This window comes from Puccinia triticina, chromosome 1A (assembly GCF_026914185.1).
Source record: "Puccinia triticina chromosome 1A, complete sequence".
NCBI classification, from domain to species: domain Eukaryota; kingdom Fungi; phylum Basidiomycota; class Pucciniomycetes; order Pucciniales; family Pucciniaceae; genus Puccinia; species Puccinia triticina.
Window position 1 is genome coordinate 5,908,180 of NC_070558.1, and position 70,599 is coordinate 5,978,778.

A 70,599-nucleotide genomic window follows, 5' to 3' on the forward strand; every position below is an offset into this window, starting at 1 on the left:
AGCTCCTTGTTTGTGATGAGCATGCGCAGCAGCACCCTGCACTGCCAGCATATTTGGCTGAGATGAAGTCATTCCAGTTTAACTGGGATGCACTCAACCAATTTAAAATGGGTTGATCTCATCGGGGGTACCTTGGATTTATATTTCATTGGTTGAGATGAACCAAGTTTAAATTGGTTGAGTTCATCCCAGTTTAACTGGGATAACCTCAAACCAGCCAATTATACAGGCAGTGCTGTAGGGGCAACAGAGCGCTCCAATCACATGTACATATGTGATTCTGTCAGCCAACCTTTAAAAGTTTCAAAGTCAGGATCCCCCATGCAGCTGGAGGATACACAGACTTCAGACCACCAGAACCACACCCCAGATAACCCAGGACCACCACCAAAGAGGATACCACACTCCCAGTACACCTACCATCACAGGCGCCTAGGATATTGACAGCAAGTATACTATTTCTTTGAACCTTGCTTATCCAGAGTGAAATTGAAACTCTGTGTCTCTTGACTGTTTCTTCTTTATCTCTCTTCACCTCAAAACCACTCAAGATCAAGGTTACTCTGTTAATCCTAGACCTAGTCTAAAAATCAGAGCAGATCAGTTTACTATCCTGTGTCCCCCCACCGTTTCCTTGGTGCGTGCAGAGGCTGTAGCCCCTGTTGGTCTAGCACAGCTGTCCTCACAACTTTTCCAGGTTGTTCAAGTTGACTTTGAGGATCCTCTTACAAAGAGTTGATAGACCCCCTCCAGATCATATATCTCCCTTTCTCTTTCTTTTCCTCTCTCTCTTTCTACCTCCTTCTGTTTTTAGTTCTTTATCCCAAGAAATACAACCAGCGCTTCCCCTTTTCCTTGTGTCCTGTTTTCACTTTAGAGACACAGGCTCACATACTTCAACTTTTGTTGAGGGATAAAGAGCAGATTAAGAGATAGAGTGGCTTAACTAAGCCCAACCTTGTCTCATTTTCAGTGGGTTTGATGGAACCCATGAACAAAGCTTGAGGGCTTATGACTGAAGGAACCATTCTTGGTGACGAGGTCATTCTACTTTAACTGAGGAAGGATGTTTGTGTTTCTCTGACCTCTCTGGCAATATCACATAACTGCCCCATTTCTTGGAAACTGGAATCCCCTCATATTGTGCATCTTGCCCTTTATCCTAGCTATCTATTACCCTTCTACATTATGGAGGCTTTTTTTATAAGTGCTTATTGATTTGACATTGCACAATAAGGTGATAAAAGTATGGTGTAAGCCCACAATGAGGCTGTTACTATTTTCTGTGTGAAATGTTGCAGTTACAGGCAATATTTATAGCTTTATGAAATATTGAGATCTGTCAACGGAGTAGTGTAACTTCAAAGGGGGGAGGGGGAGGGGTGGGGCCACCAGGATTTGAAACTGGGATCTCTGCAGATGAGCAGTCTGCAAGAACTCTGGGTTACAATGGTCTTCCCCCATTAGACCATCTTGCCCTCATTTTGTCAGCTTAGACCTATCTTCCCCCCCTCAATAAATAAATAATAATAAGAAAAAAAAAGAAAACACAGAATGGCCAAAAATATATGTATCAAGTTGCCAAGCATGCACAAAAGTCATAACCAATTAGTTTTTTATTTCTTGCATAAATTCACATAACCTCTTGATTGATTTGGAAAATTGAGATATGGCTTTGAAAACATGATTAAAAAAGATCCATGGATGGAGGGTGGAGATGGGAAGCTTTGAATAAAGCTATCCCCAATTTCTGCTGATTCAGTCTTGATTTTACATTGGGTCTGCCTAAATGCACCAAAAATTTACTTAATGTACACCAAGATTTTGGTGTACTTACATGTGCACCCCAATATTACTGGGGTGAAATTCTTGAGTACCCCAATTTATTGGTGTGCAGACCTACTTACCCCAACAACACTGGGTGTAGGTGTCAAAACTCCCAGACTGATTCAATTTTGGGATGAAATTTAATTTACACCATAAGAAATGGTGTACATGAGTAGCGCACCCCATCTAGGGGAGTAACTCCCACACCCACCCACCCAAATTTTTAGACCAGCAAATATTTGTCATTGAGGGGAGGAGCACCCCTTGATGACCAACACAGACCGGTCATCAAGGGTGCTACTCCTCTTGATGACCAACACAGACCAGTCATCAAGGGTGCTACTCCTCTTGATGACCAATGTGTGCCTGTCTAAGAGCATGTTTACCAGTGGCCAAGTAGTTTAGCTCACAGCTAGTTAGTTTAGCCATCAAACTTACCCACACTGGGATGAGCTAAGCCTCAGATAAACTAGCAAGAAGCTACAATTTGAGCTAACCATCACTACATATAGCAACAGTTAGCTCACAAGCTAGCTATCTACCTGCAAATATCACAAAGCTGACACACCAACATGGTCAAATCACACATTGCTACTTCAGTTGAGTTTTGGCTGCAAAATTTTACCATTCCAAATTGAGCAAGATTTGTCCCCATCTTCCTTTTAGAATGGAAACTTGAAAGAATGTAGATCTGGTCCCACCCAGCTCAGCCAGCTCAATCCACTGCCCCAAAAACCAGCTCCACCAGATCCTATTTTCAATGGCCAGCTCCTCCAGCTCCACTGACCTGTATGAGTCAGCACCTCCAGCTCCACTGACCTGTATGAGTCAGCACATCCAGCTCCATGGCAACCCACAACTAAGCTCACCCAGCTCAATGTGTCACTGGGTTTCAGCATCCCCAGCTCACCCAGCTCATTGGATTGCTGCCATCCAGCTCACCCAGATCCTTGGCCCACTGCCATCCAGCCCACCCAGCTCCTGGCTCACTCTCAACCAGCTCAACCAGCTCCTTGGGTGACTGAATTCCAGATTACCCAGCTCCTTGGCCCACTGCCATCCAGCTCAACCAGCTCCTTGGCTCACTCCCAGCCAGATAACTTCTGACATAATTAAGTCTAGTGGAGGACTTCCCGTCAAGTCTGAGAGCCTCCCAGATCTCAATTTACAAACTCAAATTCTTAATTTTTGACAAAAAGGAAAATGTTTTCCTAACCCTACAGTTCATTCATTTCATGTGCACTGGTTTAGTTTTTGATAGGTGTCTTAATTTAGGATTTAGAGGGGCATCTAGAGCTCTCTAAACAACAACGGGAAGTCATCCAGTAACAGTGCACAAAAAAACAATGTGAGAAAATTTTACTAAGAATAGCGGCTGCCATTACCAATAACAGCAGGAAAAATCAATATGTTACCAGTACAATGGTATTAACCAAATTGTACCGGCACAGTGTTGAAGGAATAACAAGTTCATATATGCCATTTGGCAGGGCTTTGTTTAAATAATCATCCAGTCTATATGGTGAACAGTTGAATTTGTTCTCACAGATCCTTCATTACACCCTCCCAACACGACATATTTCCCACAAAAACAACATTGTTTGCCTTGCAAGACCACCAAAAGGTGTAGTACCCCTATCTTCAAGAATTGACATAAGCTGATATCCTAGCAAATAATCCTTCTCAGGTGACCAGGATAAAAATCCCTCCCGCGCTCCGATCCGCCTGGTCTAACAATTCAATGCTCTCACTCAGCTCTCGTTATTTCAAGCAGAAACTGGCGTGGATTGAAACGCGCGGTAAATACTCTTCGAATTTTCCACTGACTGCTGTAACAGCAAGCATGAAGTATCCTCAGCAAGAAGAATGGATATATGAGAGTATCATTAGATAATCAAAATAAATCAAGAGGGATTTTTTGTTGTTTCAAGAGAGCATTTGCAGGGATCTTGAGTCAAATACCACTTTGCGGCAAAGTGGGCAGCTATTTTGCCAGTACCCGGGCATCCATTCATGGATACATTCGAAATGGTAGTAATGTGGACAACTCTTGAGTTTTGCAACTTTGCAGAAAGACCAATGATTCTCTCCGAATTCTTGAGGCGACTGGAATGGTCCGCGACAAATTGCGCATTCTTCGCCGGCTGGGCTGCCATATAGGACATGTGATGGCATTTGATCGGAGGAAATAGAAGTTGAGCTGCCCTCGGGATTCCTGGCGGTGTGGTCAAGATTGGTAGGCTGTTCCTCGTGGTTGTCAGCTCCAGTTGGCTGGCCATTCAGATTTTTCGATTCGCTGCTGGTTCTTGCCAGTTCATTCAGGGCTTCGTTCAATGTGACTATTTCAACTTTCCCAGGTTCGATTGGTAGCCGGTATTGGTCGCTATAAGGCATATATCCCAAAATGATGATGTTCCTTTCGAAAGCAGCGTTGACTCGAAGTTGCAAAGCATGAGCATACCGGTACCAACGGATCAAGTCTTCGTGCACTTGAGGCACCAGATCCAAGCGACTTCGGGTTATCTGTCGGCCCGTGAATGTGTTTACCAACTCAATAGCAGCTGTTAATTCATCGGGAATTGCTTCGGGCGCAGATGATTGATGATCATTGGTCATTAAGCGCCCAACGCCAAGCCATCGCCCAACCGTCTCCAGAAACCATCCCGTCCATCCCGGCTCCGTGGTCGGCCCGGCAATTTCCTGCGAAGAGTCCTCTGAATGCCACCGCAACGGTACGGTATCCTCTTGTGCAATATCATGGCCGTTTGCTTGATCACGTCCTGATAACGACGGGCAAACGACTATAGGTACCAGGATAAAAAAAGACTGCATGAGCAAAAATTGCGAGTGAAAGTTTGTATGCATGGTCAGGTTGTGGATTTCTTGTATGCACATGAGCACGTTTCCAAAAGATCTCTTTGAACTCAACTAGACACATTAAGATGAAAAGCTTCATGGCTGGCCAACTTGCTGGTAAATCTTTGACTTGATGACAGTGTAAAACACGGGATTGATGTTGAGACTTGAGCCCGGTTGTCTATTTGCGAGTCAGTCGTCTATGCTGGCTCTGGCTCGGTGGCCCTTCAGGGCCCTTCCATGCCACCTTGATCAAAGCTCTACCCAAGGAATTCAGAAACTCCAAACCTTCAAACATGAGTTGAGTTGAAGTATTCAGAAGTCTGGCACCCTTTTTTTCCAGCCGCCTCAGACAGGGAGATCAAGTACATACTCAACTCCACATGGCCTAAATCTTCTTGTTTCAGGGCCCGCTTACAAAGCACTGTAGGACTTCCCGTCCATTTGGCGCGTGCAATACTTTTAACGACTAACTCTTATTTTGATTATTATTTGAATTTCATTTCGAATTTAGTAGGGGGGTTCACAATTGAATTTTATAAAACTTTGGAGGTCAATTTAACGCCTGCATGAACACAATTTTAAAATTTTGGCAAGATGTCCAGAAAAAGGTGTGACTGGTCAATCAGTGCAATTTATCAACTTTTCAAAAATATGTTCATAAACGGGTTAAAATGGGTCCTAAAGTTTTACAAAATTCTATCAAAAGTTGGATAGAATGACAGGATCTACACACCTCCGCAACAGACTTGCTGTTTTACCTTTCTTTGGCTTTCCAGCTGGCGCCGCTACCGTATTGCTTGTTGAAGCGCTTTTTGGAGGAGTCTTGGTGCACTGCTTCTTTTTAACAGGCTTCTTTTTCTTTTTCCAATGGTTTTTGATTGCACGGAATCTACATTGGATGACCGTTCTGCTGGCTGTTTCTGAGTTTTGGGTCAAGTTATTTTTACCCAAGAGTCAGATGACAGTGTCACCATATTGGGTACTGCTACTATAGAAGAAGAGCGCCTTGAGCAGAGAGGTTGCTTGGATTGATCAGTTTCATATCCATCGATTACAGACTTCGTTGACTTATCTCCTCCCTGGGGTTCTGTTGGCTGGGATTCTAGCTCCATGATTTGATTTTGCTACGAGTGCGATTGAAGACGTGGCTGGGAGTAGTTTGGTTCCAACTGGAAGCAACATGTGGGCAAGATTTTTAGAAAAATCTTGCCAGATTAGGGCTGTTTCATCCCTGGATAATGTGATATCACATTATCCAGGGGTGGAGCACTGTAAATTACATGTTTCAATGCAATAACGCATTATCCAGGGGAAGAGTGCCGTACAGCATCTGCTTCACAGAGATAACACATTATCCTGGAAAAATATCACTACATTATCTGTGTTGGGAGGCAAAAAAAAAACAGTTCAATTACGTTACGGGTGCCGGGAGAAATAGAGAATTACTGATAGCAGTAACGTAGCCTGGAGGTCACTGAAACCACTACCTTACTGAGATAACGTGGATAATGTAGTGTAACGTAATTACCCAGTGTTGGCAAAAGGAAATTTTTGGCCTGGAATGTTTTCCAGTGGATCATTGTAGCTTTTCAGACTAATATACTCACAGTTCAGTTTACACACACAATGTTTATTGAGAAGATGCAAATACCTTATCCCAGAAACTTACAACCCATTGAATGGTTGATTGATATACGCAGTTGGCGCGGGAGCAGTGGGTGCATTCTACGGATCACGTCTACACGGGCCCGAGGCGGGGGCGAAGGTGTCGTTTGTCTGCCGGTCGAACTAAGAAGCCTTTCAGACGGAGGGCATCGTGATCTCGAGCCGAATGTATGGCACGTACATCCGGCCAACGCAGGTGTTTGCGTCGGTCAAGCAGGCCGCCAAGCTCGGCCCGCTACTGGAACTGGAACCGGACGCAGATCCGGCTGGGATTTTGTGGTTTCCTGCACGAAGGTGTTGCCCAACTGGTCAATGACCCTGCTCTCCTCGCGTCTCTCTTGAAAACACCCGACGACGGCCGCCATCCTCCGACATTGGTGCACATCCAAAACGGCATAGGCTTTGAGGATGCCCACCGTCAGAGACACCCCCAGGTCCCCATCCTCAGCGCCGTGACTGTCGTCAATGCTGAACAGCTGCAGCTGGGTTGAGTCAGACATAACCAATGGACGCGGATCAGTATTGGGCCCTATCTCGACCATCCCCATCCTTCAGTCGCCTCTCAACTTGCGCTCCATTCGCAAACTCGGCTCGACCTCCTCGCCAAACTCTTTCGGAACGGCCAGATCAACGACGCTGAGATCTATGGCAAAAGAGAGCTCCAGATCCTTTGTTGGCACAAACTAACAATCAAGTCAGTCCATCAGACCCCTTCGCAGATCCATGAGGAGATCAGATGGGACTGACAAAAAGATGTAACATAAAAAAACTAAATGCAGTACTTCCATGAACCCGACCTTGATCCTGTCCTGTGGAATGGCGTCCTCAGAGATGGTGAAAGACGGAGGCCTGCGGGAGCATCTAGCGGGATGCATGGGGGAGGTATTTGGGGCAGCGTTGAAGATCTTTGGGCTCGCGGAGTTCCTGGCCAAGTTTGCGAGCATAGAGCAGATATTGCGGTCGACGGAGCGCGCCGGTGAGTGGGCAACCATCAAGCCCTTGATTCTGCTTGACTGGGAAGCCGGCCGGCCGCTCGAGACCAAAGCGATCCTCGGCAACCCCCTCCATATCGCCAACCGCGCCGCAATCAATCTTGCATGGATCCAGTCTATGTGTGCTTTCCTCACTCAGCTCCAACGTGCTTGTGCTAAGAAGACCAACATAAATCATGCCAGGATTTGATGCTCCGTGTATGTATCTCGTGTCAGACTGACAGGACAAAGGGTGAATTAGCTTCATTTTGAGATTGTGTACCCCACCCAAACCAACAAGATCAACCTATTGAAGGCCTCTAGATACTTAATGAAAAGATATGAAAGCAGCAGCTGTGCCAGCGCCAATGGAGCTGAGCTAGTTGAGATTGATATCCTCTGCAAGAACTCGGATGAGTTGATGGGCCGGGTGGGTTTTTGGTTGGGATGCCAAGCAAGTGATCAATGGAGTGCGAAGAATTTTTGATACCCTGGGAGAGGTCTTGACAAGAACGACGGGATGGGCCGAGTTGAAATTGGCGGCAGAGGGTAATATGTTGCAGGCGGGGATTGCATTGCAGAGGTGGTGGTTGCAGGCGTCTTTAGATTGAAGGCCACAAAGGCCGGTTGTATTGGGTGAAGAAAATTGACAGAGCAGTTGGCAAGACTCCCTGCCAGATTGGTATGTACCTTGTGGATTGCGGTGGCACTGGCTTAGGCTTCAAGGGTAGTGAGAGGGGCTGTACATACAAGCAAGGAATTGCTGTATTCACCTGGCAACGGGCAGAGTGGCTTGTGGCTTTCTGGGCCATCCTAGGCCAAGGTGATGATGGAGCGCTCTGCAATCACAGCCTCTTCAGTATATAAGGGGGCATCTCCTGCACCAAGGTTTATGCCCCAGGTGATCCTCCCTGCTCTTGCATTTGCAGAGCACTGATGGTGATCCTCCCCCTCCCCAATTGCACTTGCGATTGGCTGAGGGGTTTCCAGCCCTGACTTTTGCCCCACGCACTTGCGCCAGGCTGAGCGGGTTAACACCGGTCTCTTTTCACCTGTGGCATGTCACAGGCTGGGAGTTTGTTAAATCCTTTTCTTTTTTTGTAGATATGTTTCAATTAAGATTTGTATTGTTTGTTTGTTCATTAATTTAGCTTGTTTTACTTTTTTTTTTGGATTGCTTGTATATAGGGGGAACCCTTGATTTTTTTGGCAAAACTGTGGTTTTAATAAACTTAGATGAATAAGAAAATGATTCACAAGAATAGCGGACACATGAGACAAGTGTCATAATATTGAAAGAGAAAAAATGGTTGGGAGAGCTGAAATGTGTGAAATTCCAACATCATACATAGCACTTTGTATTGTCCGCCAAACAAAACTGTGAATGTGTATAGAAATATAACCCCTGTTTGGTGATCATGTATTTGTACTGGATTGAAGCTGAATTAAGGTTGGAGTGGGTTTTGAAAAGTGTAAGAGTTTCCTGTTGCATGTCCATTGGCCAGTATTGCATTTTTACAAAATTACTTGAAGCCTTGGCTGGTGCTGCGTCCAACCAAAACCTCACATGCAAAGTATTTAAAATTTCAGATTGTGCTTGCTGATTGGCCAATCACAAATATTTTCTAGGATCACTTTCAGCCAGTCAATCAAAAGATAAGAAGAATGCCACCTGTGAAGAAGTGTTGTCTCCTTTCTGTATTGGGGGTGTTTTTAGTGCTTAGCACAGTTTTTCCCTTGCCAGTTGCTTGTCTCTTTAATGACAAATTTCAGGTTCGACCCCCCAATCCCCAAATTATCAATCCTGGGACTTTATTGGTGCCATCAGATGATGGACCACCAACAAGCAAAAATGAAGTTGCAAAAAATATATTTCATAACCCAACCACTCAGATTTGCCATGAAAACAAGGAAATCATTTGCCAAGTACCAAGGGTCCAAATTTTCCACAGAGGGTCTGAACGTTCTCTGAAAGATTATTTTAATGTTGAAGAAATCACCAGTCCTGTCAACCTTGGGGTCCAAGATCCAAGATACTACCATGGATCAGTCCATTCTTGTCCTGGATCTTCCTCATTGCCTGAAGGCAATAAGAAAAGCAGTCAAATTTACCATACCCACACCAATAAAGACTCTAATATATATCACAGACCAGAAATTCAGTCAATCCGTTCATTCACATGAGTTTTAAAAGATTCCCAAACCAAACCTCAAGCCAGCATTGTGGAGAACAAAAAGAATCTTTTGGGAGACTTTTTGGACTCAGAGTATGTAGAAAGTGCAGTTAGGACAGGATTTGGAAAGGGAAGGGGGAATAATTCTTCACAAGGGAAAGCAAAAGGCAAGAAAAATTTGAATTTGAATCCCACAATAGAAACTTCAATGACTCCAGTGAATTCTAACATTAGGAAACCTCTTGATATTCAATCAATTAGGCCAGAAGCCAAAAGGCTGAAATCCAACTCCTGGCCACATTTTACACAACAAACTCAAATGCAAAATCCAAATACCAAAATTGGTTCTGTGGTGGTGAAACCAAGCCCAAATTTTGGATCCATAGAAAACACAATTTCTATCAAGCAACCCAAAAGATACCTCGCTAATTCAACTGAAACAAGCAAGGAAATGAGTACCGATTCAATTTATGAACCAACATCACAACCTCCAAAAAGGGAAATCCCAAAAAAACAAAGTTCTGCCCCCGTGGAAAAATTGAAAGTTAGAAAAACAAGTGTTAAAAATTTGGAAGGAACATTATCCCAAAACACTAATACTGTGAATCCAAACCCACCAATGCAACTTGAGGCAAGAGTTAACAAACCAGATAAATCAGGAATATGTGAACCTCTGAAAGGGATTTAACAGAAGAATTCTTCTTCCTTTGGTAGATTTGAAAAGTTTGAAAAGGGAATGAGCTCCAATCCCTCCAAAGTACAAAAACCAGAGTTGATTTCTATGAAAGGTGTTACTACAAACATCAATGATGAAACCACCCTCTTGAATTCTAGAAAAATAGTGAGACCGTTGGATCATCACATAGTGCCTTCAGCGTTAAAGAAGTTCAAACATGACCATTTCCCCACACAATTGGGTTCAGAAACTCAGTTCAAGAAGCAAAGTGATGGAAAAGCTTTTGGGAAGCTAAAATTAATGAAAAATAATATTTCAAAGTGGTCATGTGAAGAGCCACATGGCTCACAGGATATTTCAACATACATGGGAAATGTGATGAGCTCAAAATCAAACCCAAAAATCAAACCAAATCTGAATAAATTGAAGGCTTCTAATGATTTTATTTCCAGCCATACTTCCTCAAAAGTTGAGAAAAAATTGAATAATGAGCTTCCCTTCCCATTTTCCAATGATTTTACTCCCACAAACTCTTTGGCCAAAGATACTGCATTGCCAACTACTGACAAAACCCAACATGTCAATAAGGTTACAGGGGATTGCAAAACAGAGATGAAAAATTTGTGTATCAAATTCAATCCAGATAGTCTGGCTGTTGATGATGTATATGACCATGTTTCCAAAAGAATTGACAGCATATTCAAAAGAATGGAATTAGGACCAACAGGAAGTATTATGTTGAACTCTGAAAATAGCCAAAAGTGGCTTACAGAGATTTGTGGTGCTTTCAAAATAAAACATGTGGATGACATTACCACAACTGGAATATATCTCAGGAGCCTTTATATCAAACAAACAGAGGTAGATATCAAGAATGCTGTGAAAGGTCGTGTAAATAAAGAGTCACAAAAACAACATTGTGATGAATTCTTGGAAAATACAAATTTGTGGATCAATTATTGGGAACAAAAGACCAATATGAAATTTGAACTGGCCATAGAAATAGAAAATGAAGCTATGAAAACAAGGTTGCAGCATATATTATTATTGTTATTATTCTATGTTCAAATGATTGATACCATATGCATTTCCCATGGATCTTTTGGGGATGAGAGTGAAAACCTTCAATTCCTGTTTAGGGGTGCTCTAGAAAGCTTCAAGGAATCATTTAGTATCTTATCTGAAGGAGGTGACATGAGATGGTGTGAAAACCTATCTCACGCATTGTGGATGTTATTGTACAACTGGATTAAGAATTCAGGGTCTGATGAACTTAAAGAACTATCCTTGGAAAAGAACCAAACTATAGGAAAAACATTCAAAGTCTTTTTCAATGTAGTTTTTAGATCTTCAATCAAGCAGATTCACAAGCAGCTTTGGGCCACTGTAAAATTCCCCATTGAAAGTATCTACTTCAACCAACGTAGTATTTTTGTTGATTATCCTTGTTCACTTGTAAAACAAGGAATTCATGAAACTTTCCAAAATATGCCAGTATCTCAGCAAACAGGAAGCATTGTGCTCAATTCTGAAAATTATCAAAATTTATTTTCAAGTATTACTAAAGCTTATTTAATGAAGAGGAATTGTGGAAATCATCTTCCAGGCAGCAAAAGCAGCCTAAATTCCCTAATATTATTGGCAGACACCTCTTTTGATTTTCTAAGAAATAAAAATTTATGGTTAGTTTTTTGGGAAAGACAAAATAACATCAACTTTCAAAAAGAACTGGAAGATAAAGTTGTGTCATCTGAAATTAAAAAGAAGATTTTGGTATTGTTCCTGTTCTATTTTCAAATGATTGATAGCATAATCAATCCACAGTACAGCTATGGGTCAGTTGAAGCTCCAGGTTGGTTTTTAGCTGCATTGGCAAGTTTTAAACAATCAATAGTTGGGTTGAAAGATAATAAGAAGATTTCTGAACCTTGGAGACAGCAAATTCCTCGATTGGTTTGGAAATACCTGGCTGATTGGATTAGGAACTTGGGAACAGATGAAATGATAAAGATTGCTTTTGGCAAAAAACAAGAGTTAGATGTCAGATTTAAATCTTTTTTCAATGCAGTTTTCAGATCTTCATATAAACATCTGACTAACAAATTAGAAGATAGTTTGAAATTCATTTAAAATGAAATAAAACAAATCTGGTCAAGGCATCTTTCTGTTTGATTTGGATCTTTTTGGACTGGATGTTTTCACCTACATACACTTGTCTTCAAAATGTTTGTCTAATATCTCATCTGCCCAAGCACATACTTAAATCATCTTTTTAGATGATATTTTTCATGATCAAAACGGGGAGCTTTTGTGATCAGAAAGTGTAATTACACAACCAGGGCCACCCTGGGTCTGGGCCACATCCAATCAAACATGCCTGCCTCTGTTTCACCCCAGCACAATCAACCCTGTGATTATATATGCATCCACTTGCTGAGATAAGTTTGGCAAGGTAAATCCATAAGGCCACTTGAGACTACACTGTATGTACATAGTGCCTTGAAGTTGAGAGCTGCTTAGGGGGGGTTCACAATATAATTTAAAAAAAACTTTAGAGCCCACTTTAAGGCCTTTATTAACAACTTTTGTTTTAGCAAAAACTGTCCACATTTGGGTTTTCCTTGAATGGTTGTTGGTGCCATAGGTAGCTGCGGGCCAAAATGCACCGGGCACGCACCCTTGCACCCACACCAGGAAAAAACAATGATCACTTGCCTACAAGTGACATGAAATAGTAAAAGGGCCCCTTTGTACTTTGCTGTGTCACCTGCAGACAGGTGATCATTGTTTTTTCCTACTGCCAGGCGCGCCCTTTTTCCCAAAAAGGTGGAGTGCCACGCACCTTCCAGTTATTATACACCCAAGTTGGAATCACTGGAAAAATAGTGATTGGCATCCTCAAGATTGTAGTAGTACCTCATGCTTCTAGAGTCAAGGGACTGTTTTCAATGATGATGGCAATGAAAACCAAAACACACTTCAATGAATTTTGCCAAACACTTTTAAGATGATGACTCTAGTCAAATTACATCTTCTTCAGAGGGGCCCCTTATTCAACACTATGTAGAAGAAAGAAAAGCAAAATGGCCTTGAATCCAACCCAAGATAACTTGGAATATGAAAACATGAAGGCTTATGACTCTTTTCTGACACTGGTAGAGCATCAACTCTTTGAAGAAGGAATCTTTACCAAAAAACAGATTTCAATACTTACTTCAAGAGAAGATGTGTCCATGGACATAAAGTTTACTTTGATTTGATGGGACATCCTCCTCATGAGCAGCCCAGCAATGTGATCAACATTGATCCAATTGAAGACAATGAAGCTGATGAATCCAGCTGGGATCCACAAGAGCTCTGGGTCTCTTACTTTATTCCCTGTTATTAATTCTCCCTTTTGTTGCATGTACATACTTAGGATAGCCTTACAAAAACAAAAGTATCATCTCTCTAAAAAACACATGGGAACTGGCGCCCCGGTGGGCGCGCCCCCCTGCAAAAGGTGCCACATTCTGGCACTTTTCCAAATGTGGCAGCAACAAACCATAGTTCCTTGCAGGCAATCAGAACAACTTCTACATTTATGGTGTTCAAAGTTGGTTTGCATAATTTTATGCATGCATAAATCATAAAATCATAAAAACATTTTGGTGAGGAAATTTTGTATTACATAATCAGACAGTCATATCCCCTGCAAAAAAGATTTTATGATTTTATGATTTATGCATGCATAAAATTATGCAAACCAACTTTGAACACCATAATTTTTTAAAAAGTTGTTCATAAAGGCTTTAAAATAGGCTCCAATGGTGTTCAAAATTGCATATCATGGTTTACATAAAATCATGAAGCCAATTTTGGCTGGGAGATGTCAGCGTGTATAAAACTTAAGTGACATCTCCCAGCCAAATTTGCAGTTTATGATTTTAGGTAAAAAAATCTTATACAAGTTTGAACACTATAAAGGTTTTTTAATATCCTATGTGAGCCCCCCTAATTTCTTGGCCATCAGAAACCTTGTAGTGATTGTAATTCTATCCAATGACAGGATCTTTCAACAAGCTCACAACCTATGCACGCTGCACATCTTTCAGTCCCATTTGATTTAATGTTTTTTGGGGGGTGTTGATCTAAGCAAATACGACAAAGACGATCGAGAGGAAGAGGGAAGCGAGAGGAGGGCAACGACTAATAACAACGAAGAAGACAAAGGGGTTCGCGAGAAGTATGGGCAATTTTACAACTACAGAGAGGGCAGAAGAAAGAGGCAAGTGGAGGCAAGTACGCGGTTGGGTGGCATAAAGAAAGAGATATTGCACAGAGAATAGGGACCGACACATTCTGGGTTCGATGAGCGCAGAGAGTGAACACTTGTCGAGAAAGAAGACGGGGCCAAGTTTTCACATAGAAAAGAGACTCAGAACGATGACGGCGACAAGAGACAAGGTTCTTTGGAAGAAAAGCGTAAGAGGAGATATCTATGTATATATGTATATATATGTTCTTACACACAGGTTGAGGATCGACGATAATAGATACGGAAAGAGAGCCATTGCGGAGAGTCAAAACAAGCTAGCCTTTACCCGTGCCAACGATATATATATGTGTGTATTTTTCGAAGTGATGGCGTGGACGGCTTGAGAGACTATTCGTATTCAAGGATAGACTTTCTGTAAAGTTGACCGCAACGTCAGCAATCAATGAAGGGAGAGATTGGAGTGAGAAAGTCGACATGTATGACGCTTACCTTGACGGCCTCACTGTAGTGCTCCAAGATGTTCCGGCGGTTCAGTTTCTGAGCAGCAGTCACTAAGCCGTTTTCAGGAGTCCATTCCTCGTCGGTCAAAACGACAGATTGCAATAACTGAACAGGCGGATCGGTTTGCGGTATCAATAATCCAGTCTCTCTCTATATATTTGTGACAACATACCTCGAGAGGCTTGAAGCCGGCCTTTTTACCGGTAGCCAAGAGTTCTTTCAGCAACAACTTTTCAACCTCCTCGCTCTGGCACATCTCGCTGAGACTCTTCCCGCTCTCGCCGGGCTTCATTTCCTGATACGCTACAGTGAGGTTCTTCTCATGGACAAAGACGATCGCCATCGGTCGGTTGGCTGTTGAGTCGGCGTGGACACATAGGTTACCGACTAGTGCACACGACTTATAGATCGATTCCAGCTTCTCAAGCGCTATGTATTCTCCTCCCGCCAGTTTGACCAGGTTCTTCTTGCGGTCAATGATCGACAAGGCTGGTGATAACAAAAAAAAAGAGTTGATCGTCGTCAGTTTCGTTGCTTGAGGGTTCCTTTTAACCTACAATTCTTGAAATGAAAGAAACATTTACGCACTTCCATCTGTGTTCCATTGTGCAATATCGCCGGTCTTAAACCAGCCATCTTCGGTCATACTTTCTTTGGTGACGTCTTCCCTCTTGAAGTAACCTTTGGAGACCGAGGGACCTCTGATCCAAACTTCGCCCTGAGGATTAGGCGAATTGGTCGAGAGGTAGCCGGTTTCGGGAGCGTCGACCAGTTTGATCTCCGTACTGGGTACCGGCACACCCACGCATCCGTATTGCATGTAATTCGGAGCCAAGATCGCACACATCCCACAGGATTCCGTTAGGCCATATCCTTGCAAGACCGAAACTAGTGCTTTCGACAAGAACTCTTGGGTCTCTCTTGATAAAGCAGCCCCGCCTGAGATCGCGTATCGCAATCTCCCGCCAGTCTGTTCGCGCACCTGGTTGAAGACAACTGTGTCCATCAATCCTCCGCCGATCCGACTCAGGATCGAATTTCTCTTGACAGCCAATGCCGCGTTGAAGATTGATTCTTTCACTTTGCCTCCCGCTTTGACTTTGGCCAAGATCCCCTTGCGGATAAGTTCCCAGACAGCGGGGACTCCAACCATCACTGTCGGCTTGAACGTTTTGATATCTCCCGAGCAATTCCGCATCGAGGCCTCAGTGAGTGTTTTGACAGATCCGTAACCGACTTTGACGCCCATCGATAGAGAAGTTAGCTCAACAATAAATTCCAAAATGTGCTGTACGAGTCGAAAACACAGAAGTCTATTAGTATGTAATTAAGTAGCAGAATGGCATGCTTGGATACCAGTCGACTTACAGCTAATGGAAGATAAGCGATCACCGCCTCGTCTTCGCTCATGAAATCTTCCAGCAAAGTCCGAACTCCAGCCACTGCAACATTCGAGTGCATAAGCGGACATCACTCAATGGAATTGACAGGTTTTGTGCAAACTCAAGTAGGATTTTTGCTTACCGGAAGAAATTAAGTTGAGATGGCTGAGAAGGACGCCTTTGGGTGCGCCGGTGGATCCACTGGTGTACATGATGCAAGCAATATCAGAAGGTTCGGGTTTGACGATCTCATGGGCCTTAGTTTCACCCAGTTGACGCAGCTCGTCGTAAGTGATGATTCGGATATCAGGCCGGGCATCTTGAATTTTCTTGAGGGCACTTTCTTCAGCTGTTTCGTCATAAATCACATATTTCAGAGTCGGTGTCTTGGTCACAATCGCCGCCAAAGTTCCCAGTAAGTTGGCATTTGTGAATATTCCAACTACTTCGGGCTCGTTGACCGAATGTTCCAATCCATCGACGCCCAGCGAGTCATAAGCGGTAGCGAAAGTTATGGATCGTCTAGAGCAGGCTATCCGTTCAAACAATTGAGAGAATAAGAAAGCAATCAATCATTTGGAATATACCCGAAAACAATACAACGGGGGTGTGTGTCTTACCATGTGCCATGACTTGCCAAGAAGGTTTGGTAGCCGAATAGATGTTGAACCGTTGCTCCTTCGTCAGACCAAGTTCAGCGAGACCGTTTGAGATTTTAGAGACTTCTTCAAGCAATTGAGTGTAAGTCCAGTATTTATAATCGCTCATTTCGTAAAACTCCCAAATCTTATCCTCCTTGACTTCCTTTCCGCCCACTACTTTGGTCACCGTCTTAGTCTCCTTGTGGACCTTGATCAGCTCACGCCAGCCGACTGCATTCGCTGTAGGGAAGTCTTTGGCGGATTGGACTAGAAGGTCTGGCAGAACTTGCATTCCGGGCATCGGTTCGGTCACCAATTTGTCTGGGGATATGAACGACCGACGGACTTTAGTTTCGCCTGTGGGAATTTCATCGCCGATCTCGACCGAAGCTGATTGGATAGCCATTTCGACGCCTGGTTTTGATTTTTGGGATGAAAAACGTGATATTTTTAGTCAGTAAATCTGTCAAGTCTTTCGATTTCCTCAATGAAAAGAGGGGAAAAAAAGTTAAGAAAGATCGGAAAAAGACGGGGGAGTTTCAGGAAGATGGCGGATAGAGTGGTAGACCTTGGAGGGAGACCAGATGGGAGAAGGAAGGTTCTTCGACAAGTGAAGGATCCCCATCGGTGGCGAGTTTTGAAGCCCAGTAGGCCAGACTACTGAAGATAGAGCCTACTGCGATTGCGAGAAGGGGCGGACACTCGAAGAGCGCTTGAGCTGGGTTAGTCGGCAGAGGGTATAGCTTGGACATGGTGATAATTACAGCTGGTCAAGATTGATGATTGAGGAGAGTAGCAATACAGAAAAAGGTGATCTATCGTAGACATCTATCCGTCTATCTACTAGTGAGCTGGCAGATAAATGGGTGTGTTAAATATGATAGGTAGAAGAGGTTCTTACAAGTTTTTTTGGTTGGGGTTTTGTGGTGGTACTAGGTCCGATTGAGGCTTGCTGGAGTGAATCTGAGGACGATCGAGCTGAGGATGGTTGATTGATGGAAGGATGAAAGTATCCGGATAGGTGGGTGGATGGAAGATGAGGAGTGTTTCTCTTGAGATCGAGGTTGAGAATGAAAGTTGGCGAAGGTGGTGGTCAACAGGAAGCCGCCGGGCTTGGTTTTATAGTGGCCGTGCTATCGGGAGCTGCTGACATCAGCAGCACCAGACCCATCCTTGACGGCCTGGACACCGCTTTTGGCTCTGCCGACTTCACACTTCAACCATCAAAACGACTGGTTCGAGCCCCAGTTCAATTCTGTTCAGTTGGGGCCTTCAAGAAGAAGAATAAACTGTTTCATAATAGTAGGTTTGGCGGCCTGCGAACAAAATATCTTGTCATTTATGTACATACATTATACAACTTTAAGCTCCCTCCGATCCGATCACAACAGCTAGTGTTCAACCGTCTTGAAAACAGGTGCACGACATTGGACAGAGGCTCCGGAGTCCAGAGGCGGTGACGAGCCGCAAGGAAAACGTACAGAAAGCGTGACGAGATGCTGACTGATTCATGGCGGGGGCAATCACCTCACCGCCGGCGACAACGCGGACGGAAGTCAGTCCCAGGTCTGAGCGGGGCCGAGCCAGGTGCATAGATAATGCGGAAGGCAGCAGTCAAACGATGTCAGTCCGCTCGGAGGGAGCTTCTTCCTGGAAGCCCAAACTACTGGGGCAGTGGAGAGTCTCATAGCCTCTCATTTGTTAGTTGTGACCCTTCCGTTTCATTGCATTTTCCTGCTAGATGAGATAGTCATATAGACACCGGCTGGATGATCTATCCGTATCAGGTTGACTCACAGATCTTCATTTCGGCCTCCAAATTCCAATGAATACCGCTTTTGGATCAACGATGTTCCTTTAGCAAACTATGGTTGTGGGATTTTTTTCCCTCCTCTTGACACTCCTTAATTGCTCTCCTGGATCCCATGAGGTAAACAGGTCCACAACCTGATCGGCTGGGTGCAGGCAAAAGCAAATAGCAGAAACAGGCCAAATAATGGTGATCGGGGTTGGGGAGATGTTCGATTGCATCTCGATCGCCTTGAAGAATGATCTTGCATTTGAGGTACAAGTCTTGTTGGGTGCAACTTCGTCGGACGGGTCTTACTGATCGTCCAAAATGGCTCAACAACACCGTTTCCTCATCCAGGCACCTCTGAACTGTCTGGGCCCCAAAGGAGGAACAGAAACCAGCAGGCCGTATATCCTCGAAGAGGAGGGAGAAGAAAATAAGGGAGAAGAAAATATATAACTTGATCTTCACCGGCTCACAACCGGCACTCAGGAGTCACACCATAGTCGACAATTGACAAAGCAGGAATCAAGATCGAGCCAATCACCAAAATATGCCGAGACTGGGGCTCGGTAAACACTGGCAAGTCATGGTATTTATATTTTGATGCTGACGGTAGTCTACTCCGCAGCAGAGAGCCGCAGCCAAGTAAGCCTGTGACCCAGGTCACACAACAGAATATATGTATATATCTGGTTTTCCCTCTTACATATCAAAAATATCAGTGGCAAGTAAATAGGACGGTTCACGTAGGGCCGAAATCAGCAAGACCAAAATAAAGTTTATCCCACGGTCCCAGCCAATTTGGCTGGGAAGGCTTGCTGATTTATAACATCAGCAGGGTTAAAAAATCCCTACGTGAACCGTCCTAATATTTGGTTCTAAACTCTTCACCTCCTGGGCTTCCACGGATAATAAGTTGAAGATATCTATTCGATATTTGATCGAAATGTCTCGTTTGCAAAAATGATCCGGCAGTGGGTTCACCGCGGGGGAAATCTATTGCCGGAGATGCTTGTCCGAGTAGTCAATAGGCGGGACCAACTGTTCCGACAGGCGAGTCCGACCTCTATGGTTCAGCCAGGCGGGTCGGAGCTCTCATGAGACCCGCCTGCTTGACTGACGAGTTAGTCAAGCTACGAAAGCCAATCCTAGTACAGCGGAAGATTGCTCGGACTCGGATGGCCCGCCGAAGCCTGGGCGCGCGCTGAGATTTTTGCTTCTCGCCCAAACTTGTTGCTATTTGTTTTCTTTGTTAGGATGGATGTCTTCAGTTACTTGATGCCGAGCCGGTTGCCCCAGTCTGCCCTGGTTGCCAATCGGAAACTATCTCCTCGGTGTTTGAAGACGTTGATGAAAATGATCTTGAGATTGCCAAACATCTTGAGTGTGGTCTCATTTCGAAAGTCAACAAGGTATTCCAAAAAATCCTTGCCCGGGCTAAACTTCCTCCTCGCGCACAACCTTCCTCTTTCCTCTCCTAAGTTCTTCTTCCCCAAACGCCTGTGCTCTCTTGCCTTATCCAGCAGAAACTCTTGCTTGCCTACTGGCAGCCTGCACTCTAGTAACTCAGAGTGAATTCTTACCGACATCTGTAAATTTATTCAGGAAAAAATTATAGCGTGAAGATCTGTTTCTCCTCTTATTCTCATCTGGAAACATTCTCTCTTTTCTTTTTTGGTCACATCCTGGGAGAAAAGACAGAATCCTTGTAGCCTGGACTGACGATACTAGTATTTGCTATAGACGAGCTTTTCAGAATCGCGACAGTCAGGTGCACAAGTTGATTTGCGGGTCTACAAAGCTCACAAACAGTAGCAGCTTAATCCAACTAGACCGCACACATGACTCCAGTAGATTAAATTTCAGGGAGACCTGGGGCGCCCAATGAGGCTAAATCACACAATGTTCAAAAGCAAGTCTCACAACAGACAACTTAGGCGGTTTCCATTCCTCTTTATGACACAGTCGACCGGCCAAGAGGACTCCTCCTCCGTACCCACGGAGGTATTTTCAGTTAATGGTGTGGGCGGCCGGTGGGGACTGCTTGCTACTGCTTGATAGTGCTTGATTGATTAATCCGAGCCGAGTACAGATTCTGATTCACAACCCAGGAGGCATTCCCGAAACAGGAAACTGATGAGTGGGTCATCGCAGTGTAACATTGTATGTATCATAGCATTGTAGTCCAAGAAATTATTTTTTTGTTTTTACACGATTGTGTCCCCCAGGTCTCCTAGCGCATAAAGAATCAAAACATTCGATAATATCACAAAGGAATCCGTAAAATACCAGCATGATTTCAATCCAACAAACCTTATTAGGAATTGCTCTTTTCCATCATAACTTAATCAGCGCAGCTCATGATGGGATCTTTCAAACTAACAATCACAACATCGATTCAGAGGTATTTGGGAACCTTGAAGACATGACCGACTTCAATTTTGCACGGCATCGAATCTCAGAGACAGACACTTTTCATAATATGGACCTAGTTTTAACCAACCGCCTGCCGAGAGGTGGGCTCTTCATGGCCTTTTGTTATGGAAGCCATGGAAGCTGATTGATGTATGCTCCATGTTGTAGAATCCTCCCACAGCTATTTTCCCGATGTTTACAACTATCGCAATAGCGCCGGATCAGTGCCAACCTCCAGTTTGAGCACCGGTGTAGTTAGTGAAAAAGGTCAGCATGGATACCACTCATCGTTTGGTGACAATGATCTATACCCTGATGAACTCATTTGGTGTTCAAACATGGATATAGGAATCCAAAATACAAACAATGTCTATCAAACCTCAAACCCCTTTCTCAAAGAACGTGAATTATACGAAGGGTTGGGAGTGGATCAACATGCCGTTTATCAATCCCTACCGAAAACCGTATCTACGAGCAAGCCGCGTTCCTCAGGTAAGACATTACTGTCAAGAATGTGCTGCTTAAACGCAAGGTGATCAAACTGATCTTGCTCGCGATTGTGTAGAATCGCACCTTGAATGGAAATCCAGAGCCAAATCTATGAAAGGTCCTCGAAAAATGAACAAGATTGGTCTGACCGCACAGCAAGATAACTCTCAGAGTGCTATCCACGGCCCATTAAATCAAACCGGGAATCGAAAAACCAAAAAATATGTCAGAGTTAAAGCTGAAGTAATTTTCAAAGAACTTGAGGACGCCAAGAAAGACACAATTCTTGGTAAACAACTTGTGGCGGCTCGAGAAAAAGAATACAAGATGGCAACTGATGAGAGAAAGGCGTTCAAGGATTTCCGAAATAAGGTTGAAAATAAAAGAGAAGAATTACAACTTGCATATGGGGTTCGAAACACAAGGCAATACAGAGTTGCATTAGAATTGTTTTTACAGCAAACAGATCCCGAACTTGAAGGGAAAAAGATTGCTATTTACCCTCCCCCTTTCCGCCACACATTATCAAGAAATGGGATGGAGGCAAACCACAACTCCTACATCAAGCTGATATTACCATCGGCCGCAAGAAAACAATCTGAAGTATGTGCGAACCGCCTGGTACATAGAATAACTATGATTGGACATTACTTAGATTATATGCAGCAATTTCCTCATTTTATCACGGAGGTACAAGAACAGGGAATTATTCCAGATGAAGAACACCAAGATCTTCTTGAATGGTTTTACAATTTGGTATTCAAGGACACTCAAGATCATCCACCTCTCCTGGGTTGGGCTGAAATCCATTTTTCACCACAGCAAAACGCAAACAAGAAATTCAATCCCACTCAGATTCTTATTTACAAATCCCTCATGCAGAGTGGTACTCTAACTACCCCTCAAGCTGGTCGTGTTGCGCTTGAGTTGCGCAAAATCTGGTTAAGATCCCATTCCCTAATATCCAAAGAACAAAGGCAACAAACTGCTGTGGCGCAACTAGAATCATTTTCATTAGGCGGTCGTAGTTTTGCATACTAGTTTTACTCTATCTCATATGCATATTTAGTGATAATGTCAACCTCTTCTGCAGTCATTGTTAGTTGTACCCTATGTTGTCTAGTTATATACCGCTTACTACCTCACATGTACGGTTCTCTAGCCATTCAACATTGTTCCAACTCTAACTCAGTGTTATCGTTGCTCACCCTCCAACTCACCTATTTAGGTCTGTTTTCTTTCTTTTTCTCATCTGAACGTTTTCTTGTTCCCACGCTCTGCTCATCTTCTCAGGTTTGTCTTGTGCTCTGGTTGTCACCTGTCATAAACCAAAATGGAAGTTGTGTACTATGGGATTTGAAATCATGTCCTCAAAATTCATGAGTGATGATTTTTACCAACTAAGCTAAGGCCCTGGTTGGCACCAATGTAAATATAGGTGACATAATCACTGATTAATTCAATAAAAAAATACAAAATTCAACATAAAGCCTCCAATTTTCTTCTGTACACTGTGAAATAACTCAAGAAACTGCTGCCAGTTGACATGCAATATTAAAGAGGTGCAATCCCATAGTACACAACTTCCATTTTGGTTTATGGAAAACCAGGGCACAAGACAAGCCTGAGAAGATGAGCAGAGGATGAGAACAAGAAAACAGTCAGATGAGAAAAAGATGAAAAATGGACCTAAAGAGGTGAGTCGTAGGGTGAGCAATGATAACAGTGATTTAGAGTTGGATCAATGTTGAATGGTTAGAGAACCATGAATGTGAGGTAGTAAGCGGTATATAACTAGACAGCTAACAATTAATGCGGAAGAGGTTGACATATCACTAAATATGCAAATGAGATAAAATAAAACTAGTATTCAGAACTACAACCCCCTAATAAAAATGATTCTACTTGCGCCATGGCAGTTTGCTGCCTTTGTTCTTTGGATGTTAGGGATTTTGATCTTAACCAGATTTTGTGCAACTCAAGCGCAACACAACCAGCTTGAGGGGTAGTTAGAGTACCACTCTGCATGAGGGATTTGTAAATAGGAATCTGAGTGGGATTGAATTTCTTGTTTGTTTTTTCCTGTTGTGAAAAATGGAGTTCAGCCCAACCTAGGAGAGGTGGATGATCTTGAGTGTCCTTGAATACCAAATTGTAAAACCCTTCAAGAAGATCTTGGTGTTCTTCATCTGGAATAATTCCCTGTACTTGTACCTCTATGATAATATGAGGAAATTGCTGCACATAATCTAAGTAATTTCCTATCATAGTTATTCTGTATACCACGGGGTTCAACATACTTCAGCTTAATTTTTTGTGGCCAACGGTATTAGCAGCTTGATGCAGGCTTTGTGGTTTGCCTCCATGTCATTTCTTGGTAATGTGTGGCAGGAATATGCAGATTACATAGCAATTTTATTCCCTTTGTAACATTGCAATGCATGTCAACTGGCAGAAGTTTCTTGAGTTTTTTTTTTTTTTACAGCGGCAGGCAACTTACAGTACTGGTCTCTTCAAATTTGAAATCAGATTCACCTGATTCAGAAATCCTCAGCAGTGAGCACCATAGTAGTATTATATTGCTTTAGACCAATACGAGTTCAATCTGATTTCAAATTTGAAGAGACCAGTAGTAGTACTGTAGGTTTTCTGCCAAAAAAAATGGAAGCTTTATGTTTAATTTTGTATTTTTTTATTGAATTAAACAGTCATTATATCACCTAAATTTACATTGGTGCCAAACAGGGCCTAAGTGCGCTGTTGCTTTTTAGGGTGCTCAATTACGGTTACCAAATTTTGTGTTTTTGACATATATCATGGGATGAACTCTTAAATGTTTTTACATTGCTTGTTGTGTTACCAGGGTCAAACTCAGGTATCTTTGGGTGACAGGCTGCATAAGAGCAGAATTGAGTATAACATCACCACTGTCTGAAGCTTGTGTCTAAAAGCTTGCACCCTCATCAGAGGTGTGCTTTGGAATCAAACCATTCAACATTTTTCCAACTCTAACTCACCATTATTTTTGCTCACCCTCTGACTCACCTATTTAGGTTTTTCTTGCGCTCTTGTTGTCCCCCCTGTCTGAAGCTTGTGTCTGACTCTAATAACTTGCACCCTCATCAAAGATTATCAGTCTCATCATTTTTAATGGATAAAAATTAAACTATGTAATCCAAAGATAAAAGATTCAGTATGCTTTTCAATCAACTTCATTTTACTTATACACTACAACAATGCTTCATCAGAGAACAATTTGATCCTTTGAGTGCATCTAACGCACCAAACAGAGCAGTGAATGGCCAAGTCCCATCAACTTGCTCAGGGGAGGTAGGAAGTTGATTCATTTTGGGCTGCACATTTTAAAACTTTTAGAGTTTGTAAAAGGAGAGGTGTGGGGGGAAATTTGAATCTGAAATTTCACAATGGTGAATCCATAGAATTTATCTATGCAAAAAGAAAAAAAAATGGGTTGCTGAGATTTCCAGCTTGTGTGAGATAGAGCACGATAGCAGGATATTCTCAATGTTATGTGCTTGTCAAATAAGTTCATGGCCAAAGTTGCAAAAAAAGCAAAAATCCAATAAAATATTGCTGTACTCTGTGAGACCTTTTAGGCTTTTTTGGCACTGATATAAACATAGGTGATATAATCACCAATAAATTCAATAAAAGCAAACTGTTCAAGATATAGCATCCAAAAAGTTTTGTAGGTAAAATATGCTACTGGTCTCTTCAATAGATGACTTGCCATGGGATAAAAATCCAGATCTAGAGGGTAAGGTTAAGCCATACTGGCTGGTGAAAAATTGACCAAGATCAAGTTTTCACCAGCAAGCAAGGTTTAGTTCCTCCCGCTAAACCCAGCCATCTAGGCAACAGGAAGTCATCAAATAATTTCATCAGATTCAACTTATTTAGTCATCTTCATCACCATAATATCAATATATCACCTGGGTAATCAAAGGCCATGCTGACACTTGTTTATGCCAAGCTTGGTCATTCATCCCAATCACCCCACCTCAACTGCTTTCACCTGTAATTACCACTTTGTTCCAAAACCACCATGAAACCCTCCAGCACCAAAACCATACATTCGGCCTTCAACCCACCCCATTTACTGGCCCCCTCCTTGCCAAACCATCTTTTCAACAATTTTTGTTTTCCTCACCTCAACTTGTTACTCTTTGTTTTTGTCTTGCAGGATTTTAGGATGTCTTCAGCCAATGTTTACTTGAGGCTTTCTCCCTGTACTTGATGCCCAATAATTTTGCCCCAGTGTGTCTTTCCTGTCAATTGGATCCTCTTTCCTTGGTCTTAGAGGATGATGATGATGATCTTGAGCTTGCCAAACTTCTGGATGTTCCCTTAAAAGGCAACAAGGTATTCCCCAAAATTTTTGCTCAAGCCAAGTGTTCTCCTTGCACAAAACCTTTCTCTGCTAAGCTCTTTTCCCCATCTTTCTGTACTCCCTTCCTTATCTAGCAGAAAAACCACCCCACTTACTGATGGTGACGTGTCCATTCTATTAGGGGGGTTCACAATAGGATTTTAATAAAATTTTAAAGCTCATTTTAAGGCCTTTATGAACAATGTTTTGGAAATTTTTTAAGCTGTTCACATTTGGGTGCTCCTTGGCAATCAGAACAACTTCTACGTTTTCTAAAAATTGGTTCACAAATTCCTTAAAACGGGCTCTAAAGTTTTATTAAAATCCTATTGTGAACCCCCCTATTAACTCAAAGTGAATTCCTACCAATAAAAGTAAAAGTGTTTAGATCTGTTTTCTCCTCTTATATCTGTGATCCTGACAGACTTCATATATTTCACATTTCTTTTTTTTCACATTTGATTTTACTTCCTCATCACTATATTTCTTCTTCCCTATTCTCTTTTCCATTTTTCCATTTCCATTTCCATTTCTTTTTTTCTGTGGGATTTTTGCCCTTGATCTCACAGATTTGCTTCTGACAGACCGACCAACAAGCAGGTTGATGCTTGGGATTGTCTCATCATGAAAAGGGAACTTGGCCTGTTGTTGAAGGGGACTCATTGCTAGCGGAAAGCCTGCATGTTTTACCCGTTGAGCAGGATTCCTTCCTGATGCGCCTAATCATGGAAGAAATTGCCTCGCCTGCTGCTAGCCAGCAGAGAAAGTGCCGTCTCTGCTCGTCACCGATGTTCTCTCCCCAGTGATCTGAAATGGAGCCTGCTTTTTGGAAGGTTTCCTTCCAAGAAACTAGCACTGTTCATCGTGAGGGTAACATCATCGGTGATGCCCACCACTACAAGCAGGCGCTGTGTCTGCTTCTGGTACAAAGGCTTAATCCCCAACCGCAAGACGCTGGGTTTTTCCCTGAGGCTGTGGGTGCGTTTCCTGACAAATCAGAATATTTGTTTTCCGGGGGTTGTAGAGGTGTTCTTTTGATCCGACAGCATAAATCTTTGCTGCTTGTTGGAGAGGTTTCCTATCCCCCGCTCCTAGAAGACAGTTTACCTGCTAGCTAGAGAGGCTTCATCCCCTGCGAGCAAACACTATGATTACCTATCGGACAGGTTTTCATCCTAGCCAACAGGTCATCTGTCTGATTGACGCCACGGGCATATTTCATCCTCAGCTGTGATCAGGCACTACACGTACATACTTGCATAAATGTGCAGGGATTTCCCTCGAGTCAGCCAGTGGGCACATTGATTACTTGTCGGACTCGTGGTGTATGTCCTTGATGAGATTCGTGGAGGATTCTTCGAACAGCCTTTCTCTCTGCTTGTATCGGTAGTGCGGGTTAGATAGAAAATGCCTTTTCTGTAATATTAGGTGCATGTTTTTTAAGTAATGCTCATCCTTCCATGAGGCTGGCGGTTGTAATCCAATTAATAAAGCGTGCCCAAAGTCCGTGATGACCATTATGATGATATAGAGAAAAGACAACAACAACAAGAAACAGAAGATAACAAATGTATACTGATTTGACGACAAGATTTTGTTTGCTTTATTTGGAATATTGCTGGATGAGAGATTTTCATGATAGGAGGAGAGAGAATACACGGAGCATGCGACATTTTACATTTTGTGCAGATCAATCAAAACCCAACAAAACACAAAAACCATAGGTGGTGATGGATGACCAATCTGAAACTGTGCGAATATTGTCATAAAGCAGAAGAGAATTTTCGTCAAAGTGTCGATGTCGCCATATCAGCTGAGATGAATGCTTTTGAGGTTTATGGATTTGGTAGCATCTGGAAATAGTTAGATGGTACGATTCCAGATTCGCCATTAGCTCGTCTTGCTTGCCACCATTTACCTGAACGAACCGAGCAAGAAGTCAGCTATTCCTTTACGATGCTTAAACTGAAGTAACGTAGTTGCGTACCACTGTGATTCAAGATATCCAATGTTTCACCTTTTTCAAAGCCGATCTCATTGGGATCGGTAGGCGAGGCTTTGTCTGCAGAAGGACGATGGATCAGTTGAGGGAGAGCAGCAGAAAAGTCTGAGCGTATTTCCAACACAACATTTCGTGATGCTCACATGTATACAACGCTTTTGCCTTTTTGGTGAACTCGACTGGCTTGGAGGGGGCGGGCGATGATGGGGTCACGCTCTCGGTGTTTGTGACACTTCTGAGCTCCTCTTGCCGGTAAGCTTGACTCAAAAGTGTTCTATCAAGGACAGGCATTGCCAGAAAGTTCGTTTCCGGAGAGTCGGCAGGATTGGGGTAATGTTGGAGGTTCATCTGATGGGTATTTAAGGGCGGGTCCGCGCGGCTCGATTGATAGTTAGAGTGTTGCTGCTGTCCAGGTTGGTTATTGCTTTGTTCATGCAGCCGAGAATAAAAGTTTGGGTCCTGGAGTTGCAAGTTTGGATGATTATACTGCGATACAGGTTGCATTTGAGGCGCTATGTTGGCATTATTAGTCGCTGGGTTTTCATGTTGATGGTTTGGTAATATCCTGTGAGAATCATGATCACCGTAGCCTTCTGGTAAATATGGTTGATTGGTGGGTAACAGTGCAGAAGTTACTTCGTTTGCAAGCTTTTCGTTGTGTAAACTAGGACGCGACTCCGCCGTTTGATTTTGCCCCAACGTGATGATATGAGATCCGGTATAATGGTTTGGAGATTCAGATGCGATGTTAGGCAAATTGGGATTGAAGTGGGAAGTAGAGCGGCGGAGATTGATACTGGAACGGATGAGTTGCTTTCGCTGGAAGCTCGGATTCAGAAACGACAAAAGCCGTGATTGATCCGATGATGTGAAATAAAGTAGCCATGCTAGCTGACATTATCAAAAATTTAGCAAAATCGCAGCTGTAAGCAACTGTCACAAGTGTGTTTTCCAATCTTGTGATGATGTGTTATAAAAGAAGCTAGAGACAGACTCACGTTGAGGCTGGATAAGATCATCCATCCGTATCCATACAATGATGATGCGATTTCATGATGGACATAGATGGCTGAATTGCTGCACAGAATTCCTACCACGACATTAACAGCGACCAATGTTGCGATTGACCCCCGAGCTGGGTACTCGGACTCAGAACCCACACTACTGAGGACTCGGTAAACGATAAAAAGCTGGTAAAATATTGCAAACCAACCGATCCCAATGGGCGTACCTGTCGGCTTTGCACCGTCCGAACCACGCGATGAGTGATACCGTGCTTCAGCTAGGCACTGGGCAATGAATGTGAGAGACCATGTGAGGACCTGCGAGATTGCGGTTACCAAGAAGAACGGTTGACCAAGACTTCAGGAGGTTTTGGACGACAGTCCGTTGGCTTCAGCGCGATAATCTTGGAGACAAACCGAGTAGGGAGATGACACACATCAAAGACAGCCGAAAGGCATGAGGGTCTGCAAGGCCTCCAGACATGGTCGTAACAAAGCGGTTTGGCGAAGTAAGGACGCAGCCTTGATCGATTCGATGACGAGCCTGATAGGGGGATCCACTAGTTTCTGAGCCAATCGAGGTAAAAGCTTGGTTGGACTAGGACCTGGCGCGGATGGACCCTCGGGAGCTGCGACAGAGAATTTGACATCATATCAGAAAAACGTCAGCTCGATATTATTGACCTGGTTTCCATAAGAGATGGGATACAGAAGTCTTGGATTTACAAACTCGCCAGCGAACTCAAGAAGACAGCAGGTGGACTCTGGTGCACTTCAAAGGGTGGCGATGTTGAACTGAACGAGTTGAAAAACGTAGGTTCACCCCGGCGAAGGGAGTCGTTTCAGGTATCTGAGGCGGATCGTTCAAGTGCAGATATGCCGGTATTCAAAATATGGTAGAGTCGGAAGAGTCAAGAGGTGTGGATGTTGAAGGTGATTCCCTCTGAACCCCGCATTAAAAGTATGTAACATCGATCGGCGACAGGGCAAACGCGTCTCGACACTTCGCGAGCAAGACGCGCGCGTCGGATGTCAAACAGTGTTCGGGAGTCCGGGGACACTCTGACTTGCGCCGAAAACAGTCATTCTGACCAGGGACTAACGCATGTACATAACACACCCACCAGGAATTTTGTTTTTGTGGTGCTCACCTTCGGATCAGGGAGCCCCGACCGCGCGGACTGCAGAAATTAACTGCGCGCAGCCTTACAAGCAGCTGTTGCCGGTTGGGAGCCTTTGTCCGACAAGCTCTGTGCGTTGGGTGAGCTTGCAGGGTCCGGAACGCGGAACTCGTCGGGCTCCAACAACTCTTGCTCGGACGATAGTGCCAAGCAGAAGACCCAAGCTTGCTCGGCATAGCTGTACATTTTGCCAGAATGTAACCAAAACTCAACACAAGTCTCAAGAGTGCGTCCTCCTCAGAGGGACGTGTGTGATCAAATTCGCAAGAAGTAATACATACCGTGGCTCGACATACTGCCCACCCTTCCCCCAAACAAGTCTACATACATCCAGCCAAATCCAGTCGGTCTGACCACCTATGCTCCCAAGGGTAGATTCAAACAGGAAAATCACCACATCAATAAAGACTTCACGCGTTACGGATCGAGTGACAACTTCCAATTTCACTAGCAAGGAGCGCATAACTTGCACTCTAATCCCATCCCTATCCGCAAAACTCTCGCAGGTCCTCGACCCATTCTAGTCTTAGTTATATCCCATTCCGAACATATATAGTACTCTGGTCCTGGTAAATAGCTTGATAGCCGATTGCCATTAACCACAACAACCCTAAGCACTGAGTAGGACTTCCGGGTTGCTCAAATGTTTCGGGGACTCTCCAAACCATTGTTCTTATACCATGCTTTGATCATCTGCCATATCGGAATTATGAGCATAAAGCCTGGTCTGTGCTCATTCGGATCTCGACTCGCAATCGCCGAGCCATCCTTTTCGTCATCTCGGACCGAATTGGGCTGTGCAGGCAGGAATCCTCAACAGAACTTGCTGGGAGTAGCTGACGGCTGGACCACAAAGAGAGCAAGGTCTAAACCGAAGAAAGTTCATGTCGTGCCGGACCGATTGGACCCGCCAAGTCAATTAGGAAGAAGGCCGGGGCGATCCAGGCGTGTTCGTCCGGGTTTAAGTGATTCAAGTCAATCTGGTCGAAAAAACGAGTTGAAGACTGTTCTACCAGACGGCCTGGTGAAAAACAGGTTATGGACGCCCAGCGAACGTCCCTGGCCAACCCGCAAACGTTCTCGCCGTCCGCAGAAAATTCTAGATCAAAAGCCTACCAACAAGGGAATTGATCCCAACGATGCCCTTCCTGAAATTAACGACGAGCTGAAAGATAATTCCCGTTGGATGTTTTCTCCTGACCAATCAATCCGCTCCCTGCCGTCTCCAGGGGCTGCAGAGTCTGCTACCGGGGAGGTCTATCAGAATTCACCTCTTGACATGCGTGGTGAGCCTAAGATTAACGGCCCTTCGGAAGGTAGTCTTGTGGATGATGATGTCGAAGCCGCCCCTGCGAGAAAGAGGTTCCAACAACACGCGCCTTCGAGCAAACAAAGCCATGTGCAGCAAATTCATTCACAATTGGTGTCCGCCGCACCGCCTCAAGATCGTGATGGAAATCCTACTGCAAAGTTTTTTGACCTCAACAACCTTCCTGAAATCGACGGGCATCTCGAAAATCACCCGGGTTGTTTTTCTCCTGAAGTTCAACTGCAATTGATCCGCCCCCCGCCACCTCAAAGAGATGTCGAGTCTGCTACCGAGAAGGCGCCTTTGACTTCGCATCCTGGTACGCCCGGGAAGCCGGGGAGTAACGGCCTTTCGGAGGGCAATCTTCTGGAGGATGATGATGGCAAATCCCCCCTTGCAAGAAAGATAAAGGTTGAGGGACATGCTTCTTGGGAAAAATCAGTCGGTAGCCATCTTGTGGACATCGACCTGAATATCCCATTGGATCGGGATGGCAGACCTACGCACAACTCTCAAAGCCATTAAAAATCACCAGGATATTGAACCCAGACACCACATTGATGTGTTTTTCTATAGTGTGGTCTACTTCCTCCTCCTTCACCTGAAAATCCGATCAAAATCTGTTCTTAATTTTATGTAGCCTGAGCGTTACATGTCCTTTTTGGGTATCTTACCAACCTGATTAATTATTATGAATATTACTTAATCTAAAAAAAACTTTTCCCTAGGCATTGATGTCCGGCGGAGACAAGTCATTAAGAGAGTACACAACACTCTTGATGACCGGCAGAGGCTGCTCAAAGTGCGCTAATGCCCTTGAAGGCCGGCACAGGCCGGCTATCGAGGGTCAAAACAAAGATGGTGCCCGTAGTGCCCGTCTGATAGGGGGTTTCACAATAAGGATTCCCGCTTCCCGCGGCACTAAATTTCTTTACTCGCGGGTGGCATACTCGCTTAAAAATTTGGCTTGAAGTCCCGCGAGAAATCGCCCCGAGCATCCTCATGACAATACTCGCAAGCGCTCGAACACCTTCCCGGGTTTCCTTTATGTGAAACCTCCTAATGTACCGCCAGCCACCGCCGGGTGCCGTGTCCGGGTCTACCCGCACCCGTTGCGGGAACCCGGGTCCAATCTCTATTTATGTATTTATTTATTTTAGAAAAAAACAGCTTCTCTCCTAACTTCAAAAATGTTTTGAAAAGTAGGGGATGGGTGTTTACAATGAAGACAGCTGGGGGGAGATGCAGGCACATTCCTTGGATAAGAATTGGGCGTAAATGTGCCATGTTGGAGGTAAAACAAAACAGCTGGGAAGTGCTCCCGCTGCGCAGCCCAGGATTATTGAGGGTGCAAGTGCCTCGGGCACGCCATCTCACTAGCAGCGAGGGACATGATCAGCTTAAACGATGTGTCAATCAGGGAAGGTTTTCTCGGCCCCTCAGCGCCCTTTCTTCCCTCGTTTCCTCACTGCTGCCGTCTGGTGCTTGATGAGGAGGAGCTGCGGCCGCTGTTTCTGGTTCCGCCTCCTCCTCACCCGGCCAGGTGACCACAGACACGAAAGCTGTGTGTTTTTAAGAAGATGGAAGAAGGCATTCTTTGGTTGTCAGGGCTGGACTGGTCCGCAGAAGGAGGGTGTAATGTGAGAAACGCGCACGTTCTTCTGGTATGTCTCCATCCCACATTAGTGGTACCAGTGGCTCCTCCTCAGGCTCTTCTAGGTTTTCGTTTGTTATTGGGTCCACTTTTTCCACTACACCCTTGTTCTCTGCTGGCGTCTCCATGTTGTCCACCCGGGAAAAATATCGGAGTGACTTCTCCACCCACTTATTACAGGTATCTGGGACAGGTAGAGATGTGAGCGTTCATTTATGCGCCCAGAGCTGATGCGATGTAGAGCTAGAAGTGGTAAGGGAATGTGCGAAGGCGTACTAGATTTGGGGATGGTTGAGTTAGGGTTGGTTCTTAGTAGTTTCTTCAGATTCTGCATCGCCCTTTGGGGGATTGATGGCTGTTGCATGGCCAGCCGCTGTTTCTGCAGTTCAAGATAAAGATTGAGCTCGCTGTTTGACAATGTTTCTCCCATCCGATCAAGATCTCCGCGCGTCAACTCCGCATACTCGGGACACACATCGCACTTGCAATGTCGAGCATGGCGCGGATCTGTTTGGCAACAAAAAGGGGGCAAAGGCTGAGTTGACAGGGATGGAAGCAACAACAAGCTCAAGTAAAATGTGCGACATTTACCCAAGAAGAGAGCCCGCTTCAGGGAGAGGTTGGCCTCTCGTGGTCGGGCTGCAGAACGGCTTCTCCGTCTATCAAAGCCACCCTCTCCCGGACCTTGCGGAGCTGCAAATGGATTCCTCCGTCTATCATAAGGCGCTTGTGCTAAGTGCCCGGCTTTGACTCGTCTAGTCGGAGACGTGGCATCTTCACGAATGAGACAAATCAGCCTCCCAGGTCGAACGCAGATATTCATGATCAGAAATATGGGCTCACCCGGCAAGCACGAATGGCACGAGTGCTGCCCGAACAGCGGCGCACATCTGAGCGGAGAAACCAAGCAGAAAACGTGGACCAGAACGAGGATGATGGGAGCTCTGATCATGGGCGGAGGATGCGCTGTCTGCTCGCAGCCCCGAACGGTCTCGTCCACTTTTTGTGTCAAGGCTGGAATCGGATCGAAAATGCAAATCAATGCAGAGCACGATACGTGTCAAAGAAGAAATCGAGGGCTGTTTTAAGGACGGCTTTAGCCTTTGTATTCATTCCTTTTATGCACCGGTGCTCAAAAAAAAAAAAGAAGAAGATGTGTGGGTTAGTTGAGGCCGGAGTCAGTCAGGCAGAGCGAATGAGCTGTAGGCCACCACGTCTGCGGCTGATGTCTAAGAGTCTGACGTAGGCCGGCCTTATGGATGCAAAACAAGGCAGCAGCCTCAGTATCTGAACTGGGCTGTCATCTACGATAAGTTGTCATTGGTTTTCCTGGGCAGCACGGTCCACGTCTGAGGTTTTAGCCACGCTGCTTTGTCACTACTTTTAAGTGTAACACGTCAGCATTCTCGATGGAACTGTTCTGCTGGCGACTTGCTGGGCTGACAAATTACAGGCAAATTCCACCACTTTTCGATGTAGTTTGCTCGCTAAAACTCCGACGTGACCTGTCTGATTGAAACCTCCAGATGCCCTCATACCGTTCCCTTAGCCCAAGCCGAGCCCAACAAAGCCTCCCAGTGAGAGGCAGCCCCGCAGGTCCGCTGCCCCGCCAAGTTGCACCAAGTGCAACCTGCCAGACACTTTGGGTCGTGCTCCCCGGCAGGCAAGGAACCCGTGCTCGGTTGGACATACTTGGACCTCAGATCCTCAGGGCAATTATCAACACACACTTAAGGACGAAGAATCAAGAGATGTGTAAGAAGAGCTCTCGTGAGCAAGTGTAGAATCCGGAGCGCATCACACATGGTATCATTTTGGCGTTGTTCTAATACTCATCTAGTGTTGTTTGTCCAGTGTTAATCTAAGAGCATTACTGTTGGATTTCATAGCCATTTTGATTATATTCAGTGTATCAATTCAGAATTGTCCCTCTTGAGATTAGTGGTACTACTACTGGCTGTGTGTGTGAGAGAGAGAGGAAGGGTTACAATGCGGAGGATCGATTCGCAGCATCGGTGGGAGAGGAGAGATCATAACAAGACCTCGTTGGCGAACGATCGGGTCAAGGTCTTGTGGGGCAAGACGATGCAGCTTCGGACGTGCACCTCGCTCTTCACCTCGACGTCTTTAGCTGTGGTTCCCAAGCGAGAGCGGCCAAATCAGCGGTCTGTGTGTGTGTGTGTGCATTTATTGTGCAGGGGAACGAGTGCTTACCCAAGACTGAGATGGAGAATTTGAGCGGATTGGCGTCGCTGGTGTTCGGGCAGCCTTCGACGCGGGCCCACGGGCCGATCTTGGTATCCTCGCTGAGGATCGAGTGCATGACGCAGCTGTTTTGCTGTGCGGAGTTCCGACGATGATCAGCAGGAGGGTAGAGTAGGATGAGTAGTGTAGGGGGGGGGGGGGGGCGTACTTCGAGGAGGCTGTTGTCGAGGACGATGGAGTCTTTGACGCGGACGCCGAAGCCGATGCGGACGTTGGCGCTGATGGAGACGTTGGGCCCGATCTTGGCCGAGGGGTCGATGACCGCCGTCTCGTCGATGTAGCACGGCTCCACGATCTCCGGGCCGAGCAGGTTCGGCGGCGGGGTCTTGGCGATGATCGTCGGCGAGCGGCGGCGGAGGAGGACCGGGTTGTTCGACTTGTACGACTCCAACACAAGCGCATTCGCCGGCAATGCCGAGCTGTCATGCGGGGGCATCGTGTCAGCCTTCGTCCTCACTCACTACACACGGCTTAGAGGGATCGGTGTTACCCTGCCGTCTTGATCTGCTTCCACAGCGACTTGGTCTCGTAGACGTATAGCTTCCCACGGTCGGCCAGGGGGGAGATGACGTCCTGTTCGAGACGCAACTGATCGTCTTGACGAGATAGGGGGTCGTCGCTTGAACGGGAGTCGGGTAAGCCATCTGAGGAGATATATCGAGAGAGAGAGAGAGAGAGAGAGAAGACTCACGCGGTCTGTTTGACCTTGAGATCCATGGCGGCCTTGATCTCATCGAAGATGGACTTGTCGAAGAGGTAGACGCCGGTGTTGATGATGTTGGAGATGAAGGCCTCCGGTTTCTCGACGTAGTGGAGGGCCTGGGCGGTCTCAGGGTTGGTGACGATGCATCCGAACTTGGTGGACTGTTCCTTGGAGACCCGGACGGCCATGAGGGTGCCGACGCCGCGATGCTTGTCGTGGAAGTGCTTGAGCTCGAGGAAGGGGAAGGAGGAGGCTATGTCGGAGTGGAGCACATAGATCTGCTCGGGCGAGCCCTTGAGGATCGCATCCCGGAAGTGATACAGCCCCCCGGCGGTGCCCAGGGCCTCGTACTCGCGCATGTATCTGTGATGGGCGGTCGCTCGGCTGTCAGCGGCACACGCCCGGCAGAAGAAGAAGAGCGGGGGGTGGGACGGACTTGATCTGGAGGGAGGGGAAGTCCCTGCTGGCCTGCTTGATGAACGGCGCGAGCACGGAGTCCTCGTAGAAGCCGATGAGGAGGACCTCCTTGAGGTCGGGGATCTTGGAGAGGGCCTGGATGCCATGCCAGATGATGGCTCGGCCGGCGAGCGGGAAGAGCGGCTTGGGGATGTCGAGCGTCAGGGGACGCATGCGGGTGCCCTGGCGAGTCGGGCGGGGTCAGCCAACTGAGCCTGCTGGCCGGCGGCGGGAAGACGCTCACCTTGCTGGGCCCGCCGAGGAGGTAGACAGCCTTGGACGCCATATTGCGAGATATAAATAGGTAGGAACTGGGTGTCGCTGCTGGTGGGTGGGGGTGGAGGGAGGGGGAGGGAGGGTTGTGGGTGTGTGTGTAGCAGGAGCAATTCTTCAATATGCCATGCAAGCCATGAATATATCTTCAGCCTCACACTCACACAAAAATTAACAATTTTATACTTTCCAGCCAACAACCACTGCTAGCGACCGGGTAGATTCTAGGGATGCTGCTGGGCGTGGACGTGGTCGCACCACACAAGGATGGGAAACAGCCGAGTGGCGACCCACCCACGGAGCCAGCTTCTGGAGCGGATGTCTCCGCCGGCCCCGGAACACAAATCACAGTTACAGACCTCCTCGACGAAGGACACACACATGGCCCTGGGGGATCATGTTTGGCAGCTGAGTGGCTCCTGCAGGATTCGCACGGGATCAACGCCGTCTACATATTTGGAAGTGTTGGGCCACCATCTTAGAGGAGAGCGACGGGTAGACTGGAGCTCCACCGGCGCCCGCGTCTGTAGCCAGCACATCAGTCATCATCGCGTTCTTAGTGTGGCTCACACGATGCAACGATGCATGCGCTGTCGAGATAAGCTTGATCTGGAGGAGCGGCAAGGATCTGCCGGTCGCCGGCGATCACACACAGGACTGCTCCCGCGCCGACATCATACAAATAGACCCGGCCAAAGGCGGCTTCGGTCCTCTTCCTGCCATTGGGTTATTGCTTGCCGCTCAACGAGTGTCCACCTGGCGGACTGACGACTATCCGCGGCTCCACTCTAAACGCCAGAAAGGAAACACGATGAAGACGAGTCTGTGGTGTCTCTTGCTCGCCCAATCGCAGAGAGCTTTCGTGGCGCAACAGGTGGGCATCCACCTCCTGCAAGAGTCGCACCCCTCCCTCAAGATCCAGACCTGCACGAGCGACGGCGCGTGTGCCGATAAGCGACTGAGCATCACGCTGGACGCCGACAGCCGCCCGCTCCGGATGCTCCATGGGACCGAGAGCTGCATGGCGGAGGACGAGCGGGCGTGGAATGCGACGTACTGTGCGAACGGCGAGCAGTGCGCAGAGCAGTGCTCTCTCGGCGGCGTCAAGTACAAGGCCGTCCACGGAATCACCACCGAGGGTCATGCCCTCAAGCTCAGACTGTTCACCCACGGCAAACTCACCGCGTCGCGCGTCTATCTCTTGGCCGACGAGAAACACTACCACTCCTTCTACCTCAAAAACCAGCAGTTCTCCTTCGACGTCGATGCCTCCCAGCTCCCCTGCGGCGTCGACGCGGCCCTCTACTTCACCTCGATGAAAGCCGACGGAGGACTGTCTGCGACCAACAAGGCCGGCGCAATGTATGGAACGGGCTATTGCGATGCCCAATGCCCGACCGCTCTGCGGTTTATCAACGGACTGGTATGTAGGCGCTTCTCCCCATCACATTTTCTCCCACCGACCGTATGGCTGACGCCCATTCTTGGAAACCATTCCAGGCCAATGTCGAGGCTTCTGGCGAGCCGGGCCAGCAGCCAGTGTTCAAGAGCATGGGGGCGTGCTGTCCCGAGCTGGATCTCTGGGAAGGGAACGGGATCGTCCAAGCATACGGGGCCCATCCGTGCGTGTTCCCCAGCATGGCCACCTGTGAGGGTGCGGGCTGCACGGCGGGGGGCGGCCTCTGCGACCATTCGGGATGCGGCTTCGCGTCGCAGACGGCCGCCGGGGACGGCTTCTACGGCCCGAACAAGACCATCGACACCCGCCACACGTTCACCGTCGTCAGCCAGTTCCTCACCGCCACCGGAACCGCCCAGGGCGAGCTCGTCGAGATCCGCCAGTTCTACATCCAGCACGGCGTGCGCATCCCCCATCGCGTCGTCCAGCTCGCCGATGGCCACCAGGCCTCCTCGATCACCGACCAGTTCTGTCGGCCCAACGCCTCCCGCACCGGCCGTGCGTTCGCGAAGACCGGCGGGATCGAGGCCATGGGCCGCGCGCTCGACCAGGGCATGGTGCTCGTCATGGGCCTCTGGACCGCCGACGAGCCCTCCGACTCCCTCGGCTCCATTCAGAAAATCCCCGCCACCCGCAAGCCCAGCCTCCGCAGAATCAACCAGCAAATCTGCCCCGGATCTGCCCGCACTCAACCCTTCATTCAGAAACATCATCCCCACGCTTCCGTCAAGTTCTCGAACATCAAAATCGGCCCGATCCATGCCCCCCACGCCGGGATTCCACACCGGGTCAACTCTAACGAACACACCATCATCTGACCCATGTACCCCCTCCGCCACGCCTTCCGTCTCCTTTTCACGCCATCTTGATACCTTCTGGTTTCCCTAATCCACTTGTCTGCCGGGGAAAATGATCTCAAGCTTCAAATTTGTATATTTTTTTTTCTGCTCATGTACATCAGTCACAATGGCAACACCGCATACCCAACGGTTATGGAGGGTGCCAAGCCCGGTCGATGGGCAAGGGTGCTCACGACCCCGGAAAGGCCCTGCAAGCCCGTCGGAAGGGCGAGCGTTCGAGGAGCCTGCAGCCGGTCTCCGGGCGTCCCGGACACGGCCACACTGGAAGCACCAAAACAAAAGTATCACATACATAAATACTCAAAAGTTGGCCAGCACATTTTTATCCTCCAATCGGAGGCGCAAGGGGCGATCCTCCTAAGGAAAGTTTTACATCTTACCGCGCAAGATAAGTAGGCGCGCTGACCGGCACCAGTCGCTCCCGGTGCGACCCGGACGGGAGGCAGTTCTCCACAAAACTCAATGACCTGGAGGAATCACTCCTGCTCGTCAAGACTAAGCAGCTTTGCTGAGCCGGAAGAATACATCCATCCAGGATCATGAGGTTGTACCGCCTGGTCGGCCGGCAGGAGGTTGTATGACCTTGCTGACGGAAGAAAATCCCTCCGGGCCGACGAGACTGTGCAGCCTTGTTGACCGGCAAAACCGCTGGCGAGAGTGCCGTCAATCCAGCCCTTCCGGAGTGGGAGCTTGAAGGCTATGTCCCGGAGCTATGACAAATGTCTCAGTATGTTGAAAAAATTGGACGGAGGCCAGGTGGGGAGGTCCAACCGGGATCCTATGGTGAAACACGATGTCAAAAACCAAATCGGAGTCAAATTCGTTGTGACAAACCACTGGTGTCGGTCCAAGCAGGTCCAGGCCATCCGTCGTGGCAACAAAGCCTGTTGATGAGACAGAGACCCTCGCCGGGGCTGCTCCTCCGGGCCTCTCACACTTGATTTGGATGAGAGGCTTTGTTTGACTAGGGGACTTACTACAAGTCAGAAGTTCGGCCCCGAACAAGGTGACACATACTGGACACAGACTGGGACCTGAAGCGGGGCTCTCCAATATAAAGAGACCCTAATGGGCCGGATATTTATGTACGCACAAGATGATGAAACTGAGGAAAGCCTGTAGATTTCTGCCGAAGAAGAGCTCAGATGAACGAGGGAGAAACCCCGGCTTAGCCTGTCGGTAGCCCGGCTACAGACTCAGACAGCTGTTCCTTGGATCATGGAAGAGGGGGCACAACTGATCTGGCATTGGGATCCAACGGGTTGACCACACACTTTCTTTGCCTCCTCGTCGATAGAAGACATGTTTTCGAAGCGTCAACGACTAACAGCACTCCTTTTCTTCTGCTTTCAATCGGCTCACGACATAGCCCAGCCCACCCCGGCATTGCAAATCAGCTATGAAGCAGATCAAGTATTAGAAGGTAGTCTCCTCCGTGTCCTCTTTTCCTACATGATACATTCGAAATATACAATCGATTGGGTTCACCGACATTGTCGCTTGAAATACGGAAACCACTTTCTTCATAGATTCCCGTCTAGCTGCTATGGATATTCAACACCCTTCGAGTTCTGGAAATAATTTGTCAGGCGTTCTTGGATCTTCACCCCAACCAGGCGCGCTTCCAGCTGCCCAAAAACGTCAGTAACATGTCTCACCGCGTAGTAACCTAAGCTCAAGAATTGAAAGAAATTGATCGGCTGTGATTAAAATCTGTCAGAGTTAGGGGTCGCGGTCTCTCCGGAATGGAAACACAGTATGTGTAGAGCATCCCTATCATTTCAACATTTGCACAAATTTCTGAACTGATACTAGAAATACTTGAATAAATACCAGTCCAAGAAGCAATCGATGCTGAATTTAACCTTTTGGGCGAACACTTATCAATTCTCAGGAAGCATCTTGAGAAAAATGCTCACACCATCAGCATGGCGCGCCCGAGTGGGCGGCAAAAAATGCGAAAGCGCAAGAACCAGACGTTGCAGGAAGACCTTGGAGAACTAGCCAAGATTTTGCGCCTAATAGGACTTTGCAGGCGAGATTGGCTGTTCAATTTCAATGAGAAGGTGTTGGTGCTTGAACCTCACCTGCCGGCACACGAAACTTCACACGGTCCTACAAGAGAGTTGGCCAGACTCGAACGAATATTCGAAGAAATAAAGTTCGTGTTCTATTCCGATTAATGTCTGTTGTAACCCTTGAGTTTGAAAAATTGAGATTTCCGACCAATTGCGACCTTCTTCTAGATTAACTGAGCCTCCCGAATCCCAGGGTACGAGTTCCACGAAGCCAACAAACACGAAAGACACAGGGGACGCCAGACCATATGATTTTCTTGTAGGGACTTCTCCTGAACCAGGAAGACTGACAGGGGATGTTCTGCATGAGGTTATGGATAAGGTCACATCGGAATGGCTCAAAAGTTTAAATGATCTGTTGCACAAAATCTTGCCAATTGAACAGGCGCGGAAACTTTTCTCCTTTTCCGTTGGGACAGTTGAAGGTGTGGAGCGCCTTTACCTCCAGCAGTTGGTGTTCAGAACCGTCGAATGCCTATTCAACAACGGAATGATCCCTCCAGCACATCTCAACAGTTTCTTCAAATTTCAGAATACTAAAGAATTTGCTGAGATCAATCTCCATGCAGCTCAAGAGATATTCCCGCGTTTTGTGAACCTATACTTGTACCCCTTGTGGCTCCTCGATACGCCGCCGTGGATCCTCGATACATGGGGCCGCAGCTGAATTTCATTTGTTCAATTTATTTTGTTGATTCAGCTACAAAATCTGCCTTCCCCCTCCCACCCCAAGGCCCGCCGCCCAATGCACTACAACGCCCCCGTCGACCTAATAACTATCTTGCCTTGCGCGACGGCGCCCGGTTTTATCAAGCCTGTTCGGTACTGATGTCTCTTTCAGCTGTTGACGGGCAGATCTATTTTTTTCTTTTCAATTTGCACAATACTTCAAATAATGACACTATATAAAGGTATGAATAATTGTAATGATGCTGAGATTTTCCGCGACACCGCCTCCGCTGTGGCGATTCTTTCATTTGTCGTGATTGGGAGGTTCATCCTCAATTTCTCTCCATGTCACAATGGAATTCATTTCCTGTATAATGGTGTTTTTAATCAGCTCATCGTCCTTGAAGGGCATTTTATAAGAGATCTTATGTGAAGTATATTATATTAAAATTTACGCTTTGTCTCCCACAAAACCAACCAAGATTTTAATTTTCCTCAAAGTTATTTATAACAGTTTTCGTTAAGCATATTTATCAGAACCAAAAATTAATAAAGATGTATTTACCTCTCAAGGCAATGTGAGATTTATCATATTTACGTACAAATGCGAAATGAACAAGGATGTAGAATTTTAATAATGGTTGATTCAAAGCCGTTTTGCAAGATATTGAGAGGTCCGCAACTTTCCCGGTCACCATTGCAGCCTTTCACCAAGGGAGTTATACAATAGGCAAAAAATAAGAAGTACAGAATCTCCAAAAGGCTTGAGATATGATAGAGGTGATGCATGCAGTATCCTGATTTCAACTGGAGGACTTCCCGTCGATCTGGAAAGTCAGATCTGAGCCACCAGATATCAAATTTCGCAGGGAAATCTGGGTCCCCGAAGATCCCCGAAGTGATCCAGAGTTCCAGATTCCAGATTTCCCTGCGAAATCTGAAATTCCAGATCTGTTCAAAAGTGACGGGAAGTCCTCCACTCTTGATATAAATCTGAGCCACATGTTCCACCAATCCTCCATCAATCCAGCAGATATGATTTTATTTTCCACAAAAAAGATGTAAGCAAGCTTTCAAAAACTAAATCCTTCAGTTGAGTAAATTCATGGCAAATATATACGGCAGATAGATATACAGAGTCCAATTGGAGAACTGGTATGCACTATGGTAAGAATCAAGCTTGAGGTGGGAGAAGTTTTTCAGAAGATTATAGAGGCTTGTCAAGAAAGATTTGTTTGGAATTAAGCTGATTAGTTTGAAGGCTTGGCCATGTCTGCTAAACCCACAGAATCTGAGTTGTCTGGGCCTGAAAATCCTATTTCCAAATAAAATTTCCTGATTATAAATCAAACCCGGGACTGTGCAACAGTCACTTGCCAGAGAGGGCCTCAGGATCAAGCAGTTTTCTATTTTTCTTGAACCTTCCGCTTTACTTTTCAGATTTTCTACATCCATCCCTTGCGGAGTCCGATCAATTGGAGAGGCGTGAATGAATTCAAAAAGACCGAATGCTATATGCATATGCAGCAAAAGTCACAGGTGGCGGAGTTCAGGTGGCGTCGGTGACATGGCGGGTGACATCCAAGGGGTGCTGATCGCGTTTTCCCTCAAGGTCAGTGACGGATCGACACCCACCCGACATATCAGTTCACGGCCAACGCAATCGACTTTCCAGTTCCCTCGCGGACCGAATAAATTGAATATCAAGCATCGATCCACTACATACACACTTTTATCCCAACAGAGTACCTTGGAATTCTCGGCTGTTGTGAAACTATGGTCAGCTATCTCAGGTTGCGATCGATCCTACCAATCAAATTATAATGTTTCCCTCCAAAGCTATGCAGTCTGACTTAACTTCCCTCGATCGGCTCATTGATGTAGGACCAATACGGTAAGCATTCTCGAAAAGGCCTAGTTCGTAGTTCTATGAGTTGACGTCGCTATGTATCTCTTCGATCGTTCGATTTTGGCCGACTGTTTCGACGCGCCAAGATGAATGGGGGAACTTCATTGGGTGAGTATTGGACCAGAAATTTGATCGGGGGGTTTGTTAATACTAAAGTATTCTTGGTGTTTAGAGACCTTTCCGATGAATCCGACCGAGGTAGCGAATCCAATGAGAATGATAGGCACTCACCCACTGTCGAGCCATTGGCAGCTTTGCCCGAGCCGGAAGATGTCAACGACATGGAAGTGGATCGTTCGTGTTTCTACTTTGATATTCCTTGCTTTCTGTCTAGTTCAATCTCGTCGCTGGCAGCTGATCGAGCTTCTCTGAAATGATCTGTACCATTAGATGTAGGTTCAAGTAATGCAGTTGTGCTACACGACGACAAGAAATACTATCCTCTTGCTTCGGGTCGGTTCGAATTCGTGTCTCCGTGCTAGTTTTATTTCTAGACTGAGCTTGGATTTGTATGATGTGTTGTGGCATTCGATAGAACTGTATGGCCCCGATGTCGAAACCATGGTTGAGGAAGAAGATGCGCAGCCCCTTACCGAGCCAATCATCAACCCCATCAAAGTTCGGAAATTTACCATTGTTGAAAAGGGCGAAGCCGTACCCGAAACGACGTTCTCGAAGCAGTTGAGTTTACTTTCACACTTAAAAAGGACGAACACCCCCATTAATGATGCTTCAACTTCTCGCCATCAAAACATTAAGATTCATGGCTGATCTCATGAGCCATCCTGAATCTGTCCGCAACGTTGCTGTCGTAGGCCATCTGCACCACGGCAAAACAGCCCTACTGGATATGCTCGTCCATGAAACACATGATTTTGAATGGGATACAAGTAAACCTGTAAGAAATGAGTCACAACTCTATCTGTCAAACCCTTCTGCTGATGGCGGCTTACTTTGGCGTGTCCCTAGTTGCTCTACACAGATACTCACATTCTTGAACAACAGCGTGGAATCTCACTCAAGTCCTCGCCGATGTCATTTGTCCTTCAAAACTCCAAACAAAAATCATTTTTGGTCAATATGATCGATACTCCCGGACACGTGAATTTTTTGGATGAAGTTACAAACTCTTTACGTCTGGTAGATGGGGCAATTCTTGTAGTTGATGCCGTTGAAGGTGTAAGCTTCATAAGCTCTAACTAGATAGCAATCACAGAACTCCAGTACTGATTGAAGGTTGACATTCTTCGGTGATGCAGGTCCTTGTAAGCACCGACAAGATAATCAGACATCTAGTGCAGGAAGGAATTCCAATCGTTCTCGTTGTGAACAAGGTTGATCGGCTGATTTTGGAACTTCGGCTCCCTCCTGCTGATGCTTATTACAAATTGAAACACACAATTGAAGAAGTCAATACTGTCATCTCAAGCTGCAACCCAGACCCTATTCATCGAGTCTCGCCTGAGCTAGGCAACGTTGGATTTGCATCCACGGAGATGGGATGGTGTTTCAACCTTACCAGCTTTGCAAAGATGTATCGTGATACATTCTGCACTAGCAAGAAGGATTTGTTTGATATTACCGCCTTTGCAAAACGTCTATGGGGCAACGTCTGGTATCTTCCTGAGCAGCGGAAATTCGTCAAGCGTAATGTGGGTGGGGAGTGCAAGCGGACATTTGACCATTTCATCTTGGAGCCACTTTACAAACTTTACGGACAAGTACGTGGCTGCATGAATCTCTAGCTCCCTAATACAATCAATTCAGCTCCTAATAAGATTTTACATTAGGTTTTAGGCTCAGAACAAGGCCCTCTGAAGGAGACACTGGCGGATCTCGGAATTTATCTCAAGCCCTCTGCGTACAAACTCGACGTCCGACCGCTTCTAAGAATCGTACTTTCGCAGTTTTTCGGCCCTTCCACTGGCTTGGTTGACATGATTGCATCACATGTTCCAAATCCCCAAGAGTCGGCCGCTGCCAAGTTAAAGTCGAATTACACTGGACCTCTCGACTCACCCCTTGCACAACACATCGCAAAGGCTGACCCTGCTGGGCCCTTGGTAATCCAAATAACGAAGCTTTATCCAACTCACGATGCCAATGAATTTAGGTCATTTGGTAGGGTTCTTAGTGGGGTCGCTCGTGCCGGTGTCAAGGTCAAAGTTTTAGGTGAAGGCTACTCTGTAGATGACGAGGAGGACATGGTGGAGGCTCTCATTGAAAGAGTTTTTATCTTTGAATCTAGGTACATCTTTCTCTGGAAAATCTCTTACCTCAGTTTCAATGTTACTAATTCTTTACGTTTCTTTTAGATATTCTGTGGAGACAAGTGGTGTGCCTGCGGGGAATCTTTGCCTGATCTCTGGCATTGATAATTCGATTACAAAAACGGCCACCGTTGTTGAGAGCGCATATACCCGTCCAGGCGGTCCAGGCGAAGGCGAGAATCTTCATATTTTCAAACCAATTTCTCACTTAACCAAGTCGGTCCTCAAAATTGCGGTCGAACCTCTGAATCCATCCGAGCTTCCCAAGTTGTTGGAGGGATTACGAAAAGTGAACAAAACTTATCCCTTGGTCGAAATCAAAGTCGAAGAGTCCGGTGAACACGTCATCATTGGAACGGGTGAAATTTATCTGGATTGCTGCTTGTTTGATCTGAGAGAAATCTTCTCCGAAATCGAGATTAAGGTTTCAGACCCAGTGGTCAAGTTTTGTGAAACTGTTGTGGATACCTCGGTCATTAAATGTTATGCTGAAACACCGAACAAAAAGTGGGTAGCCCAGTTTCCTTGTCACGTGAGGATTTTGAAAAACACTCCTGCTAACATCTTTGACGGGCAAGTAAAGGAACAAACTCACGATGATTGCCGAGCCTCTAGAGAAAGGGATCGCGGAGGAAATCGAAACCGGGAAGATAAACATCCGAATGCCTGCGAAAACCCTGAGTCAACACTTCATGAATAACTACCAATGGGATCTTCTAGCATCTCGATCCATTTGGGCTTTTGGCCCTGAGATCGATGGCGGCGGCACCAACATTTTGGTCAACGACACGCTGCCAACCGAAGTTGACAAGAAGCTTTTGTTTAGCGTTAAGGAGAGCATCAAACAGGGTTTCCAGTGGGCAACCCGGGAAGGGCCCATTTGCGATGAACGTTCGTAATCTCTTAACCCCTCCGCTGCCACGAGTCTTGACTGACCCACGTACGTCTCGATGAATAGCAATTCGAAATGTGAAATTTAAGTTGCTGGACGCTACTCTGGCTGATGAACCGATCTATCGTGGTGGCGGTCAGATTATTCCAACTGCGCGACGGGTTTGCTACTCGTCCTTCATGATGGTTTGTTCGATCAGTAATAAGTTTCTTTCGAAATAAAAAAGCATGAATTGCTGATGCTATGAACTAAATTACAGGCAACCCCAAGATTGATGGAGCCAGTTTACTACATCGAAGTGCAAGCCCCGGCGGATTGTGTTCCTGCAGTTTATCTTGTTCTTGCCCGTCGAAGAGGTAAGAGACAAATATCCGTCAACACTTTGCGTGGGCGTCATGATTTTAATGATACTACTATGTTGCTTCTCGTAATATTTAGGACATGTCACCCAAGACATCCCCAAGCCAGGCTCCCCTCTGTATACTGTCAAAGCCTACATTCCAGTTATCGATGCCAATGGGTTTGAAACCGATCTGCGAACTCACACGCAAGGCCAAAGCTTTTGTATGCAAACATTTGATCACTGGTCGATTGTTCCTGGAGACCCCACGGACAAGTCAATCACTCTCCGGCCATTGGAACCTGCATCTGCTCAAGCCCTGTGAGTTATCCACATGCTGTCTTCGCGAACTCGGAAGAGGACGAATGACACTCATCCCGAACCGTCTGCGTGTATGTCCGTTCCAGTGCTCGCGATGTCGCACTCAAAACAAGACGGCGGAAAGGGCTCGGAGATAACATGTCGGTTGCCAAAGTAAGGGAATGCTCTTCCTCATTCTCAAAGCGCACACTATGTTTAACTCATCATCATCTTACTGTTACATTTAGTATATCGAGGCAGATCTGGTTGCCGCCTTGATTGCCGCGGGCCAAGAGAACTTGTTGGGATGAGGAAAAGCCGGCTTGATTTTCCTGTGGACTCATCCGCTGACGAATTCCTCATGAATCTGAAAGGTAACCCGTATGACATATATACCATGCACTGTACATATGGACACATGTTTTTACTTTTAACTGTGGTGTATGTTCATGTCGCTCGCCTGCAATTGTCCCCAAGCATCTCCACTGATAGCATCGTTCTTCGTGAAAACTCGGATGTACTGCCCCATGTAGTTCTCAGAGCACACAGTTGGGAATTATGATTGCCATGTCACGGAAGCCTCTACTCCAGTATAAAAAAAGTAGTCGTACTTATTTGAGCAGAGGTGTAGCTTGTAAGGTCAAGATTATGAAATAACGAAACGGTAGCATAGCAAATATGGAAGTTGATAAAAATGAAGAAAAGGTGATGAGGCCTGGGGAAAAGTACATAGATGGAACCAGAAGCCCGAACACACTCTTTGTTGTTTACCCCTCGGGCTTGGTCAATGCATAATCTGAATCTGGGGGATCCCCTACGACCTAACTGTATCACAGCCTATGGGTGCCAATGAGAGGACCAATCCACCATCTTGAGATGAGGTCTTGCTTAATGCAACGTGGCGTGGCGCGCTGAGGAGGATTCTCGGCGCGCTCGCTGACACGGGGTACCCTGCGGGGATTCGTGAGGGGGTAGGGTTTGACTTGCACATTGCCCACCGATTTTGAGATAAACCAGCTCTCGAAATGCCGACCAACGCTGCCTCCGGCTCATGGTGCACCATCAATCTCATCCGACCAGCAGCTGACTCCACACAACGAACGACAACTCCCTGCGAAGAATACCAGCGCAAAACAAGTACCGACCCGAAAACTGGGGCGATCCAAGAAACCGTGACGATTGAATCCCAAGACGCCAGTCCGTTCGAGATTTCCTTCCACATCAAACCAACAACCTACTCATCCATCCATCAAGCAGCTACCAACAGCAATAAGCCTCAATCAGCAAAAAACAATAATCTGCAATCACTTGCACACGACGACTATGTTATCGACGTCTACTTAGATGGGATTGGCGTAGGAAGCACTACCATCCACAAATCAGATCCATTCCCTGATTCTATTGATAAAATTGTCATTGGACAAAGCTTATGTCGATTGCTTCAGTTTGCCCCGGTTAATCTAGTCGATCCAGATGACCATCAAAACTCGGATGATAATGATAATATTTGTGAAGATAAGAAAGTGATCATGTCACTTGGTACCATTCAGTTCGATGTTACCCGATGTGTTGCCGTCCTTGAACAGAGTAGACCTTTTACCAACGAAGATGGAATTCAAACTACTAATCAGATGAACTTTTCCGAATGTTTCAAGAAAGCTTGTCTTGCGACCACTGCTGGCTTGGGTCAACCACAAGTTAATCAACTGTATCCTGAGACGGAGTGGCGTGCCACGAATGCCGACCCGAAACCATTCCTACAAGTTGGTTTTAAATATTATTCATTTCTCATCCCCTTTGTTCTTATCTTATTTTTTTGAGCTAACTCCTGATGGTTTTCCGTGAACCCAGTTTATTTTTAGATATAAACCGCGTGCAATCTTAGAATCAGAAGGAAAAATCACACCAACTGTTCAAGAAGTTGCAGCCAAGACAGAACAAGGAAACAAAATCAAGACAGATATTGAGAAGAACAAGAACAAGAACAGAATGAAGAATGAGCATGCTGACCAGAAGAGTGGTCAAAAAGAAGATAGAAAGCCCAAGATGATTGATTTGACAAGATCTGACAAAAATGAAAATCAAAAGCCCAAGATAATTGATTTGACAGGGTCTGACAAACCTATGGACAAAAATTCCAATTTCATTGATCTGACGGGGTCTGACATTAGTGATTAATGACTTTAGGCTTGTTGTCTCTTCTCTCAGCCTACCTTTGTCTCTATTCCCATTGAACATCAGCCTTTGATCATGCCCATACAGACCCAACATTTTACATACATCCAACAATCACCTCTGGAAACATCCATCTCTATCCCACAATTCCTGATTTTTTGATTTGAAGGCCCTCTTTCTTATGAAATGTTGCCCAATGGCAATACTACATCTTGTTGGAATTCCATCATGTCCCAGTCACCTTTTCTTGTTTCCTGTGCCTGGCACTCCTTTTTCTCCCAACAGATTGCATATGCGTAGTTGACCTTCTGTCACAAGAATTGAAGCTACTGAAAATAGATTGCTTTATTTTGAGGGGGTTAATAAACGTACCCAGGTATTTCTGCGTGTGTACCCGGTTTTTGCGTACCCCCTTTTCCGCGTGCGTACTTGTTTTTTTTCTACTCATTTCTACGCAACGCAAATAATACCAAAATTCATCTAAAATGATGAACATAATCATCATGCAATCAAAATTGCAAAAAACTCAATTTCCAATTGATTAACTAATTTGTACCCGCTTTTCTGGGGTAAATACTAAGGGGATAACTTTTTTGTTACATGCCCCAGCCGCACAAAAATTTCAGGGCACTTTCAATTGTGAATATTCTACATTCCCTGAAAATTTTAGGATTTTCAGGGAGTGTGCGGTGGGCTTAGTAGGAAAATTCCTGCTAACTATATAACTTTTTTGTTACATTTCCAAACAAGCTAAAAATTTCAGGAATATTTAAAATCTGTATAATCTCTGTGTCCTGAAATTTTCAGCAATGGGGTGGCATAAAACCATGAGATATAAGGGGTGTGCGGCAGTCTTAAGGGCAAAAATCCGGCAAATTGAATAGCTTTTTTTTTACATATCACAGCAGTCTAAAAACATGAGTGAATGCATGTAAAACCCCCGCCTCGCGGGTTTCACAACACCTTTCACAAGACTCAATTTGGTCTACATAGCTTGTCCTTTCTCCCTCTCCTAGCTCAGCAGACACCCGGCCCCAACTGACTTGTCTCCCTGAGCTAGGTATGTTCCTTTTCTCTATCTTTCTTCTTTTCCTCTCCTCAGTTGTACACAGGAGACACCTGGCCCCAACTGACTTGTCTCCCTGAGCTAGATGCAATAAAGACCCCAACGTTGGCATCAGAACCCCTTGAGACTCTTGTCTCCTCTGAGTGCCAGCGCCTAGCCCAGTGAAGAGCTTTGACTCTTACACTTTTTTTTTCTGATCCCAACAAAGGATTTTTTTTTCTTAACTCACTCCGAACTTGATTGAAACAGACCCGCTCGACTGACAACGGGATCTTGACTACTCCGTTGTGTGGACTACACGAACTACACGAACTCACAAACTGCCCTCACCTCCTTTTTCTTCGACGGAACGACTGGGGGATTGACAACTGATCACTCATCAGCCCCTTGTCCTTTTGTTTGCTCAAACATCCGGCCGGAACAACCGCCAAGCAATCCACGTGCCGGTACAATGCTCGCCACCCAGGCAACTCACAGGCACGAAGAGAGGATCCAACACCTGGAGGCCGTGGTACAGTTCCTTTTGTTGAAGGCAGACCCCGTCCAAGTTCCAGTCGCTCCAGCAGCCTCACCTAACGTTGATAGGTTCCGATACTTGACCGGTCGAGGGCTTGAGCCTATTGTATCCAAGGAGACAGCGCGGTCCTTGATAGCCGGCTGGCAATGTGGACGACTAAGATGTCCGGGAGAGAAGTCACCTTCCCCTGCAGCATGCCCCACCACCTTTGCCAGCGATAACACCAGTCTCCCCGTGACAACTCTCGCCTCAAGCTCCCCTCAGGCAGAATTGTGGCAGCCCCAACCAACCCTTCCTCCTCGACCACGGGCCACCACCCTGACGCTTATCCACCCGCACTCGGAGGCCCAGCCAGCACCCTCCACGCCGGCCTCCTCAGCGTCCTGGCCCTTGCCACCCCCCCTTGCAAACGGCCAGCCCCGCCGGACCAGCCCGTCCTCTTCGCCTCCCCCCAGGCCGTTGAACGCCGCTGCAGCATGGACAAGCCGCTCGGCACCAATCTTCCCAGGCTTGGGCTCGCCCAACTCGACTACCACAACGCCCTTGCCATCCTCCCCACCGACCTCCGCCTTTCCACCCAGCTCAGCCACCTTGCCGCCGCCAAACTCCGCCCGCTCCTCAAGCCCTTTGGACCCCACGTCCAGCCCAGCCTCACCTCCACCGCTACACCACACTCGCCGCAGCCCAACTCCTCCTCCAGCCAGAAGCTCCAAGCCCATTCTTGCCTGCACATTCAAACCACCCCCGGGCACTCGCGCGACATCCCAAGCGCCAGCTGCCCAACCAGACCGGAAGCACCCCGCCGGCGCCAATCACAGCGTAGAGCCCACCAAGACCACCCAGCCGACCGATCTGGCCGATCGCCCCGCTCCAATACCGCACCCTCTCCTCCCTGGCCCAACCCTCAAGCAGCCTGAGCTCCCACCGGACCACCGACGAGCTCAGCAGCCAGCCCCCGCCTCTTCCCTCACACAACCCCCACCTCTTCCCTCACAAGCACCAACACCTCCCACTCCGCCAGCCTCTCCGCCGACCGGCCAGCCCTCTCAACCCCTCGCGAGCGCAGGAGCCTTGATCAGCTCGCCCGCGCCCTTGCCTCCCCTCCATCCCCTTGCCAACCCAGCCCCCATCGAGAAAGGCCAGCCCAGCCTCCCCGCACCCCGCGAACCCCTCAATGAAGTCCCTGGTTCTTCACCGCCAGAGATCCTCCCAGCTTCCGGATTTACCCCCAGGCATGCACAAGCCCAACCACCCTGCCCGTCCAGCCTAACTATGTCCTCCCGCCCCGCGCTGGCCTCTCCACCTCACTTGCCCTCCTGCTCCCCGCACAACTTGCACCATTCTCCGTCAGCTCCTGCGACCTCCGGCACACACTCGGTCGCACCCTCTGCCTTCAGCACCCTCTCCTCTCCATCCACCCTGGCTATCGCAACCATCACGGCCCCAGCAGACTCCTGCTCTGTTGATGAAGAATACCGCAAGGCCCACAATGAAGCTCTTGACGCGTTTAACGACGAGCAAGAAAGACTTTACAGCTTACGGTGCCCTGCCCGTCCCAACTGCCTTACCCACCTCACTGCGCTGCCACCCGCCCAACCTGAATGTTATGAGACAGTTGCAATAGGATCCATCACAGTCCTCAACAACAAAGACATTCCGCTTGACTCCTAACTTGCCCCAGACTTCTCCCCCTCGACCCAGCATTACTACAACAACATCAATAAATACCTCAAACTCCTTGCAGGATACAAAGCAGACGAATTGCGCGACGCAGAAGCTGTGATGAACCCGTCCCCCTCTAGCGTTGCTGATTTACCAGCTGCCCCATCTACCAGCACTTCAAACTCCTCAAAGAAAAATAAGAAGAAGAAGAAGAAGAAACTTTGACTTCCCCCAACACTGCTTCATTCCACAAAAGTTTCCCCTATTGAGAACCATGCCGACACATCAAGATTTTCTCCCACCCTTCCATTTCTTCCATCCTCCTACCACAATCCTGCCATTTCCATCCCTCATAAACTCTCACTCTATTTCCTCCTCCCTTCTCTCCTTGTTACACTCCAAAAATTCTCAACATTGACAACTTTAACCTGCTTCTCCACAAACTCTTCCAGTAGACCATTGGCAACCTCAAGTACCTATCAACTTACTCAGTCTACTAGTTATACTTCTTTTCTTTTATAGGAGGGGAGACTGTAAAACCCCCGCCTTGCGGGTTTCACAACACCTTTCACAAGACTTAATTTGGTCTACATAGCTTGTCCTTTCTCCCTCTCCTAGCTCAGCAGACACCCGGCCCCAACTGACTTGTCTCCCTGAGCTAGGTATGTTCCTTTTCTCTATCTTTCTTCTTTTCCTCTCCTCAGTTGTACACAGGAGACACCCGGCCCCAACTGACTTGTCTCCCTGAGCTAGATGCAATAAAGACCCCAACGTTGGCATCAGAACCCCTTGAGACTCTTGTCTCCTCTGAGTGCCAGCGCCTAGCCCAGTGAAGAGCTTTGACTCTTACAATGCATCTTCTCCATGACCTTAAATTTTTAGCAATGTTGTGGCATCAGAACATGAGTTATATGGGGTGCGCAGTAGTAGATATCCAAGTTTATTAAAGACACAGTTTTGCCAAACTTAAAAAAATTGAGATCAAGGGTTTCCCCTTACAATTACACAAAATTAAGAAAAACAAATCATGGGTTTCCCCATTAACAAAATCTCAAAAAAAATTTCTGGGTTTCCCCATCACACAAAAGACACAAGCAAGTTCTCAACCCAGCCTTCCAACAGCGGCAAAGCCGTGCCCCCAGGCTCAACACCCAGCCCGCGTCAAGCGCACGGGTCAAAAGTGATGGACATGGAGGCCCCCGGCCCGCAGAAAAGGCTGCATAACCGTGGGGGGCCCACTCTTTGCCCCTCAGAAGGTGCAAGTGCAACAGCGGAGGGGGTTGAGGACAATGGATAGCTGGAATTACAGCATCTCCAATTGCCTGGGGATTTATTGGACCACACCACCTCCTCCTTTATAAGCTCATGGTCACCACCCCTGCCAGCTTGAGAGGCCTGAGCATTGTATACATACAAAACTTCAGAAGCCACTCCGCGGCCATCACAACCACTTTTGTTTCAAGGTCAACCGCTCCACCTACCACAAATACAGATGTACAGCTTTTTGGTAACCTTGGCAACCAGTATGACATTGCTGCAATCAGAACCACCTTGCGCTACATGTATCTATGTACTACTGAAGGCCCTACCTACCAGCCACTAACTAAAGAGTATCACCATGTTAAAGGTGATGTGGTCCAAAGCTTGACACATCCTCTGAGCATCCTGACCGCACGGACAAGTCTACCTGAGCACGCGGAGTGGCGTGCAACAATCCACGGTGGAAGACTCATGAACAACCAGCAACCACCCCCTGCTCTGACTCTTCCCCTCCACAGGGAAAATACAAATTCAACAACACTCTTGCCCTTTTAAAGTCCCTTCCACAAGCACCCCACACCGCTTGTCACCATCAGCCTTGCCCCCGGCCCTCCGTTCTCAAGCTCCCCAATGCCTCTTCTGCCGCCGGGCAATTGCACCATTCCCGCCCCTAACCCAGATCAGAACCACAATCAAGCTGCTTTAACTCACCGGCAAACACCTGGATTTTGCTAAGTCCCTACCCTTCTCTTAAATTTCTCTGTTGCTGTGATTGATTGACAGGGGCCTTCTTATCTTCTTTTTTGGGGTAAACAGTCAGTTGGATGGCTGAAGGTGGTTTTCTCTGAGATCGTTTGGGTTTTCAGCCTGCAGATGGCCTCGCTCAGCTTCTGCTACGGACAAACATCATCCTTCACCTTCTTCTTGACCCCCCACGCCAACGGGGGGGATTGTCTCTTTGTAGATGCCACTAGACCATTTGCAGGTTCACAACGCGGCAAAGGTGGAGGTGCTGAGGCTTCTTCTCTTGGTGCTTTCCAAGCCGCTCTACTCGCCGCCCAAACTGTACATACTTGTTGGGAGGCGGGATGACAGTTTGGGAGGTCTTGGGCCACCCGTCCAAAGGGCTGTCTGTCTCAATGCGCCCCTCCCTCACTTACTGTAAAGCCCGCACTGCGCAGACTTCACAATCATGTCACAGACCCTTTCACATATTCCTCCTCTTCCATACATATAGTTAGATCCTTTTTCCAATACTAGCTTGGCAGAGAGCTTGGACGCCCCTTCTCTCTGCCAACACTCGAAATACAAACCAACCGTTGGAGCTAGGACTTTAGGCTCCAAGCCCGCTCCCTGTGCCCGTTGAGACATCTTAGTGAAGGACTCATCTGAGTCCTTACACTTTTTTTTTCTACTCCAGTCAAATCAATCAGCATTTTTTTTCTCCTTCCGCCTCTGCTTCCGCTTCTGTGGCCAAGCAACTACTGATTGCTCAGCGACTCAAAATATTGCCCGTACATTTATTCTTCCATCCGTCCGCCCGCCTGCCCAATAATCCTCCTATATCCTGCCCTTGCCCTGCCCTCAAGGCCATCCATATTGACCTGAACCTATCTGGGCCCCTAAAACTCCCCAACCTCAACCTTCCAGACCAACCGTCCCGCCCGTTCCCACCCGCTCCTGCCTTGCTCTGCCTGAAAAAAGATGAAAAACTCACAAGTCCTTTCTTCCTCAGAGGGGTCAATGGGGTCCCTCTGGGAAGAAAGAACTTGCTTCTACAAGCCCTTCAATCACTCAACCAGCGGCTACAAATCAACTAGCAACTACAAAATGCGCATCCGGCATCTGGAAGGACTTGTACAAGTCTTAATGACTAGAACCGCGCTAGCCCAGCCCATATGTCACTCTGCGTCCAGGTCCTGGCTTGTCTGCGCTACTCCCATGTCCGGCTCATTCCAATACTTGACTGATTGAGGTCTTGAACCAATGTTGTCCAAGGCAACAGCGGATGCTTTGGCGTCCGCCTGGCAATACAAGAGGCCAAGAAAACATCACCCTTTGACCACCTTGCCTACTCGCCGTGATTCACACTTGCCTGATCTACTGCTCGCCACACTCAACCAGGCTATCAACGGCCAAATTGTCGTCAAAAATGCCGCCAACACCCTGCATTAATTGCACTCACCATCACCCTCTACCTGCTTACTCTCTCCGCTGCCTTCTGCACCCGCCCCTAACTTGCCCTGCTCATCTCCCTTGCGACTATCCGAGGCTGCAGCAGCCACCTCATAATGTATCACCTATCCTCATCCACGTCCCCTTGTCTCCGCGCCCTCAACCTCATCTGCAGCCACATCTCCAACTTTGCCAACCCCCACAAGCTCGCCTGGTCACTACACCATTTCTGCTGCATTGAATTTGGGTTTGACCTCGCCCCAACCTTCCAGGTTGCAACCACACCACAGCCTGAACCCTTCCGACCTTACAGAAACTTCTGAACTTGCCCAACTGCCCAATCTTTCCCTGCCTAACGTTCTGACTACATGGCTGCCCAAACCAATGGCTGAAACTGTCCAAAAGCTCAAACCTTCCCTATGCAACTGCGCGACTGCCCAATTGCCTGAACATGCCCTTGCAGACTGCCTAAAACTTCACACACCTGCATCAACTGTCTGCATAACCGCGCCCCCCCACAAAACCACCCCTCCCGGCCCTTCCAAAACCTTCCCAACAAAGGCTAGATCACCCCCAAAACCATATGACCAGCTTTCCCCTCAACTGGTTGCTGTATCAACTGTAACCATGCACCACCCCAAAAAGTATGGCAATGAGTGCACATTGCCACGCTCTAACATTGCTCTAACACAACTCTTATATGTATCTTACTTCCCTCAAAAACACCTCTTACTTTCCTGAAACAACTCACTTACTTTCCTCAAACACTCAGCACCACCCCAAAAAGAAAGGCAATGTGTGCTTATTGCCATGCTCTAAAGCTTCTCTTACTTGGATAATTCCAGTGTAGAGCCAGGGTTCTCAGTAGTGATTTTGGACGATTGTCCAAAATCACTTCCAGGATGTATGTGCAATATGAGTAGGGAGGGATGGGATCAGTTAACCAAGTAAAAACAAGTTTAAATCTCAGTTACATGAATGTATCACAAGGTTATACTTGGTGGTAAGACCGGGTAAGACCTATGTAATAGCAATGTGTGCACATTGCCACCCTTTTTGGGGTGGTGATGGTAGATGAGGTTATTTCACCACTCTCTCCAGCTTCTGACACCAAAACAGCCCTATTATACAATGAAGCTGCCCGACACTACCAACCGCTTGAAGATTTGGAATTTGATACATCTGCTGAACACTATTAGCTCCCATCTTGCCCACCCCGCCGTCTGGCGCTGTCCTGTCCCATCTGCCCCGCCCTGTCGCCTGTCCTGTCCTGCCCCATTACCCGTCCCGTCCCGCCCCGTTGCCCGTCCCGTCCGCTCCACCTGTCCTGCCTGTCCTGCCCATCCTGTCCGCTCTGTCCTGTCCTTTTCTTTCCTTCCCGCGTATCCCCTCTTTTTCTTCCCTTCCTTTTTTTTATAGGAGGGGAGACTGTAAAGCCCGCGCTGCGCGGACTTCACAATCATGTCACAGACCCTTTCAAATATTCCTCCTCTGCCGTACATATAGTTAGATCCTTTTTCCAATACTAGCTCAGCAGAGAACTTGAACGCCCCTTCTCTCTGCCGACGCTAGAAATACAAACCAACCGTTGGAGCTAGAGCTTTAGGCTCCGAGCCCGTTGAGACATCTTAGTGAAGGACTCATCCAAGTCATCACACTTAACTCTGCACCTGAACTGCTGAGCCTCCTCCTTGCACCCCTCTGAAGCCTCCTCAACACCAACATTGCTCCTCTAAGAACAACTTCAGTAGCCCCGCATGCGCCTTCAACACCCTTGCTACCGGACTCGGCAGGATCACTCAGGGCAAGATTGGCATCAGCCCCAAACGCAGCTCCATCTCTGCTCCTCCCCTGAACCCTTAACTTTGATCCCCACCCGCAGACCGAGCTTTACCCCTCAGAACAGTGGCGGCGGAAGGAGTGCTGCGAGTCATTATGGCGGCGCAAGCTCCGCTGGGATCTCCCACAACCTTCCTGAATGGTGTGAGGCCGGATTGAGCTTGCTTCTCCTGCCCAAGACGGCCAGAAACAACTCAACAAAGACAACAACAGGTTGGAAAGGGATGGCAACCAAGGAAACTACTGGGCTCATTGGCAGAGACAAATGTTCTCCAGGTCTATGAGATATCCCATGGAGACCATCTGAAACAAGTTTGCCGGCTTGGGAAATGCGTCTGAAGACAACGGAGTTGATGTAAAATACCATCCTGGTGCCAACTACGTTCTCCCAATTGTCAGGATTCGGGCCCAGGCCTGTCTGGCCGGCTACGGGGCGCAAGCCCGAGTACCTTGCTCTAGTGGAAGCAGTTGAAGACGCCTCAACAACCATCTCCACGCTGCCGAACGCCTTCAACCCAAACTCCTCAAACTGTAAGTGAGAAAACCCTTAGCATGAACCCTTCCAAACTGTAAAAGATCCAAACCAGTCTGAAGGTGAACTAAAATACTCCATTGATACATACCGCCTGATTCAGACAACAACAACATGGACCAACCAAGCGTAGAAAGCGCCTTGTGAAACCAACTGGACCTGTATGTATCCTGCAGAACGTCTCACCTGCATACAGTCACAGGTATAAAAGACTAACCTTGCTGCCCATGATCTCAGTCTTCTCCTCAGCCAACATCACTTCCCCATCAGCTCACACACAAATCAACAACACAAACACTATAGTTACTCTTCACTGCCCTTTTTGCCCTTGAACTTGACCACCGTATCTCAGTCCCACAAATGTTTCTCTTGTTATCATTGACAGCCTGCAACAACCTTGTTCCGCATTCTTGTTCTTCTCAGATTGCTTTCTTTCCTTTATCTCATTGTTCTCATACAACCTTTGTATCACTGAGAACTCCATTTGTTGCCTTACCACTGCCCTTAAGGTACTTGACTGTTCTACAAATATTTTCTCTCATCTTTTTCTCATGGGGATCACCATGAGCTGACAAAGTTGAAATTTAATCCTTAAGTTGTCATATTCTCACACAAATGCCTAAATTTTTTTTCTTATCCAATTGCTTGATCTTTAATCTGCTGTTTTGTAAAGTCCTGAGACTCCCATATTGTCTTAAATCACTTGGCAGACCCCTACCACCCAATAAATGCTTGCGCAGAGAGTTCCACAAGGTTATTATCCAAGCTCAAAGCAAATCTGCGGAAAGCACCTGACTGAGCAGAGTGCTTAGAAGATCTCAAGGATACTGTTCACAACTGCGACTGCAGGCAACAGGCAGCCACTGTCATCTGATCTTTCTCTGTGTTTTCTTTCTTTCTCCTTGGTGCTGATGAGGCTAGCATTAGCCCTTCACACACTTCTTTTGCTGCCCCTTAACTGTCTTTTAGTAGCATTTTCTGCTTAGTACTGCTTGTACCTTTTGCTTCTCTTTTTTGATATCCTTATAAATCTTGAGTTTCTCTGTATTTGTGGTTCATCCTTGATATCCTTCAAATTGTATGAAATAAATGCATACACACACATGCATTGGAGATGCTGGAGTAGGGCTGGACGCCGCGGGGTACCCAAGAGCCTCCAGCCCTGCCGTGGTAATACCTGTTGGGAATATCCAAGGAAAAAAACTAAGGGTGATGACCCCGTGGAAATACCCGGGATAACAGGTTGGGTACACGGGTAGATGCGGGTATTTTCTCCGGCGGGCACCTTCAAAGATGCCTGGGAATTATTGGGTATACCCGCGGGTAACCGCTCTCTTCAGCGTATTTCTGGAACTTTGGGAAGTTTACATTACAGGTTGCCAAAACCGCCCAATGAGACCTACTATTATAATCTTGTATTTCTTAATTTACACACTATTTTAGGATTTTCCTCATTCAAAAAAAAAAAATCCAAAAAGCCCTGAGGAAGCTATCTCAGGCTTTCTTGCCAAGCCCAAAAACCTGTTGGTCCCCGTGAGATTGGCAAAGTGTCCCGACCTTTATACCTGAGAATACCCAACGGGTATTTTTCAAAGAAAACACCCCCCACCCCCAAACCGTCAGCTTGGATAGCCGGGTATACCCGTTGACCCCCTCCCCGAGTCCAGCCCTATGCTGGAGTGGCTTCATGGGAATATGTCAAAGAACTGTGTCATGGATCAGCAAAGCTTTAAGCCAATATGAAATATATGGAGCATGGAGTAAATTGCAGGGCTTTGCACTGGTCTGCAGCAACAATCCAAACTTGATTATCAAATGAATAAAAAAAAACCAGTGTAATAATAGGCAAAAAACAAACTTGAGATGACTTGTAGTCTTGTAAAAATGTGGGAGATAATATGTCAAAAATATGGGATATGTCTACTATTCTGGGCTACATTCATCATCAAACTTGACTACACCCAGCTTTACTAGCTTGATGTGCACTCCACCACATGCAAATAACTGCAGAATTCTTTTACCAACATGATGCTTTGCAGTTGAATTGTGCCAATTTTGAAGTGGTAGACACATCATTTGGGCTGGATCTACTACTTTATTTTGGGAATTGGAATAAAACATGAGTGAGGTGTGATGCTTACAGGTGATTGTGACAATGATATGTTGAAGGAGGGATCAAAGAGAAAATATGGAGAAATGTAACCAGGTATCTGCAGCGGCAAAGCCGCCTTGGCCTCTAGTTATGACTACCGCGCATCCCTTACATCTCATGTTATGATGCCACAACATTGCTAAAAATGCAAAGTCACGCAGAAGATGCACATTTGAAATTTCACTCAAGTTTTTAGACTGCTGTGATATGTAAAAAAAAAAGCTATTCAATAGGGGGTATCAAATACAAGAAAATCCACCATTATGTAATTGATGGGTTTGAAAAAACCCACCATTTTTAAAACATGCTGGCCCTTATTCTACTCCATTTTGGGCACCACTGGCAATAAATTTTCATTTCTGGCTAATTGACTGGTTTCTAATTGTGGATTTCTCATATTTGATGCCCCCTAATTAGCCGGATTTTCCCCCTTAACACTGCTGCACACCCCTTATATCTCATGTTTTTATGCCACCCCATTGCTGACAATTTCAGGACACAGAGATTATATAGATTTTAAATATTCATGAAATTTTTAGCTTGTTTGGAAATGTGACAAAAAAGTTATTCAGTTAGCGGGAATTTTCCTACTAAGCCCACCGCGCACTCCCTGAAAATCCTAAAAATTTCAGGGAATGCATAATATTCACAATTATAAGTGCCCTGAAATTTTTGTGCGTCTGGGACATGTAACAAAAAAGTTATTCCTTAGTATGTACCCCAGAAAAGGGGGTATGCAAAAAATCCAAGTTTATTAAAATCACAGAAACACAGAAGGCAATATCAAAGTCTTTGCCTGTGCTCATTAGCAAAAATCACAGAAAAGTTGAAATTAATCCTCAAACACCCTGGAGGGCACCTTGGATTGACCCTCCAGCCCGTGCCGGAGCAACAGGCAAAAGAAGGTTGGTCAAAAATGTCATCAAGGAGGCCCTAATAAAGTGATTAGTGGGCTCCAGCGAGGGGGTGGGACAAAACCACATCCCCTGGGGGGACAAACAGCTTCCCCCACGCCCTTTAAGTATCCGACCCAGCTGCACACCACCTGGGCCTTCATGCTTTGCACCCTGAAGGTTTCCAGGGCCCTGCGCCTGGGCAGGCACAATGCTGGCCTGTACACACTCATCCGAGTGGTTACAGGTCAGCTCGAGGGCCTAAAGAGGGGTCTCAGTATGTATTAGTACAGATGGTCTGTGACTGATCTGGACCACCGGTCTGTACTGGTCATCAGGACTCACATCTCTCCTACCGGTCATTGAGAGGACTAACCACCTCTCAATGACAAATAAAGACCGCTGATTGGGAGAAATGACAGCTGAGACTGAGAGGACTCACATCTCCTCTCAATGACCGGTCTTTGCCGGTCATTGAGGGGACTCACATCTTCTCTTGATGACCGGTCATACCGGTCATCAAGAGGACTCAGCACCTCTCGATGACTGGCACAGACCGGTCATCAAGAGGACTCAGCACCTCTCGATGACCGGCACAGACCGGTCATCAAGAGGACTCACCACCTTGTGATGACCAGTTAAACCGGTCATTGAGAGGACTCACCACCTCTTGATGACCGGCACAGACCGGTCATTGAGAGGACTCACCACCTCTCAATTACCGGCACAGACGGGTCATCGAGAGGACTTACCACCTCTCAATGACAGGTTAGACCGGTCATTGAGAGGACTCACCACCTCTTGATGACTGGTTAGACCGGTCCTTGAGAGGACTCACCACCTCTCAATGACCGGCACAGACAGGTCATCGAGAGGACTCACCACCTCTCAATGACTGGCACAGACTGGTCATTGAGAGGACTCACCACCTCTCAATGACCGGCACAGACCGGTCATTGAGAGGACTCACCACCTCTCAATGACCGGCACAGACCGGTCATTGAGAGGACTCACCACCTCTCAATGACCGGTTAGAACGGTCATTGAGAGGACTCACCACCTCTCAATGAATGGTTAGACCGGTCCTTGAGAGGACTCACCACCTCTCAATGACCGGCACAGACGGGTTATCGAGAGGACTCACCACCTCTTGATGACCGGCACAGACCGGTCATTGAGAGGACTCACCACCTCTTGATGACCGGTTAGACCGGTCATTGAGAGGACTCACCGCCTCTCAATGACTGGCACAGACAGGTCATTGAGAGGACTCACAGCTCTTGATGACAGGTTTGTGCCGGTCACCGTGGAGACTAACAGCTGTTGATGACCGGTCTTTGCCGGTCATCAAGGGGACTCACCTCTTCTTTCAATGACTGGTCAGACCAGTCATTGAGGGGACTCACCACCTCTTGATGACCAGTCAGACCAGTCATCAAGAGTAGATGTGATAATGTGACTCCCCCATTGTCCCTTCCCCTGCCATAACGCTCCCTCCTGACATGAGCTAAGTCCCTCCGGGGCGCTTTGCGCCTGCCTCCAAAGGAGGGACTTCTGAATCAGTGGACTTTTTCAGATTTTCCAGAGAAAATCCCAAGTCTGCAATAACGTTTGCAAAACAATAGCTATTGTGGCACCGTAACAAACATGATGAAGGTCTACATTTGGTTTACAACCTCACAAAACTTTGGGGCTGTACCACCCCTCCTTCAACAAAAAAACAGCATAAGAAGTTGACCTGTGAGACACTTCACTGGGTACCCTGAAACAGTGAAGTGAATACAGTTCCTTTGAGGCAAAAAAGTGACACATTGGTCTTCTTTTTTCCATAGCTCTGTCAGGTGCATGTACAAAGGATGAGAAGCAGATGCAATTTTGATTTTTTTGATGACACGGACATCCAAGGGATTTTAATCTGTGGGACAATGCCCCTAGGGATCCGCGTCTTACTCATTATGAGGCCTTCTTGCTAGCTGATTCCTTGACCATTAAGGTGGGGTGATATATAACAAAAAAAATACTGATAGATTTGCAGGCTTCTGAGAAAACCTGTCATGCCAAAAAAGTGTTTTTTGTTAGGCCCTCATTTTGAGGGGGGCGCTTTGCGCCCAGGAGGGACTTGGTTAAGTTCAGCCCCCTTTGACCAAAAACCCTTGCCCCTGCGCAGGTGGCACTTGTGCAGAGCAACTGGAAAGTGTCAATGGCAATCCGTGCTGCACCTGCTCCAGAGGCATCTCCCTGGCGCCCTCCTCCCGGCAACATTGATCAAACTCCAGACGGACTGGGTCACACAATCAGACAGCGGGGCTCATGGACAGAGATTGCTTGGATATGGAGGAGTATGAAGTGATTAGATGAATCATAATCAAATTGTCATTAGATTCTTTAATCATTTTTGCTATATATTGATCAGTCTCACAGAAACATCAGGGCTTGACTTACTCAGATTAAGACTTGTGCAATCCATTTTTTTTGCATGAAATTGATTTTAATGAGAAATTTGGTTTTTTTGCATGCATGGGATGCAATGGAGTTTGTGTTCCTTAGCAGGGAATGGGGGATACTTCACAACAGTCTACTTAGCCAGTTTTTAAATCATTTTTGCCTATCTAATATGGCTAGCCTGTGAAGGGAAAGGGTGATTGAAAGTGATGGGATGGTCATTGAATTTGCAGCGGCAAAGCCGCCTTGGCCTCTAGTAATTAATTAATTAAAAAATAGTTTTTTTGAATTTCTGATTGCATGATAATTATGTTCATCATTTGAGATGAATTTTGATATCATTTTTGTTGTGTAGAAATGAGTAGAAAAAAACCGGGTACGTACAAGGAAAAGGGGGTATGCAAAAACCGGGTACAAACGCGGAAAAACCAGGTACGTTTATTAACCCCCTATTTTAATATATGTATTTACATGTTTATATTAAAATAAAGGAACCATTCTGAGAAAGATTTTGTCTTTTTTACCTGAAAGCAGCACGAGGTCTGTTGAGCAACAGGCATCAGCCAGCTTATGTATACTCTCAACTCAACCATCTCAAGACATGTCACAGAAAGCAGATGTCATTTGGTCAACCAAGCTCAATATTGATGATCCCCAAATACCCAAGCTACAGGCCATAGAGCATGCAATCATTCTTGAATAGCATTGACCCAACAAAGAAAGCAGAACAACAAACACAAAGCAATGAAACAAGTCAAATGCTCAAGCAAAGAGTTCGCCGGGCTTATAGATGCAAATGCAGAACAGATAGCAAACTATGTGAGGGCAGCATTCAGAGTTAATGCACACAAGAGAAGAATGCAACTTGCTGAGCACACAGTAACTAAGAGGCAACAAGTGACGCTGGGAAAGTACCAAGTCAGAAGGGGGAAATGCACTGGAAAAGCAAGCATACTGAAATGCTTTGACAGACAAGGTGGACCCTCTGGAAAAGTCCACACTCACCAGTGGTGGGTGTTAGTATAAATAGTGCAGGACCATTGTGAGCCTGAGTCTCTTATGTGACAACAGGACACAAGAAAATGGGTGGGCACTATTTGGATTTATTGGGATAAAGAAATTACAAATAGTAGAGAAAAAAGAGAAAGAGAGAGAGAAACTGAGCATATTCAAGGTTATTCTGGTGGGTACCAACTTCCACTGGCAATGCTACCTCCTTAAGGGAGTGCTGCCAAGCTGTGCTAGAGAGTTCAACAGCCTCCTCTCACCAAAGAAACGCGGAGGGCTCCTGGATTAGACAAGTTTAATCCAGCCACAATTTTTTTAGCTTCCTTCTGGATAGTCAAGGTTCTTTAAAGGGAAACCTATGTGGTTTGTTTCTTACAAAAACCACAGAAAAAGAAGGATATGATGCAGCAGAATCCTTTGGTTGATGAAGTCAAGATAGGTACAGACCTGTGATCAAAGATTGGGAAGAAGCAAGCAAAAGAGAGAGCAATCAAAGAGACAAAGAGTTGCACCTCTGAGATAATCAAGGTTCAGTGAAAGAGTGATACTTACTGTCAATATCCTAGGCACCTGTGAAGGTAGGTGTACTGGGAGCGGGGTATCCTCTTTGGTGGTGATCCTGGATTATCTGCGGGTGTGGTTCTGGGTGTCTGAAGTCTGTAGATCCTCCTCAGGCAAGGGGGATCCTGACTTCAAAAATTTTCACAGTTTGATTATGTAATTACATATGTACATTTCGTTTGGCACGCCTGGCAGCGCTTACACGCCACAACTGCGCATGCGCGCCACAACTCAAGAACTCAGGGAAGGAGTAGAGTTACAAAGAATTGGTAGGTTGTAACTGGGGTTAAAATTGCATGAGGAAACAGAACATGAAGTCAAAACAAGGTTATCTCTTAAGATGAAAAAGAGTTGACTCCAAAACAAGGTTATCTCTTAAGATGAAAAAGAGTTGACTCTAAGGCTGACAACCATTGGCCAATGTTGTTTCCTGTTTTCATTATTCCATTATCATTGTTATTTTATTATCATCATCTGTATATAAAATCATTGCACTAGTCTGGTAGCCTTTCTCAACAGAATCATCAAATAGGATCATATAATTTACAAATTCATTGCACATACTTAAGACATTATCAGTACGGTTAAAACAACCACAAGCAAAATCACCAGCAGAAATGGAATCAACTACCAAGACCAAGCAATACCAACTTAACAACAAAAACTACAAAACATGGGCTACCATGATGCAAGCAGAAATGTACGGGTTGGGATGCTTACCATTGGTAAAGCACAAGACGGGCAAAGGCGTTGTTGAGAAGAATATGAAGTTATATGTGCTTATCATGAAGCACATTGACAAGGAGCATATTGCCATTCTCAATAGCAAGCTCGGGACTGACAAGGAAGGCCAAGGACTCAAGCTTTGGGAACTGTTCAAGAAGAAATACACAGGGAGTGAGGCTCACCACTAGATGCTTGCGTTAGGGGAATTCAAAGAAAATAAGGAATTTGTGCAAGAAATCCGCCACAGTATCAGCAAGATACGTACCTCCAGTTTAGAAGTCAAAGAGCAAGTCTTGGCGCTATTAATCCTCAAGAAACTACCAAAGGAATTTGAATCTTTAGTACAAACTAGAGGCCAAGGCGGCTGCGCCGCTGCAGGGTCTCAAGAGAAATGGTTGTCTTGCTGCACTGGTATACAATTGGAAAAACCACCGGAAAACCAAGAATTACTTCTGGAATCTCCAAAATTGATCAAAAAAAATTCCCCATCTTGTTTGGTTTCTTATGCAAAAAGAGATACAGTTTGCGGCCATTTTCCTGCTAAGCCCTTTGCACACCCCTTATATTTCATTTTCTGGTGAAACACCATTGCAAATAGTTTATCAGCTCAAATAAAATGCAACATTGAAGAATTCCTGAAAGTTTTGGACTATGAGTCTGTGTGGGTGTGTAACAACAAATTTATATGTGTTAGCAGTCATTTTACTACTAATCCTGCAGGTTACCCCTCATATCTCATTTTAATTTCCCTGTTATAAAATAAATAAAAAATCATAAATTTTTTAATAATTTACAATACTTTAACAATGTGTTTCAGGCTGAATTTGCAAAAGTCAGCCTGTAACTGCTGTTTTCAGGGGTATTCATTTATCCCTCAAGGCTACGTTTAGCTAACTATTGTTTTTGATATTTTATGATATGCTACAGTTATGTGTAAATTTAACAGCCCACCGTTGTAGCACATAATCAACTCATGCCAAGGGCTGTCATGGCCTTGCTTGGCAAGATCACACACCCACTACAGAGTGTTGTTTTGAGCTCAAATCTGCTCATGATGATTCATGGGTTTGGCTCAGGAGTTAAGCAGTGCAGCTTTGAAACATGCAGGGAGAAAATTGACCAAATAGTTACCAAACTTGGCTGGAAAAATCAATTTTTTTGTAATATGGAATGAGAAAAAGGTACATCCAAAAAGAGGGACCATCAAAAATTGATCAAATGGTTAATTAATCAACACTAAAGATCACAGAAAATCAAAAAAGGACAAGACAAGGATATACCCAAAGGGGAACAATCAACATTTTATTCAGAAAGATATCAATTATTTAGCTGTGATCTTTATCAAAATTGATTTCTAAAAGTGGGTAATGCATTAGATTCATAAGATAATTTTTGAGATATGGAATCATTTTCAAATTATGATCCTCTATAGGTTGAGAATGCATAGGGACTCAGTAAGAGTGGGATATATCCACTCAATGACCGGTGTGTGCCGGTCATTGAGTGGGTTGTCTATCCACTCAATGACCGGTGTGTGCCGGTCATCGAGTGGGTTGTGTATCCACTCAATGACCGGTGTGTGCCGGTCATTGAGCAGGCTGAGAGCCACTCAATGACTGGCGTGTGCCGGTCATTGAGTGGGTTATGTATCCACTCGATGACCGGTGTGTGCCAGTCACCGAGTGGGTTATGTATCCGCTCAATGACCGGTGTGTGCCGGTCATCAAGTGGGTTACGTATCCGCTCAATGACCGGTGTGTGCCGGTCATCAAGTGGGTTATGTATCCGCTCGATGACCGGTGTGTGCCGGTCATTGAGTGGGTTATGTATCCGCTCGATGACCGGTGTGTGCTCGTCATTGAGCGGGCTGAGACCCGCTCGATGACCGGTGTGTGCCAGTCATTGAGTGGTTTATGTATCCACTTGATGACCGGTGTGTGCCAGTCACCGAGTGGGTTATGTATCCGCTTGATGACCAGTGTGTGCCGGTCATTGAGTGGGTTATGTATCCGCTTGATGACCGGTGTGTGCCGGTCATCAAGTGGGTTATGTATCCGCTCGATGACCGGTGTGTGCCGGTCATTGAGTGGGTTATGTATCCGCTCAATGACCGGTGTGTGCTGGTCATCGAGTGGGTTATGTATCAACTCAATGACCGGTGTGTGCTTGTCATCAAGCGGGCTGAGACCCGCTCGATGACCGGTGTGTGCCAGTCATTGAGTGGGTTATGTATCCGCTTGATGACCGGTGTGTGCAGGTCATCGAGTGGGTCATGTATCAACTCGATGACCGGTGGTGCTGGTCATTGAGCGGGCTGAGACCCGCTCGATGACCGGTGTGTGCCAGTCATCGAGTGGGTTATGTATCCACTCGATGACCGGTGTGTGCGGGTGCCTGATGTGGACCTCCCATGTCGGCAGCGCCACCGCAGCGCAAGGGAATGACGCCTGCCCAACCATCACAAGGGGTTGGCCTGCAGGACGGGCGACCCAAAGGCGCCCAGCGTGGCTTACAACAACCTGATGCGGGTCCTGACGCCACTTGGCCTTGGGCGCCCCGCCCCCTATCACCGTGACGCCAAGCTGAGCATGGCGCCGCGGCTTTCCCCGATTCTTCCGGGTGTGTAGTTTGCATCCATATGAAGTCACTGCCGCGCGGGTCAAAGATGCATCAGCGGCGTGGCGGTGGCATCGTCGCCAAGGATATGCACTTGGCATGCAGGGCCAAGTCAAGGAAGCCAATGCGAGTTTGCTGGGGGAACTGGAACGTGTATAAAAGAGGTGCCCTTGAGTTTGGATAATCCCCAGGGCATCCTCTGCCGCTGTACTTCCAGCGTGCGGTTGGTCCTCACCCCCTCCGCTGTTGCACTTGCGCAGTTTGAGGGGCTAAACTCGTTGGCCCCCCTTTGCATAATGCCTTCAATGCGGCGCGCTGGGGGTCATCCTCTCACTGTTTTTTAACCCTGCTAGACAGGGATGGACAGTGGGTCACGGTGCATCAGCTTGCTGATGTTAGGTGGCTGGTTGCAGGTTATAGTTGTATTTTTTTTTTGTTGTAAAATTATGTTTTTTTGTTGTTTTGGCATTTGTAGAGGGAAAACCCTTTGTGTTTTTTTTCTGGAAGTTGTAGAGGGGAAACCCTTGATTTTTTTTTTAATTTTTGGATATTTGTAGGGGAAACCCTTAAATTTTTGTTTTGTGATTCAGAGGCTTTAATAAACTTGGATTATCATACAAGATAGTAGTAATCAGAATTTATAAAAAAATAGAAAAAGACTGCCTACAATTTAAACTGAAGAAAGCCAATAAGGTTGCAATGGTTGGCCAACAACAGCAAACACCAAAGAGAACTGGCAAGTGCTACAACTGCGCCCTGGTTGGGCATTTGGCCAAGGAATGTCACAAACCATGGACCAAATATAAATATGCCCCCCCCCCCCCCCATAGCCAACATTGGAGAGACGGGCGGCATCAACATATTTTTTGTCCCAGTAAAAGAAGACAACATTGAAAAAAAGGATGAGGAAGAATTCAGTTTCTATGAACCTATGGCAACTGAAATCGAAGTTTTGGGAGATCTAGGAAACAACAGGTTTTACAGTCCAAAGTAAATCAATCAGGCTATGAGTACCCACCATGCTATGACCGGCGTGATATGTGCCAACAATGTTATGGCCCCAGGCGACAAAAGTATAATTGACTTGGGCGCATCTAACCACATTTTCAACAATAAAGAAGACTTTATTAACTACACTGAACTTAAAGGAAAAGTAGAAATAGAGAAAGTAGGAAGGAGCATAGAAATCATTGGGAAAGGAGACGTTGTACTTACTTATGCTAACAATAATGTCACTCTCCAAAATACATTCCATGTTCCATTGTTGCCTTACTATTTAATTTCACAAACATTGTTGTGGAAGGGAGG

General features: G+C 46.4%; 11 protein-coding genes across 11 annotated transcripts; 6 read left to right on the forward strand and 5 right to left on the reverse strand.

Annotated features, from left to right (window-relative positions):
- Nucleotides 1-3,753: 3,753 nt before the first annotated feature.
- On the reverse strand, nt 3,754-4,783 carry PtA15_1A663 (uncharacterized protein; the record flags this gene model as incomplete). The annotated part of the gene is made up of 2 exons (XM_053165714.1): nt 3,754-4,628; nt 4,729-4,783. 2 exons carry the CDS (start codon nt 4,781-4,783, stop codon nt 3,754-3,756), a joined length of 930 nt encoding a protein of 309 aa, XP_053016878.1.
- Nucleotides 4,784-14,827: 10,044 nt separating this feature from the next.
- Nucleotides 14,828-17,706, reverse strand: PtA15_1A664 (uncharacterized protein; the record flags this gene model as incomplete). Its single annotated transcript, XM_053165715.1, has 8 exons — nt 14,828-14,842; nt 14,920-15,036; nt 15,104-15,420; nt 15,520-16,219; nt 16,300-16,373; nt 16,456-16,845; nt 16,934-17,368; nt 17,523-17,706. 8 exons carry the CDS (start codon nt 17,704-17,706, stop codon nt 14,828-14,830), a joined length of 2,232 nt encoding a protein of 743 aa, XP_053016879.1.
- A 3,336-nt stretch (nt 17,707-21,042) lies between these two features.
- Nucleotides 21,043-22,656, forward strand: PtA15_1A665 (uncharacterized protein; the record flags this gene model as incomplete). Its single annotated transcript, XM_053165716.1, has 5 exons — nt 21,043-21,265; nt 21,333-21,431; nt 21,513-21,656; nt 21,730-22,256; nt 22,624-22,656. 5 exons carry the CDS (start codon nt 21,043-21,045, stop codon nt 22,654-22,656), a joined length of 1,026 nt encoding a protein of 341 aa, XP_053016880.1.
- A 5,222-nt stretch (nt 22,657-27,878) lies between these two features.
- Nucleotides 27,879-29,533, reverse strand: PtA15_1A666 (uncharacterized protein; the record flags this gene model as incomplete). The annotated part of the gene is made up of 5 exons (XM_053165717.1): nt 27,879-27,961; nt 28,031-28,105; nt 28,189-28,936; nt 29,044-29,407; nt 29,487-29,533. The coding sequence occupies 5 exons, from the start codon at nt 29,531-29,533 to the stop codon at nt 27,879-27,881; spliced, it is 1,317 nt and encodes a 438-aa protein (XP_053016881.1).
- A 1,340-nt stretch (nt 29,534-30,873) lies between these two features.
- Nucleotides 30,874-32,064, forward strand: PtA15_1A667 (uncharacterized protein; the record flags this gene model as incomplete). The annotated part of the gene is made up of 1 exon (XM_053165718.1): nt 30,874-32,064. The coding sequence occupies one exon, from the start codon at nt 30,874-30,876 to the stop codon at nt 32,062-32,064; it is 1,191 nt and encodes a 396-aa protein (XP_053016882.1).
- Nucleotides 32,065-32,955: 891 nt separating this feature from the next.
- PtA15_1A668 (uncharacterized protein) lies at nt 32,956-34,083 on the reverse strand (the record flags this gene model as incomplete). The annotated part of the gene is made up of 5 exons (XM_053165719.1): nt 32,956-33,101; nt 33,195-33,377; nt 33,470-33,700; nt 33,785-33,948; nt 34,037-34,083. The coding sequence occupies 5 exons, from the start codon at nt 34,081-34,083 to the stop codon at nt 32,956-32,958; spliced, it is 771 nt and encodes a 256-aa protein (XP_053016883.1).
- A 1,140-nt stretch (nt 34,084-35,223) lies between these two features.
- PtA15_1A669 (uncharacterized protein) lies at nt 35,224-36,903 on the reverse strand (the record flags this gene model as incomplete). Its single annotated transcript, XM_053165720.1, has 7 exons — nt 35,224-35,324; nt 35,408-35,531; nt 35,607-35,877; nt 35,949-36,077; nt 36,150-36,524; nt 36,598-36,800; nt 36,862-36,903. 7 exons carry the CDS (start codon nt 36,901-36,903, stop codon nt 35,224-35,226), a joined length of 1,245 nt encoding a protein of 414 aa, XP_053016884.1.
- Nucleotides 36,904-37,701: 798 nt separating this feature from the next.
- On the forward strand, nt 37,702-39,167 carry PtA15_1A670 (uncharacterized protein; the record flags this gene model as incomplete). The annotated part of the gene is made up of 2 exons (XM_053165722.1): nt 37,702-38,313; nt 38,391-39,167. 2 exons carry the CDS (start codon nt 37,702-37,704, stop codon nt 39,165-39,167), a joined length of 1,389 nt encoding a protein of 462 aa, XP_053016885.1.
- A 4,784-nt stretch (nt 39,168-43,951) lies between these two features.
- On the forward strand, nt 43,952-47,978 carry PtA15_1A671 (uncharacterized protein; the record flags this gene model as incomplete). Its single annotated transcript, XM_053165723.1, has 15 exons — nt 43,952-43,973; nt 44,040-44,159; nt 44,256-44,318; nt 44,401-44,545; nt 44,625-44,763; nt 44,835-45,044; nt 45,125-45,586; nt 45,656-46,113; nt 46,181-46,642; nt 46,719-47,026; nt 47,094-47,212; nt 47,287-47,383; nt 47,466-47,688; nt 47,775-47,841; nt 47,916-47,978. 15 exons carry the CDS (start codon nt 43,952-43,954, stop codon nt 47,976-47,978), a joined length of 2,958 nt encoding a protein of 985 aa, XP_053016886.1.
- A 714-nt stretch (nt 47,979-48,692) lies between these two features.
- PtA15_1A672 (uncharacterized protein) lies at nt 48,693-49,535 on the forward strand (the record flags this gene model as incomplete). The annotated part of the gene is made up of 2 exons (XM_053165724.1): nt 48,693-49,430; nt 49,530-49,535. The coding sequence occupies 2 exons, from the start codon at nt 48,693-48,695 to the stop codon at nt 49,533-49,535; spliced, it is 744 nt and encodes a 247-aa protein (XP_053016887.1).
- Nucleotides 49,536-51,359: 1,824 nt separating this feature from the next.
- Nucleotides 51,360-58,385, forward strand: PtA15_1A673 (uncharacterized protein; the record flags this gene model as incomplete). The annotated part of the gene is made up of 5 exons (XM_053165725.1): nt 51,360-51,530; nt 51,653-52,244; nt 52,492-52,771; nt 55,214-55,412; nt 58,230-58,385. 5 exons carry the CDS (start codon nt 51,360-51,362, stop codon nt 58,383-58,385), a joined length of 1,398 nt encoding a protein of 465 aa, XP_053016888.1.
- Between the last annotated feature and the right edge of the window lie 12,214 nt (nt 58,386-70,599).